The sequence below is a fragment of the Lactuca serriola genome, chromosome 4, assembly GCF_051521515.1.
Source record: "Lactuca serriola cultivar US96UC23 chromosome 4, Lser_US96UC23_V15, whole genome shotgun sequence".
Classification (NCBI taxonomy): Eukaryota; Viridiplantae; Streptophyta; class Magnoliopsida; order Asterales; family Asteraceae; genus Lactuca; species Lactuca serriola.
Genome location: NC_136411.1, coordinates 307,620,432 through 307,675,407, shown reverse-complemented (window position 1 = coordinate 307,675,407; position 54,976 = coordinate 307,620,432). Strand labels below are relative to the sequence as shown.

Genomic DNA, 54,976 nt, shown 5'->3' with positions numbered 1-54,976 from the left:
GCGATACAGAACTAGCCAAGAACCAGATGCCCGACAATACTCTAATCGGTCCTGAAATCATCCGAGAAACCATAGAAAAGATTGTACAAATCTGGGAACGGTTGAAAGCTTCTAGAGATAGACAGAAGAGTTATGCGGACAAACGACGAAAAACCATGGAATTCCAGGTTGGTGATCATGTCTTGTTAAAGGTCTCGCCCTGGAAAGCAATGATATGCCTTGGCAAAAGTGGAAAACTAAGTCCAAGGTACATCAGACCATTCGAGATCTTGCTAGAATTGGTCCAGTTGCTTATAAACTTAAACTACCGCATGAACTCGGTAACATTCATCCCACTTTTCATGTCTCAAATCTCAAGAAGTGTCTGTCTGATGAGACTCTTGTAATTCTACTTGCTGAAATCGAACTAAACAAGAGTCTATGCTTCATAGAAGAACCAATGGATATTATGGATAGGGAAATCAAAAGTACAAAAGAAAGCCATATACCAATAGTGAAGGTTAGCTGGAATGCCAAGCGGGGACCTGAATTCACTTCGGAACGAGAAGGCGTCATCGTACCGCTCCTCATGTTTTATGATTTATGTGATATGGTTATGGGTATTTAAACTATTTTGAAAACAAGATGTATGAAATTAATGGTTTTTTAATGAAATAAAATGTTTTAATTTGCTTCAAATTTTATGGGTGCTACAAGAGTAAATAGTACAAGAATATAAGTCAAAGTTTATTCGTTCCTGTTGCCCTAACTGGAAAAAGTGATATCTTTCAGCCTCTCGGTGATTTGGTATTGGCTTATAAGTGCTTGGCCGAGCCCGGACTAAATTGTTGTGTTCAATTAGTAGTTTAATTTTAGTCGTCACACATCAGAAATTGGCAAACAAAAACTTGGACAATGAGATTGATTAGAATCCATGTGTCATGTCCTTACGGTATCTTGTAGAGTGGAGGAATATTTGGTCGCTTATCTTAGGACACATAACAGACTGGGTCAGAGTTTAACATTGGTTTTGGAAGCTACAATTTGTTGATCAGTTTGAAAGTTATACTGGCATTTATAGTTACAAACTTATCCAGGTGGGATACTGTTGGATTAGGTGTTTAAGCCCATAAATATAATCGGTATATACTCGAATTGATAGTAGCACGGTCCTTTTGGATTTCCCTTCAGCCTAGCAGTTGAATATGATAGCTTTTAAAGAGAGAGAGAGAGAGAGAGAGAGAGAGAGAGAGAGAGAGAGACTCATTTATTAATTTATTATATGGTTAATAAATTATTTGGAAATCAAAATAAATAGTTTGTTAATATATTTTGAGAATAATATATTAATTGAAATATTATTATATAATTAATCATTAATCAGAAATTAATTAGAATTAATTTTGTGATTAATAGATTAATTAAAAGTGCAGGGACTGTTTGGTTACATAGGTAAGCCTAAGGAATTTCGTCCAAGCCCATTGAAAGAGGGAATGATCTGCTTTGTCACCAAGCAAAGGAATTATGGTTTCCATCGTAAACCCTAGCTTTGGCACCAAGCTAGCTAAGCTATATAAAGACCCTTATCCTTATAATTTCGGCCATGACATTCTTTTTAGAGGATTAGGGATGAAATTATTACCTCTTTCCTATAACGACCCAAAATTTTCAAATAAAATTTTCATTATTAATTAGCCAAACATTCCCATAAAATGTGAAGTAACATTAACAACTGTTTTCAAAATTCATAACATTAACATTTTATTCACAACATCAGAGTGTCCCATCAAAACAAATGATGGAGAGTGCACGCTGCGCCATCAAGCCTTGCCCTTGCCCTTAGGCTCAGATGTACCTGAAACAAATCAACAAACTGTAAGATAATGCTTAATGAGTTCCCCAGAGCATACCCCACACACAATCCACATAAACACATATCATATTAGCTATAAAAGCTACATATATCACATAAGCCATGCATATAAACATATAAGGATTTCGTGGGCAACTCCCAAGGTCTTACTCATGGATGCCATGGGCTCCCCCACATGGTCTCAAAACCCATCAGGTCTTACACCTATGTGCCATGGGCTCCCCCCTTAGTCTTTAGCTGGAAAGCCATAGAATCCCCCACATGATGTTGCCATGGGCTCCTCCCATGGTCTTTAGTTGAAAAGCCATGGGCTCCCCCACATGGTCTTACATCCAAGTGCCATGGGATCCTTCCATGGTCTTTCCTACAAGTATCACATATATAGCTAGCATAACACTAAGCATAATAACAATCATACCACATATCTCTACGAAAAGGAGTGTACCACATATCACAAAATGGACTGGCCTTGGTGCGTTCGACCCAGTGGTACGGTGAGGAGACTCACCTCTCGTGAATGATGAACTAACAAGCTAAGATCAGATAAATCCCACATGCTGATCCAATTCGACAACCTATAATCATTATGCAATTGACTTGTCATACTCCCGAATTACCATAGTTATCCTCAAAGTCAACCCTAGTCAAACTTGGTCAAAGTCAGGGTCAACAGTCAAGGTCAGCAGTCAATGATGACCTCAACTCGTCGAGTGCATCCAGCAACTTGTCGAGTTCCCGAGTAACTCTTTAACTCGCCGAGTTAGCTATGTAACTCGTCAAGTTCCTCAATGTCGAGAAGACCGAAAACCCATGCAGACCAAAAACCCCAATCCTTCACAGAAATCACTAGGAATCTCGACAATGGGGTAAACCCCACTTGACTCGTCGAGTTGTCTAAGGGACTCGATGATTTCCTTCAGTCCTTTTTGTGTTAAGTCCTTTCCAGTGAGATCCAAGGTCCCAAAATTCAGATCCAACTTCTGCTAGTGTAGCTACCATGTAAAGTTGCAAACTTTACGTGCATGCAAGGCCTCACAATGCTAAAACACCAAAACTAAGGTTCCTACAAGGTCTTAATGCATGGAAAGGGCCTAAGCTGAATAAAGTGAGCAACTTTATGTCATTGAAGACCTAGAGGGGTACTGATTTGGAACCATATCCTTGTGACAAGTCCAGATCCGAAGATGACACCCTTTTTGGCACCAAAAGTGGCCATTTACATCCATGAAAAGAGATCTAAGCAACTAAAGGTCAAGATAGTGACTTTATACCTCAATATGGTCACCAATACAGGGTAGATGTTGGATCTACTGATTACCTCTTTGCTCCTTCTTATTCAAGCTCCAAAATTTTCACTATCACACCAAAAATCACTCTCAAAATCTCTCTTTTTTCTCAAGAAGGTTTAAGACTCTAAATAGGGTTTCTCTGGTTGTAGGAACGATGGAAGATGGTTTAAATGAGCCATAAGTTCTTTAAATAGGGTACAAACCCTTGAAAATTAGTATTTCTCGTTACAGTGCCTACTCATCTAGTCTGGATCCTCCGACTCGTTGAGTAGGATTTGAATCCCGCATCCTCATAAATGACTCTACTCGACGAGTTAGAGCTCCCCAACTCACCGAGTCCAAGCACAAAACCCTAAAACTTTGATAAATTAAATAATACTTGGAATAGGTGTTACAAATCTCCCCCACTTGAACTAGACTTCGTCCTCGAAGTCTGTTGACACGAATAAGTCCGGATAGTGATCCCGCATCTCATCCTCCAGTTCCCATGTCCATTCGGAGCCTCTTTGGTGCTGTTATTGCACCTTCACTAGCTTCACTTCCTTGTTCCGGAGAACCTTGGTCTTCCTATTTAACATCGCGGCGGGCCTCTCAATGTAGTTTAGACTATCGTCCACCTAAATGTCGTCCAGAGAAATAACCACGACTTCGTCGGTGGCACACTTACGAAGCTGAGATACATGGAAGGTGTTGTATGGCTAAGTTCGTTCGGCAGATCCAAGCGGTAAGCCACCTTACCCACTTGGGCCGAAATCTTGAACGGTCCAATGTATCTGGGCCCTAGCTTGCCCCTCTTCCGGAACCTGATGACTCCCTTCCATGGGGACACCGTCAGTAACACAAAGTCCCCCACCTGGAAATCTAGGTCTTATCGTCGCCGATCAGCATAACTTTTCTATCGGCTCTGTATGACTCGTAGTCGGTCGCGTACTTGTTGAATTATTCTGGTAGTCTTGAGCACCACTTCGGTGCTCCCCATGACTCGGTGTCCCACCTCGCCCCAACAAACCGGGGTCCTACATCTCCGACCATACAACATCTCAAACGGAGGTCGGTCGATACTAGCATGGTAAATATTGTTGTATGAAAATTCTGGCAATGGGAGGTATGCATCCCACTACCTTCAAAATCCAACACGAATGCCTGAAGTTTATCCTCGAGTGTCTGGATCATCCTCTCGCTCTGGCCATCTTTCTGGGGGTGGTATGTCGTGCTAAAATGCAATTAAGTGCCCAGTTCCTTGTGGAACTTCTTCCAGAATCTAGATGTAAATCGAAAATCTCTATCAGAGACTATCGACACTGTCACCCAGTATCTTGCCGCCACCTCTCGCACATAAATATCCACAAATTTCTTAGCGGAGATGCTCTCAGAGATTGGAATAAAGTGGGCACTCTTCGTCAACCGATCCACAATCACTCATATGGCAGCCACGCCCGTCGCTGTCCACGATAACTTCATGATGAAGTCCATAGTGATCTCGTCTCACTTCCACATGGGAATGGGTAGTGGCTGAACCTTGCCATGAGGCCGCTGATGCTCGGCCTTGAACTTCCGGCAGGTCAAGCACCACTCCACGAACCAGGCGATCTCGCGCTTCATGCAGGGCCACTAGTAACTCAGCCTCAAGTCTTTATACATTTTTGTAGTCCCTGGATGTATAAAGAACTTCGACTTGTGTGCCTCCTCCAATATTTTCTGCCTCACCCCTCTCGATGTCGGAAGCCATACCCAGCCACACTGAGTCAAGAGACCCTAGCCATTCCGGACAAACAAAGGAATTTTCCCCTGTATTTGCTCTAACTTCCAATTTTCGTTATTTAAACCTTCCGCCTGAGCCCCCTTGATCATCTCTAATAATGGAGAGATTATCGTTATCCTCAGACACACGTTCCCAATCGGGGAACCTACCGTCTTGCGGCTCAATGCATTGGCTACCACGTTGGCCTTCCCTGATCTCACAATCATAATCTTTCAGTACGTCTAACCACCTTCTCTACCGCATGTTGAGGTTCTGTTGGTCCATCAAATACTTCATACTCTTATGATAGGTATAAATAGTACACCGTACTACATACAAGTAACGCCTCCTAATCTTGAGGGCAAACACCACTTCCCCCAATTCCAGGTCGTGAGTGGGGTAATTCACCTCATGAGGCTTCAACTGCCTCAAGGTGTAGGCGATCACATGCCCCCTCTGCATCAGTACAATACCTAACCCCGAGATCGACGCATCACAATACACCACCAAATCATCCAGCCTTTCAGGTAGTACTAGAATCGGAGCATCACATAACCTCTGCCTCAGGGTCTCAAAAGCCAACTGCTGATCTGTGCCCCCATCGAAATGTCATATTCTTCTTGGTCAAGCAGTTCAAAGGCACGACGATCTTTGAGAATTCCTGGATTAATCTCCAATAGTACCCTGCTAGACCCAAGAAGCTACGAATCTCAGATGCGCTCTTCGGTACTTCCCACCACATCACCGCCTCAACCTTAGCCGGATCAACCGAAATGTCCTCTTGATTGATGATGTGCCCCAAGAACTACACCTCATGCAACTAGAAATCACATTTTAAGAACTTGGCACACAGCCTTTCCGCTCTCAATGTCTTCAATACCTCCCTCAGATGTTTAATACTTTACATATATAAGTATATGACTTTAATTTTAAAAATTGAAACAAACCAAAAATTGACAAGTGGATAATACTTATTTCAAAAATACCACAAAATGACAAGTGTCAAAACTCATGAGAAATTGACATGTGGCAAAAAAACATTCATTTATTAAGGAGGATTTATATCTTTTTAGAAAGTTGAATCTTTGGTTAGTATTAGTATATGTTGCAAATTGTCTGGAAATGTTTAAAAGTATAAAAAATGGTAAAAATCAAAAATTGTTAAAATAAAAAAAAAAAAATCTACAGGCATGCTCATTTCTTTTTCTTTTTCTAAAACAAAAAATGGTCAATTCAAATAATATAACAACTTTTAAAGCATTTAATATAACAATTTTAAAATTATGTTTTTTGTGCCGTATATAATTTGTTTTTATAGTTTTTGATTTTATAAATGTTAGTTCCCATTTGACGGTTGCTATTTGGAAAAATGTTGTTTTAAAAAGTTTTTGACTGGGAAAAAAATCATATTGTTTGATTGTACATTTGACTGACTCCGTTGAATGATGAAAAATGATCATATTATAGTGTTTTATACTGTGAGAGATGAAGTTGCTGAATAATTATAAATACATATAAATTGTCATACAAAATAAAAATTACACATAATCATTTAAAAATCCTAATCCAAATTGTCATAAAAAGTAATTAAACATAAATTAATGAAAATCAAAATAAAATGTCGATTACGCTCTTTTTAGTTTATTGTTTTTAAGTTGATATTACATTGATATTCTTTCTATTAATTCTAGTTTTTTTTTTATAACCCAACGTGTGATTTTTACCCGGTTTATGTGCGATAGTGGTGGAATGAATCAGATTTTTTTTAAATAAATTAAGTCGATGGTGATGTTATCCAAAAAAATGAATTAAACAAAATTAAGTAAAAGAAATTAACAACCTAATAGAATAATATTTATTAATAAATAAATATTATATATTAAAAATAATATTTATTAGTATACAATAATCCAATGAAAAATAATTAATCTATAAAATCAAAATTAAAAAAAATTATTTAAAAAAAGAAAAGATGCAAGATTTGGGGTACTATTGTGTTTCCGGCTAATTCAGCTAGAATGATAAATCTTACTCGAGAAGATTTTTTTTTTTGTGTGCAAATAAAACAATATTTCCAGTATATTCAGTTAGAAAGTTTTAGTTGAACTGAAAAAATGTCTATCAATATGGCCTTCTTTTTTATTATTATAACATAAAACTAGAATACATTTTCAAAACCTTAATTTTATCTATCTTTTCCGATACATAATTGGATCAAAATCAAAATTCTATTCTTATACTTTTCTGTTCCATTTTGGTAAAATTTTCTCCTTCACAGCATACATACGACAAAATACTGTTATTTTCAATTATTAAATAATAAACTATTTGGATAATTCAACAAAAGATGTTTCGTTGATTTCCATATATCTTAATAAATTCACAAATATTAATCTATATTATATAAGGAAAGCGCAGGCGACTTTCTTGGTAAGAAGGCCGTGGGTGGAAAATTTGTCCGCTACGTGAACATCAGTTGAGTCACGACGAATAAATAATAGAGGTAAAGAGCCAGGTGAAAAAAATAAACTAAAATCTTCCAAATCAAGGCAATGAAAAGAGGTGGATGAGGAGCAGTGAGAAGTAAGAAAATCCCCGGAGATGCTAGTAATGGTAATGGTAATGCTGTGGATGGTGAACAAGTTCAGAGATTAGCCACCGAAGAGGACGTTCAAATGATCGGTAAAGAAACAGCAAAAAATGTATGGCCTTTTATTGGCAATGGACGCAACAGCCGTTTTGGCGCAACTAGATATGCTCATGATGCTCCCAGGAAGGTAGCACGATTTTACTCTAGAATTGAGGATATTTCTCATGTACGTCCAATTCCATTTAAAGTTGGTAAGCATTATGAAAACCAAGAGTTAGGGCGGGACCCAAATCGACTGGATTACTTTTGTTCCACGCCTTTTGATGTCTTTGAAGACGATCATCTCACTGGAGTTGGTAGTTATGGCGGTGGTGGTGGTGGTAGAAACGATGGTGGCATAGTGGCAGGCCATACTACAGGTAGTGACTCTACCGTTGCAGGTGATGGTATAAGGCTACGAGTTCATTGATCAATAATGGGATTAAATAGCCGAAATTACAGGAGGAAATTAGGGAAGATCTAGGCTAAATAAGTAAGGAATAATTTACATTAATTACACAATTAATATAAAATCAGAAATATACAGAGGGTGTATATGTCGGTTAATACTCCCCCGCAGTCGAATGGTGGGCTGGCCGAATAGAGAGACTGGAACGGAAACGGGTGAATAGTTGATGAGGTAATCCTTTGGTAAATATATCGGCGTATTGGTAATCGGCAGGAACATGAAGAACACGAAGGGAACCTATGCGAACTTTTTCTCGAACGAAGCGGATGTCGATCTCGATATGCTTCGTGCGTTGATGCTGAACCGGGTTTTGAGTAAGATATACGGCGGAAATGTTGTCACAATATATGATTGTGGCTTGGTGCAGCGGAAGATGTTGCTCGAGGAGTAGGTTGCGGAGCCATGTAGTTTCAGCTGCGGTATTGGCAACTCCTTTGTATTCAGCTTCAGCACTGGATCGGGAGATAGTCGGTTGTCGTTTGGAGGACCATGAAACGAGGTTATTCTCGAGAAATACACAGTAGCCGGACGTGGATCGACGAGAGTCGGGACACCCCCCCCCCCCCCCCCCAATCTGCGTCGGAGTAGGTTGTGAGTTTTGTAGATTTGGAGGGAGAAATATGAAGTCCATGATGACGAGTGCCTTGGAGGTACCATAGTATACGTTTCAGAAAGTTGAAGTGTGGATCGCGAGGGGTGTGCATAAAAAGGCATACTTGTTGAACAGCATACGCAATGTCAGGGCGAGTGAAGGTTAAGTACTGTAATGCTCCAACGAGGCTACGATATAGAGTAGTGTCTTGCATGAGGTCGCCGGCGGTTGCGCTGAGTTTAGAGTTGGTGTTGACAGGAGTAGCACATGGTTTGCATTGTTGCATGTTCGGCCGGTGAAGAATATCATCCACATATTGTTCTTGGGTAAGAAATAATCCCCCATTTTGATGTTTAATTTGGATGCCGAGGAAGTGATGAAGAGGCCCAAGATCCGACATAGCAAACTCTTTGGATAATAGAGTGATAAAGTGTCGAAGAGTTGTTTCGTCGGAAGCGGTCAAAGCAATGTCATCCACGTAAAGAAGAAGATATGCCATTTTGGTGCCTTGTTGGAAGACAAAGAGAGAGTTGTCGCTTTTGGTGCTTTTAAAACCGCATGTGTGAATGAAGGTTGCAAAGCGACGATACCAAGCCCGCGGGGTTTGTTTTAGCCCATACAAAGATTTCCGTAAACGACAAACGTGTGTTGGGTGTTGTGGGTCCGTGAAACCGGGGGGTTGGAACATATACACGGTCTCGTTGAGACTCCCGTGTAAGAATGCGTTCTTTACGTCTAGTTGGTGAATAGGCCATGATCGGGAAACGACAAGACTAAGAACGGTGCGTATGGTGGTAGGTTTCACTACAGGACTGAATGTTTCATCGCAGTCTACTCCGACTTGTTGGCATTTTCCATTAATTACGAGGCGTTCTTTATATCGTGCAAGAGTCCCGTTGGCATGAAATTTGTGTCGGTATATCCACATACAACGTATGACATGAGCATTGGTGGGACGAGGTACAAGTTCCCATGTGTTGTTATCTATTAGAGTTCGATGTTCATCGGTCATGGCAGAGTGCCAGTTTGGATCAGAGAGGGCGTGTTTGTGGGATTTTGGAAGAGGGGAGATAGTGGAGGTGTTTGTGTTGGTGTGAAGGTTGAGTGGTGGGTTGGGTTTGGTGATTCCGACTTTGGAGCAGGTGGTCATGGGATGATGGGACGTAGGTGGGGGTAGAGGGGGTGGTTAGCTTCTCCGAGAGTAAGTGAGGGGGTAGTACGAGGGTGGTGGAGGGGTAGGGTAGGACGAAATATCGGAGGTTTGGTTGGAAGAGGGTGAGGAAGAAGTGTTGGGGTCGGTTGGAAGGGAGGAGGTGGGTGAGTGGGGGGTTTCAATGGGAGCAGAAAGAGTGGAGTTGTGGTTAGACGGTGGTTGAGTGGTAGCAGAGATTGATGTGGTTGGAGGGTGAAAGAGAAGAGGAGAGGGTTCTGTTTCGAGCAAGGAGTAATTGTGTGGTGGGTTTGGTGTGTAAGATGCATAAGGAAAAGAAGTTTCATCAAAGGTTACATGTCGGGAGAGAATGACTTTACCAGTGGACATGTCAAGGCATCTATAGCCTCGGTATTGGGCTGGGTAACCGAGGAAAAGACAAGGTGTAGACCTAGGTGCGAGTTTGTGTTGTTGGGTGGCGGTTAAGTTGGGAAAACAAGCACAACCAAAGGTGCGTATGTGGTCGTAAGTTGGATGTTTTAGGTAGAGGGCGGATGTAGGGGTTCGGTTTTCAAGTAATGAAGTGGGAAGGATGTTGTGTAAGTAGGTAGCGGTATGAAGGGCCTCAACCCAAAAGGAAGGTGGTAAAGAAGCATGGGTTAGTAGGGTCATCATGATTTCGTTTATGCGACGAATCATTCGTTCTGCAGTGCCATTTTGTTGGGTGGTATGTGGGCATGAGAAGCGAATGTGAAGACTGGTGGTAGAAGCAAAATTATGGAATTTTTGGTAATCGAATTCACCGCCCTTGTCACATTGGAAATTTTTGAGGGAAGTATTGAATTGGGTGTGGATATATTTGTGGAACGTCTTGATTTTATCAAAATTTTCTGATTTGTATTTTAGGGGAAACACCCATGTAAAATGGCTGAAATCGTCAATGATGATGAGGTAGTATTTATAATTAGTTTTGCTAAGGATGGGTGAGGTCCAAAGGTCGGCATGAACAAGATCGAATGGTTTGAGAGTGAGTGATGTGGAATTTTTGAATGGTAGGCGTTTGTGTTTAGCAAGTTGGCAAGAATGACAAACAGACAAACGATCATTTTTATTGCAAGAAATATTTTTATTTTGACTAAAAAAATTTATTACATGATGACCCGGATGACCAAGTCTAAAATGCCAAAGAGGCGAACTAGAAGAAACATAAAAGGATGAAGCTGGAGCGTTGGCTTGCTTGGTGAAGGGGTAGAGATCGCCAGAGCTATCATGTCTAGAGAGGTGCCTCTTGGTCTTGTAGTCCTTTATAGAAAAACCAAGTGGGTCAAATTCAACGGAAAAGAAATTATCACAACAAAATTTACGAAAAGATACAAGATCTTTAACGGTGTGAGGTGTGTGGAGTATATCTTTTAGATGAATAGGTTTGGATGGATGGGGTAAGGTGGTATGACCTGATCCACCTGATCCAAGAACTGGTACTTGATTGCCATTTGCAACAAACACAGATTTAATAGATGACAAACTAGGGATCGAGATTTACCTGCATTGGTTGTGAGGTGAGATGTAGAGCCAGTGTCCATATACCAATCATCATTTTCTTGGTCCAGACTCATAGCTGAAAAGGTAGCCCCAAGTTCAGAAGGTTCAAGTGGGTTTACCTCTGTGAGATTGGCTTGAGCTTGTGTTTGTCTTGGTTGTTGCTGGGCAAAAGAGGTAGGCCAGGGAGAGGCCCATCCAACTTGAGTGGGATATGGACACGGCGGCGGAGAAGCCCAGTAGGGTTGGGTCCAGTATGATGGTGGGTAGCCAGCCCATGTAGGGCGTGTTTGTTTGGACACAAAACCTCGTCTCTTATTCAATTGGGTTTATGGTTGCCGCCCAGAAGATGGATAATTAGGTCGAGAAGGAGATGCAGATGCTGGTGCGCGACGATTGGTGTTGCGCTGCTGGTGAGGGCGGCCTTTGTTTCCAGATTCGCCTCGTCGGAAATTTGAGTTTGCTGGTGGGTCGTGTTCAACAGTAGCAACGATTTCTGTGGATGAGTGTGAATCTCGAGCACGCTGTCGCTGAATTTCAAGTTGAAGCATGGAGCATGTTGAAGGATTTGATTGATGTAGGCACCGGTTGTATCAAATTCTGATGGCAGCCCACGGACAAGTTGAAGGACCAGACGTTTCTCGTTTACAGGGCAATCGACGTCATTCAGTTGGCTTGCCAGGTCTTTGAGACGTTGGCAATAAGCTTCAAGGGATGACATTGCTCGAAGGGTAAGGTTTGTGAATTCGTGTTCAAGAGCAGCAGCACGAGATCCTTTGTTGTTAAGGAAGATGTTCTGAATTTTGAACCAGGCTTCATATGCGGTAGAGTCCGGTTCAAGCACACGGGCAAGGAGATCATCTGATATCGTTCCATATATCCATTGGAGGACAATGGCGTCAATTTCGGACCAGATTTCGTAGGTCGGGTCAGTCTTGGATGGAGGGTCGGAACCATCGATGTGGGCAAGAACTCTATAGCCTTTAGCATGAAGTTTGAACAATCGAACCCATGAAGAGTAAGATACCTTTGTACCGTCAAGGGTACGAATCTTGTTCTGTATGTTCGTGACTGTGTAGACGGGATGGAGAGCTTTGACAGGTGTTGGGTCTTGTTTGTCTGACATCGTTAATGGAGAAGATGATCAGAGAAAAGAGAAATATTGCAAAAGAGGTGAAGATGTCCAGTCGTAGCTGAGATGACAGGGAGAAATTTTGAGGTGAGGAGCACTTGGCTCTGATACCATATAATTCACAAAGGAATCGTGCCTTTCATTGATCAATAATGGGATTAAATAGCCACTGTACAGAGAAATTACAGGAGGAAATTAGGGAAGATCTAGGCTAAATAAGTAAGGAATAATTTACATTAATTACACAATTAATATAAAATCAGAAATATACAGAGGGTGTATATGTCGGTTAATAGGGATTTCTGCTAATAATGATATTGGAGCAGTACTGCAAAGACTAAACAAAGGAAAAGGTAATGACGGTGATGGCGGTTGTGGTGGTGATGGTGGTAAGAGTGGTGGGGTTGTGGGCCTGAGGATGGAGAAGGAAAGAGGTGGTAGTGAGACTGCTGGAGCAGGTGGTGGTGACAGGACTCGAGAAGTTCCGTTTGGGGTTTTTGGTAATAATGGTGGTGATTATGGTGAAGCTGTAGTCGAAAGATTGCTTGGATTCAAGCAGGATGGAGCAACGGTGACTATGCGGGTGGCAGTTAGAGTGGTGATGTTGTTGATGATGGTGATAGTGATGGTGATGTTTATGGTGGTGTTGGTGTTGGTTATGGTGAAGATGGAAGTTAAGCGGTAGGAGGATGGTGGGAAAAGTGGCGGGAGTTGTTAACATGGTGGAGTAATTAGTTTAGAGATGTAGATATATGATGTATTTTTATTTTCATTAATTATACTGTAATGTAATACGTGTGTTGAAAAACTATCATTGAGTTATTTCTAATATTTCTAATTTTTTAATTTCCAAAGCTAGTTATAAGTATATTAATTTACAATAATGTTTCCAAAAACATTTACAACCCGTATGTTGCAACCCTTATATATTTTTAAAAATAATTCTCTTCATTTTTCTGTATATCTATTTTGAATAGTTATATTTTCCACTCTATACTTTTTGAAATTTCAATTTGGTTCTCTACTTTTAAAGAATTATAGTGTTCACCCTCTATTTTTCTAAAATGTCATTTTTATTCTTTGACTTTGAGCTTAAATATAGCATTTTCACTCCGTTATTTTGTAAATTTTCTTGTTTATCTCGGTAATATACATATTCTAATTTTTTATAATAGTTTTTTCATCGTTAAGAAAAAACTATTTTTACGTGCTTATTTTTATGTACGTATCGTTAAAATCGTTTTATTAATATAATTATTAAAATTCAATTTATAAAACCAAATGACGCGGCAAACACCAAACAACGTATGGCCGGCAAAATCCCTTTTAATTTTAAGTTTGAAAACAAAATTCTTTGTAATTTGTTTGATTTTTTTTTGGGATTTGCAGCTTCTTTTCACTATTTTTTGTTGAGATTAAATTAGGGATGTCAAAAACTTTAGTGGGACCCCAATTCTATACCAGATTAATTTTTCAAAAAACTTGGGGGGGGGGGGGGGGGGCGGGGGCGGGAGTGGGATTAAACCCCATTTTATTTTCGGAACCGGGGACGAGAGTGGATATTCCCGTCCCGTACTCCCACAGGGGACTCGTTTGTATATTTATAAAATATATATTTAATTTAAAAATATATATAGACAATACATTATATAATTTTAGAGTTTCTTGATTTTTTTCCACTACGACGATAGGATAGTGAATTGATTATATATATATACATCATAGGTTACTACCAAATATTACTATTATAATTGGCAAAGAATTTCATAGAAACACCGAGTACTATTATCCTTCCTAAGTATATAGCTAGCAACAATATGTTCATTGCAAATTCCGTTGAAAAATAATAAATCTAAGAGGAAAAAATTTCACTCTATTTAGCACCCAATGTTTAAAAAGGTGTAACTTCACAAGTAAAGATATATTATTCTTTATATATATAAATTTTGTGCTTTTATGAACAGTACCTGGGTCGGTACTGTTCGGAGTCGGATCCTTGGTGGTATATCTACTCATCAGCTTAGTTTAATCCCTCCGGTCCTTCTCGATGTTTCCTCCACCGCCTCGCTCTTTTTGCTCTACCTTCCACCGATTGTGGTCACGGGAACGAAAAAAAGGAGGGTAGTTGCCGATGGTGACGGTGCCTACCACCGGAAAGTGCTGCAGTGGTTGTTATTTTGTCACCTAGGGTTGGATCCTTGGTGGTGTATCTACTCATCGACTAAGTTTAATCGCTCCACTCCTTCTCGAAGTTTCCTCCACCGCCTCATCCTATTTGCTCTACCTTCCACCGATTGTGGTCACGGCAACAAAAAAAAGGAGGGTAGTCGTCGATGGTGACGGTGCCTACCACTGGAAAGTGAGCGGTGGTTGTTATTTTGCCTGGGAAAGAAACAAATAGAGATCAAAGATGACTGCAATCTACCTATCCTTTTGTTGACTCTCTTGCTTTCGGTTTAGGGCTTTAAATTGTTTCCCATTTGTGAAGGTAAATGGGAGAAGATAGTTGACGCTTTCAGTTACCAAAATTTCAGTGGATTAAAAGGTTTTCGCCTATTCAACTATCAAAATGGTTTAAATACAAGGAGTTCTTGATTAACAAGAAAACAAAGATAACGACAAGCTAATGGATAATAACCAAATAATCTAACGAATAAATCAGATATTCCAGGAGAGGATGACTCCCCGTTTTTCAATTCCTTTACTCCCCTCAAGTTGGTGCATGTAAGTTCCGAATGCCCAACTTGCTAAGCAAAAAATGAAGACGTTGTGAACCCAAAGCCTTTGTAAATAAGTCAGCAACTTGATGTGTAGTGTGAACATGCAGCAACTTGATGTGTAGTGTGAACATGCATTGGACGAACCTCATTGGACTCAACTCGTTAACGGACGAAATAACAATCCATTTCAAGATGCTTAGTTCATTCATGAAACACATGATTATTAGCTATGTGCCTTGCTGCTTGATTATCACAAAACAAAGGTGTAGGACCAATGGGAGGAGCTTCCAAGTGTTTCAATTACCAACGTAACCACAAAGTTTCACTAACAGACGTTGCCATGGCTCGATACTCTGCCTCTGCTGAAGAACGGGAAACAATGGACTGCTTCTTGGTTTTCCTAGAGATGGGTGCACGTACCTCCAAGTAGAATCCAATACCCGGTACAAGAATGCCTGGTGGCAGGACAGCCAAGCCAATCTGCATCACAATATGTCGCAAGATTCATTCCTCCACCTTTTGGAAAAAATATTCGCTGACCTGGTGTTGCCTTTAAATACCGTAAAATTCGGTGCACTGCATTCAAGTGTGTTTGCCTTGGATCAGAAACAAATTGACTCAAAATGTTTACAGAAAATGCTATGTCCGGCCGAGTGGCTTGTAAATAAAGAAGTCTTCCAATTAAACGCCGGTATTGACTAGCATCAACAGCAGGACTATCCTTGCTTTGATCTAGTTTCAGATTTTGCTCCATCGGAAAGCTACAAGATCGACAACCTTGCATCCCACTGTCTTCAAGAATATCCAAAAGTATACTTACGTTGACCCAAAACCAAACCATCCGAGGTTCGAGCCACCTCTAGTCCAAGAAAATACTTCAATGGGCCTAGATCTTTTATGCTAAACATTTTTTCTAGATACATTTTTGTGTCATGTATCTTAGAAACACCATTCCCGACAATAATGACGTCGTCCACATATATAAGGGTTGCAACAAAACTTCCCTGTTTCTTGTATATGAAAAGTGAATGATCCGCATGCGATTGTTTGAAATTGATTGCGAGCAAAGTTGTTGTAAATTTGTGATACCAATTACGTGATCCCTGTCGGAGACCATAAGGAGATTTTTGCAACCGGCATACTCTAGTATCACCTTCTTTGCTAAAACCTTGAGGTATCTTCATGTACACCTCCTCATCCAAATCTCCATGCAGAAACGCATTGTTGACATGAAGTTGATGCATGATCTAGTCTCTCTTTACAGCCACAACAAGTAAGGTTCAGACAGTAACAAGTTTCGCCACCAGAGCAAAAGTGTCATGAAAGTCTACCCCCTCCAACTGAGTGAAGCCTTTTGCAACAAGCTGTTCCTTGTACCTCTCAATTTCGCCATTTGGTTGGTATTTAATCTTATAGATCCATTTGGAGTCTATAGCACACTTTCCTTTTGGCAACTCCTCAAGTGACCAAGTTCCATTTTCTTCAAGAGCATTTATTTCTTTTTGCATCGCTTCTCTCCACTTAACATCCTGCACAGCTTGATTAAAATGTTTCGGCTCATGGTTTGAGCTAACTGAAGTTAAAAAAAGCTTTGTGCGAATGGCTAAACCGATCATAAGACAAAAAATTAACCATAGGATGTACCGTTGAAGGTTGTTGATTGGCGGTGGGTGATGCATGGTCTACCAAAGATGGCAAGTCCACAATGAAGTCATCGAGATATTTGGGTCTAGACCTGCTTCTTTTATCTCTCTGTTCTTCAGTGGGTTGCATTTGATCAATTGTGTCTTCTGTAACATGATCTGCTGGATCTTCAGACAAGTTTAGATCAATGGTGGTCTCGTCTCATCACATGTACCCAGGTCTAATTCGGGTTCGCTCAGTAAACCTTGATCAGCCTCCCTTCGTGTCAGTTCATCACTTTCTTCGACAGTGTTGCCTAGAAAATCATCGAGCCTTGCTTCGCTATTATTCCTTTCTATATTATCAGTGAAAGGAAAACATTTTCCACAAACTTGATGTCTCTAGAGACAATGATCTTCTTATCGGTAAGGTCAAATATTCGATATCCTTTCTTTCCTTGTGGATATCCAATGAACATGGTCTCCCCCTCACTTCAAACTTATCTCCCTTGGTTTCCATGTTTCTTGCATAAACTAAGCATCAGAAGACTTTCATGTGGTCATAGTTAGGTTTTTGTCCAAAACAGGACTTCATATGGGGTCTTATGTTTAATGACCTTTGAGGGTAATCTATTGATAATGTACATGGTTGTGAGAACACACTCTCCCCAAAACTTGATTGGCACATTGGCCTCAAACTTCAATGCTCTTGCGATCTCAAGAATGTGTCTATGTATTCGCTCCACAACCCCGTTTTGCTATGGGGTATATGGGCATGTGGTTTCCAATATGATTCCTTCCTTAGCATAAAAATCTCTCATGGAGCCTGATATGAATTCACATCATTATCTGCTCTTATTCACTTGGTTTGTTTTTCAAATTGCATTTTCAGCATGTTGTGAAAGTCAATTAAATAGCTGCTTGCTTCATTCTTGTATTTAAGAAGATAAACCCAAATAGCCCTACTGAAATCATCTACGATGGTAAGGAAATAAGAAGCACTGGAAATCGAAGGAGTATGATACTTGCCCCAAACATCAACATGTAACAAATCAAAACAACTATTTGTTTTTATTGAACTAAGAGTAAATGGAAGCCTAGTATGTTTAGCTTTACACATGAATCACAAACTCTTTCTTTTAATTTCCTAGAATGATTCTCCAAAAAATCGACTTGGCTCAACTTTGATTCGGAGGCATGACCCAACCTCTTATGCCACAGCTCAACATCAACAGTTGTCATCATAACACTCTTCTTTTCTGCTGCCAAGCCCATTCGGTAGAGACCACCTTTGCACTCACCCGCGCCAGTCAATTTCTTCGAGTGCAAGTCCTGCATGTAGCACAAATCAGGAAGAAAAGTTATGGCACATTGTAAATCTCTAGTCAGTCGACTGACTGATAATAAATTGCAATTGAATTGTGGAATATGCAAGACTCCTTCAATTTTGATTCGATTCTGTAAAGTGCAATTTCCTTTTCCATCAACGAAAACAAGATCTCCATTGGGTATTGTAACTGATGGTTCCAATGGGTTTCTCGTGTTGTTTTCTAGCAAATATTGTTTATATGTTATATGTTCAGTAGCACCAGAGTCAACGACCCATGAATCATCAATCTTGACCATACCAGCCATGTTTACTGTGGGTATGGTGTTGTTGTTTCACCCATCTTTAGAGAAATGTTTGATCAGGTTCTGGTATTGCTCATTCGATAGACCTGGAATAGGACTAGTTCCTGAATCAACGAATGCTGCCTTTGTTTTATTCTTTTCCTGTTTCGCCTTATTCGGCCACCAATCGGGATACCCAATTCTTTTGAAACATCCGTCTCTGTTGTGACCATTCTTACCACAGTGGTTGCAGTGCTCTACCTCTTCTCCTGTGACCTTCTTAATGTCTTTTGATGCAGACTTCTTCCTTTGTTGGCTGAAATTTGCAGTAATTTCTTTCTTTCCTGGAGTGTAGGTCTGAAGTGCTGCAGCCTCTGTTCTTGTCTTCTTAGATACCGAAACTGCCCTTTGCTGTTCGTCATGGCAAGAATTTGTGTCTTGATTGTAGAGTATTCACTGTCAAGGCCCATGAGGAATTCGTAGAGCTTTTCTTTTTCTTTGAACTCATTAAGCCTTTTGCCAATATCACAGGTACGAGTGGAGCATGAACAGCGTGGAAGAGGTGATATGGTCTGGATCTTGTCCCACAGTCCCCGTAGCTTGGTGTAATAAGCTGAAACCGATGTTCCTTCTTGTCTCGTGATGGTGAGTGACTGTTTCAACTCATATGCTCTTGGAGCACTTTCTTTTCCAAACCTCTCCTCTAGATCATCCCAGATCTCCTTCGATGTGTATGCATATTTGACGCTTGTTCTGATATCCTTTTCCATGGCCGTATTTATCCATCCCTTGATCATCGAATCTGCACGCATCCAAGGCATGTATACGGCTGAATCTTCTCCTGGTTTCTTAATTGACCCAGTTATGAACCCAACCTTGTTCTTGGCGAAAAGAAAGTTCTTCATCTCCTGGCCCAGTCATTATAGTTGCTATCGGTTAGGATGTCGTTAACGTGCATCTGCCTGGGGTACTCTGACGCATGGATGTAGTAGGGAGAATTAGAATTGAGGGGAGTCCCATCAGGTTCCTTCAAGGATTCTGGTTTCTCACCGGTCATCTCCGGTTGGGTTCGTCGCAAGCCTGTGAATCCTGCTTTGATACCATGGAAATTTCAGTGGATTAAAAGGTTTTCGTCTATTCAACTATCAAAATGGTTTAAATACAAGGAGTTCTTGATTAACAAGAAAACAAAGATAACGACAAGCTAATGGATAATAACCAAATAATCTAACGAATAAATCAGATATTCCAGGAGAGGATAACTCTCTGTTTTTCAATTCCTTTAATATTATGATTCACTTTGTTGTTTTTAAAATTTTTGGTTTCTTCTTCCAGGTTTCTCATTTCATCAAATTCGACAGAAGGGAAAAATAATACGACTTCTCTGTTTTCTCTTTCCTTCCTTTCCAATTTCTCAAGGTATGGTTTTTTCTACTTTTCCTTTACTGATTTTTTATTTCTATTTGATTTCTTCCTACTATCGCCTCCAAATTTTTTCCTTCTTAAAAACCTTGGATTTTCAGATGGTGTTTGTTGAAGATGATCTGTTTGGGCTGGCGTATCGGGAATGTTTACCAACTAAAGTGGGGTTTCCCTCTCCTCTCCGCTCCAATAACCTCATCTCTCTGCCCTGGAATCGAACCCTGATTACAGAAATGTCAACATGTGTGATTGCGTCTTTTGTTTTTTAACCCTTCTGTTATGTTTATTTATGAATGTTGTAATTTTTTTCTGCTGATTTGCCTTCTTATTTAGGGCTTATCGTCCCATTTCTGACAAGCTTCTTTTGCTGGTAATGAAAAAATATCTTTTTTTACTGTTAAAAGTTGGTTTAGTGGAGAAACGGGAACGAAAGTGCTTTTGTATTTTTTTTCTACTGCTTTGCCTTTCCAAGCCTTTCCATTTTGGGCTCATCATGCAATTGTTAACAAGCTTCTTCTACAGGTAATGAAAAAAACTCTATTTTTCCCTGTTAAAAGATCATTGAAATTTAGTGGAGAAATGGGAACAAAAGTGGTTTCTATTCTGTCAAATGAAATGCTCACTTGACGTGGTGTTTGGGATCGGTTTATTTGGTCATGAGTACTACACAGTTATAACATAGGTAAACTCCACATTTTAGCATTAAATTAAAACTATAACTCACACATTTATGATTTTTTTCTTTCTTCTACTACAATTTTGTTCCTGCAATGGCAGAAAATGGAACTGGTGCTGATTGAAGATATAAAAATCAAACTTTATGTATGTATATGGTCATTGAGTTTTGTTTCTCTCTCTTTTGAGATTATGTTTAATTACATTTTTACGATGGTTTGAGGTATTTTGGATTTTAATTGATATGGTTTTGGTGTTGTTTTGGTTTTGATTTATAGAGGAGTTGGAAATATGGATATGGTGGATTTGGAAAATGCAAAGACACGCGATGAAAAGAAGAATATCGAGTATATTTAAAGTAGACTCAATTTCAGACTTCGTTCAAATAAGTAATGACCATATTAACCTTTTAGAATAAATATCATATTTCATATATAACTAGATTTATAAGTTTATGTTTCTATAATAAGTTCTACCTTTCTTTGATGTCTTTAGGACTATATTTGAAGTGCATATTGATGGGTTTGAGGAAAAGCCATGGAGACTTCAAGATATTGATTTATCATACTTTTCCAACTTTGGTATGAATATGGAACGCTGGAAGGACAAGTCCTAAAAACATTATTACTTTTATTTGGAAAATTTTGTTTGTATTTTCAAGAAAGAATAAGGTTCGTATAATTGGAATAGCCATCAATAGAAAAAGATGAGCTTTATGCATTACGTATTAATCAAACGAGATAAAACAATATAATTCAGGATAGTAGCAAAAGATCTGTGAGTTTGTTGTATTCCTATAATAGCATAGTACTTATAGCTTTTAACCATAATAAGAACCTACTTTATAGGTATGAATTTGTTTGTATTTGTCACACCTCCAAACCGGAACGGCAGAAACGTTCGGGGGTAGAGGACATCATGTTTAGTATCACAACACATGCATCATAGTAATCAAAGTAACAAACGACCATTGCATTCATATGACAGTGTTTACAATGTATGTGATTCACAAAAGTTAGACTCCAAAAGTAAATAACAAAACAAGACATAAAGCTACTATACTCCATCTTCTGAACGCCAATACGCATACCTGCCTACTAGTTTCCTGAGAATACAAGTTATTTCGAAAGAGTAGATCAGCATTTAAGCTGGTGAGTTCATAAGTATTTAAGTGATGAAAAGTAAGTTGTAAGTTCTTTTTAGAAAAGTCCGTCTGTTCCTACAGAAAATCCTATATTTTCTGATATGATGAATGAAAGTAAAAATAACTCTACAATTTCTTCTATAAGTACTAAATGGATATAAGTTATATACAATTTAGAGTAACCAGACAATCGATTGTGTGAATCTTCCCTAAGCCTACAACCAAACAAGGAACAGGAAATGAAGCGGAAAGCACACATTCCATTGTTTGTTAGATCTTCACTGTATATAACCCTGACGTATTCATTTGGTACTTACGGAGTAAACTGTCATAGTTCTTTATATTTGATGAAACCATTCATTAAGAAAATCATATTCATATATTTCCTTTAGTAAAAATGGTAACCACAATAGTTCCTTCTATAATCACTTAGTTATATATATATATATATATATATATATATATATATATATATATATATATATATATATATATATATATAACATCGAACGGAAGTTAAATGGGTGAATCTACCTTAAGCCCACAACCAAACAAGGAACAGGAAGTAAGGCGGAAAGCACACATCCAACTGCCTATTGGATATTGATTATATATAACCCTGTTGTATAAACTAAGGTATTATAGAATTAATCACTAAGGTACTTTAAGTTATACTGGTTTAATAAAATGAATTAAACCCTTCTACTGATAAGTTTCTAGTTTAGTTTACTAAATGTTCTATCTGAAAAGTATGTTTTTATACGAGAAAATGGTATATTGAATTTGTATTCTATGACCTGACCCGTACCTGGTACTCCTTATGATTACTTGGTGTATACGGAATATATATATATATATATATATATATATATATATATATATATATATATATATAGCTAAGATCGAATAGATAGTAGACTGGGTGAATCTGCTCTAAGCACACAACCAAACAAGGAATAAGAAATGAAGCAGAAAACACACATTCTACTGTCTACCGAACCCGATTAATATATATCCTTGATGTATCTACCGATGAATCATAAAGTTAGCATTATAGGCCCCCTTCTAACTAAATGTATTAAGACTCGACTGTTCTGCTTGTCTTTTGTAATGATGTAAGTTTTCCCAAATTTAAGACTATCTTTACTAGAAAATAGTTTGCATTACCTTTTATGTGAGAACATCACTATATGAATGTAATGGGAAAATGAAAGTATTTAGTAATATTGTATAAAGTAATTACTGAAACACTAACTACCTTAAAACCAGTTTTTTAATTAAGGTTAAGATGTAATGAGGTTATAACCATACTGATCAACAAGTGTTTAACACGACGACCTGCTGGCGTCGAAACTGATGTGACATTTGTCACCCCTTGGCCTGTCGGCCAAACTGTTGCGAACAGTCGGGATGCGGGCTTGTTAGTCCCGTATAGATCTATACACACAATGTCCGTTCTCCTTCCAGGAGACTCTGGTTACAAAACGCGACCTAACAAGTATATTGCTAAGTCGTGAAGTAGTCTGACATAAATGTTATCTTGTTCTTGTTATCGTATGTTCCTTTCTGTTCTTGTTATCATATGTTCTGAACTCCTAAACTATACTTGTTATAGTTTATTAGTATCTTTGTTTTGAACTGTCTCTGATTTGTAGAAAAGACTCGATTATCTACTGAGTTATGATTGTACTTTAAAAACAGAGCTTTATAAACAACAAAGTAACATAACTTTCAAAGAGTTTTTGAAATGATTTGATCACTTATAAAGCATAAGAAATCCTTTAAATGATGATTATCACAGATAAACACTTACACAATATCATTGTGTTCAACTTGTATTCCCCCGCCCCCCCCCCCCCCCCCAAAAAAAAAAAGCATTTAAAACATTTAAAAGATTGATTATAGGGGTATGAACTCACCTTATGTGGGTGATTCAATTGAAGGTTCGTGTAAGGATGAGAAGTTCCACGAATGAATTCCCGAGACACAAACGAGTCCTAAATGACATATAATGGCATATATAGGCATGTAATTAGTGTTTAAAACAACTAACATGCAAGGAAACAACATTAGGGACTAGGAAACATTTGCAATGAAGTGTTACAATCACATGTGATTGTATGAAAGGGAGTTTACGGCCACATTAAGTGTGTTTACGGACACACACTTGAGTTTACGACCTCAAGAAGTGTTTACTGCCATAAACACTTGAAGATTATGCATTTTAGATATTGATTCATGCTTATAGGGTGTTTGTCTCATGAGGATACAAGAGTTTCTAACGGATAACAAGTTGATAGAAGAGATACTCACACTTTGGATGAGTTTAGGGTGTTTACGGCCCAAGAACAAGTGGGTGTTCTGGGTGAAAAGATGAAGATTTGAAGATCTTGAAGGAAAGTGATGAATTCAAGGATGTGATTCATAGGATTCATATGATCAAGAAGATTAACTAGCAAAATGGAGGAATTACTTACGTTTTTGAATAGAAATGATGGTTCCCTTGATGATACTTGAGAGAGTTTGAGTGTTCTTGGTTGAAAGAGGTGAGAAATGAAGGATAAATGAAGGAAATTTATACTGATCATGGGAGTTCACGGCCACCAAGAGTTTACGGCCGTAAACTCTAGTTTGCGGCCGTAAACTCCTTGTGATGGAGTTTCCGACTCTTTTGCAACCCAATGAACTTAAGCTGACACACCCATACACACAATCCTTAAGTGTACTAGGCTTGGAACACTCAAACAGACCCTTAACAATGCTAAAAGATAGCAGAAATAAGTCTGACATTTGATTGGATTGATTGGCTTTACCGGATAGAAATTTTCGGGTTGTCACAGTATTTTTCTTCTACATTTAAAGAAACATAGATAAAATACTATTTATTGGCAAAGTACCAATCAAGCCAACCTGACCCATGCAGAGCATGTGTCTTTTCCCTAGTTTGACTTAAAAGTTAAAGTATGTTGCTTTTTATGTTTAAAAATATAAGTACATTATTGTTTTAGGTTAAAAATGGTTTTTCATTAAAAATAATTTGTTGTTTTGTTTTAGAAATATAAATTCGTTGTTGTTTCGGGCTACAAGAAACCACCGGAGAGAAAAACTACATCAAACAAAAAAATTCGAACAATTTCATTAGTCTACCTCTTAAAAACACATCCATAGTTAACTATCTTGAACTATTGACGACTGGTTTAAAAATCGAACCGGTTGGACATCAAACATACTAAATCAACCACTGCTAAAAACTCGAACCGGTCGGACATCAAACATACAACATCAAGGATTTTAGATGAGTATATAGAAATTAATACAAAAATAAGATAAAAATTAATATCAGAAAGAAAGAAAAACTATTGGAGGCTTTGAATAACATAATCTTGACATTTAAGCCTTCTTGTTGGTACAAACTACATTTATTTTATTTTAAAATTTGAATTTTTTAAAGTACTTCAATATTAATTGATTTAATTCTAATGTGTTTTTTATAATAACCGAATTTCTTCTGTCAGAATGACCTTTAGTTAGAATGATATATTCTATGAGAATGCCAAAATTCGTACTAAATGCTAGAATACATATTCCTATAGAATGAATAGCAGCTCATATCTTGAAACATTCTTTTATTTCAGGTCATTCTAACAGAATATATTTATGAGTATCTTGAAACATTCTTGAACCATAAAAGAATAAATATTATGACAGAATACATATTTTGACGGAATGAACTTCTTGAAAAATAACAAATTCTTGAACCATCAATTGAAGAATAAAAACAAAAATTACACTAATTCTTAAAGAATATGGGTAACAATTCCTAGGAATTACATTTATTGTTAAAAAATAAAACTAAGAACGGTTGAAAATTGAAAAAAAAAAATCAAAATCTAACAAAAGACACTAATACATTCTAAAAGAATATTGTTGTTGAGAATCACTTTCAATCCTGCAGTCCGTTCTTCAAGCATCTGTGAAACGAAATCCAATTGTACTTTTAGAACCCAATAATACATTACCAAATGGAAAATAAAAAAACTAAAGTCTTTTGTACAAATCTGAAGACATGTGAATTGCATCAAAATCTATAACCAAGAATTGTAGAAAATGCACAAATTAGTGATGAAATATCATGATTCCATTCCAACAGAATTGAAATTCTTTATTCGATTCTGACAGAACTGGATTCAATTCTGGCAGAATGACCCCTCACTAATATTATATATCAATGCCAAATGAAAATTTAGAATGTTAAACAAACCAAAAAAAATAGATTCAATCATCGAGATGTGAGTGCAACAGAAAACTACTATATTAAAATTAAAAAAAGTGACCAGAATTTTATTGTGAATCATTAGGTAAAAAATGAATTCTTAATGTAAAATCATTTTGATAATAAAAATAAAATTCATAATTTGAAGGATGAGTATTTAGCTGTATCGGGTTTATGAACGAAGACTATAAAGCTTCCATGGATGATGTTCAATAACACCTCGGGGGCATGGGTGTTCAACATCTAGCAACGGGACTAGCATATTAACGATTTAGTGATATTACGCAATTTAACACTTTTGACAACCAAACAAGGCAGACCACCTAATTAAAGATGTATCAACACAAACAAACTTGTATAAGTAAATTGTTGCAGAACAACTAACGATTAAAGCACTATCACTTAAATCAAGACAACATGAAGAATACTTATTAGAAGGTTTAGGCCTCATATAGAGAAACTACAAAAAAGAAAAAGTAAATATACCTAGTTGTGATTGCGACTTAAGAACAACATATTCTGGACTCGTCGGTAGTAGAGTTATCGATTAAGAAAGCGAGGGCAACCGGTGTAGTATCCGAACCTATAAGTATTTGGTACCTGCATAGTTTCTTGAAGCCCTTTGATTCCTTGAAGAACGAAGAATTTGGTGGTGGTGTGTATGTGTGTGTGGTGATTGGCAATGGAGATGATGGTGAAACTGTGAAGACGACTCATTTGATTTCTTTTTCTTTTGTAGGCGAAGAAGACGTGAGATAAAATAGAGAGATTAGGTCAAACCTAATTATTTTGTTTCCTTAATTGAAGGGATTTATTAAATGATCACATTAATTAAATGTGTCAAAAACCCAAAAATACCCTTATTCGTTTAATAAATTATTTAATTTTTTGCTAATTTGTAATTGGTTCATTCATGCACACAATAATTGTTAGAAACATTTGAACCTATATATATATATATATATATATATATATATATATATATATATATATATATATATATATATATATATATATATATATATATATATATATATATGCAAAAGTTCAACAAGAAAACATTTTAAACCATAAAATCAAGGAACTATTATTTTTTCAAGTTTTAGATCTTATTATTTATCGAAAAAAATTCTAAAAATATAGAAATTTATAACTTTTTATCTTCTTTTAATTGATATCAAATTTGATATTTTTTTACTTTTTTTATCTGTTCAGATTCACATTATGAATCTCCACTATAAATTATTAATTTTCTATAAATTCACCGTATAAATCTGTACAGATTCACAGTGTAAATATGTACAAATTCAGAGTGTGAATGTGTACAGATTCAGAGTGTTAATGTGTACAGATTCACAGTGTGAATGTGTACAGATTCACAATGTGAATCTATACAGATTCATAGTGTGAATCTGAACAAATTCATAGTGTGAGTCTGAACATATCAAATATTTTTTTTATCAAATTTGATATCAATGGATGGAGGATAAAAAGTTATGAATATCTACATTTTTAGGTTTTTTTTTTTTTGATGAAAATTTGGCTCTAAAAGTTGAGAAAAGATTGGTTCCTTGGTTCTAAGATTTAAAATGGTTCCTTGTTGAACCCAACCCTATATATTTTTAGTTATGAATATCTATATTTGTAGTTTATTCAAATCACATGTGATTCACATGTTAATAATATTTCAACTACATTTGGTTTTTTGTTAATTTGGGAAAACTTTAATGAATTTATAATTTTTCCAAAAATAATAGGACTTTCCAGCTTAAAAACCTATGATTAATTATATATAAATCAAAATGAATTACACCTACATGTGAAGAAGATGTGATTCACATATGAATCATATTTGATTAACAAAAAAATAACACATATGATATACTCAAATATATGTGAATCACATATGATTAACAAAAAAAATCGAGTTTATTATAAAAATTTTGTGAGTATCATATTTAATTCTAAACTCAAACACATGTCAATCACATATGATTAACAAAGAAAATATCGAGTTTATAATATATAAAAACAAAAACAAAAAATTCAATCACATATAATTATAAAAGTATTAACTAGAAAAAAAAGTATTACTATGTATCTCATGTTGCTTCTTTTTATGCTTCTTGCTTCTTTCTTAATTCATCTTTAATTTTTTTTTGGACAATTTCTTTTGTCATGTTTTTCATTTGGAGCAATTTTCTTTTCACAATAAGTACAAAATCATGAATTCTTCCTAACATTTTCCATTGCTATTTCTCTCTGAGTTTAATTCTCTTTCCTGTTGCCCATCCTTTGTTTGTAATATCTTTTGGATTCTTTATTTTAGGTATATCTGGCTTTGATACTCCAATCTTTGAATCCAAATTTTGCTTTATTGTACGATTATCTTTTGTTCAACTTTTGTTCGAATTTCCTTTTGCCATTGAAGGAATTGAGCCATTGCTTCAACATCATGTCCAATAACATTAATACAATCTGTGATTATAGAATATGCATCTTGTATCACTCTTTCACATCCACTAATATTGTCTGCAATACAATTGCAATGACTTTTTAGCAACTCCTCATGTCTTATTATATTTTTCTGTCATCTTCTCAACATATACTTTGATGGTATATTTCTTACAAAATTTGATTTCATAACACATAGTATATGCTTGCATAAAATTCCATATTGTTCGAATACCAAAAAACTACATTTATATGTTTCTTTATTTGGAAATACGTTAACCTGGAAAATATTTTACAAGATAGATGTTAATCACATTTTTTTTTCATTTAAATTTATATTATATTAATCATTTAAATCAAAAATTAATTACATGTTAATTACATTGTTTTTCATAACTTAATCAAATAACATTTTCATTTTAATAACAAGTGAATTAATTGTTCATCAGATTAAATTCACATTGTAATCACACATGAATCAGATTTGATTCAAATGTAATTTATATAAAATATGAATAAGATACAAATCAAATGTGAATTACATTTCATTCATACGCAAAGTTATTTAATAACATTCATATCTAGTATTGAAATTGCTTTCTTTTGTGACTTTAGAAATAATATGAATTTTTGTTGAAGAATACACTTATGTTTTGTCTATCTTCATCCATTATTTTCTCAATACTAAAGTATGTTTTATGATCTTAAACCCTCTCATATGGTGCGGCTGAGCATGTCCAGACAGAATCCTCTATTTATTTTTGAAATAATTTGAGTATATTATGTGTGTAAAACTTTGATCCTTGTACTTCAAATTGAAGATTTTTTTGAATTGGTGGGTTTTTAATTTTGCAATTAACGTCAATTGTTGATTAAACATTTCTTTGCACGTCCATTGCAGATTTAAACTTGCAAATGAACATAAGCAAATTGGATTTTTTGACATGTATCTTTTGAAGAAACTATTTACACTCTATGATGTTGATGTTGTCCTCATCAGCCCTGATAATTCAGTGTCTCTAAGAAAAACCTGGAATCCAAGTTGTTCGAATATTATACATCTTTTTCAGCAATTTGTTATCTTCTAGTTAATATCTTTTTATTAGATATTTCCACTTTTCTTCAAATATATCTAGATCTATACAAGAATTTTAAATTACACCTTGTAATCTTTTTCGAAAGTTAGTCTCATTTATTATTTTTGCTTAGACCTACAAAAGAAAAAGTTACATTTAATATACAAACGGAATACATGATATTTAATGTTCACATGTGATTATTACATGATATATTCATATATGAAGATAACATAACATATTCACATACTTTTATGTGTTATTCACATGTGAATCTTGTATACGATATAATAACACATAGGATCAAATCCACTTTTGGTGACAATATAGAGTAAGCTCTAAAGTATGTTTTATTTTCATATTTTGTCCCTTTTATACAACTTGATTTTCTTCCTTACTACATTATCAAGTATGTTGTGATTCACATGTAAATCACAAGTGAATCACATATGAATTACATGTGATACACATGTAAATTAAATGTGATTCACAAGTGAATCACATGTAATTCATATATAAATCACAAGTGAATCATATATAAAATACATGTGATTCACATGTAAATCACAAATGAATTACACGTGATTCACATATAAATTAAATGTAATTCAAATATGAATCACATTTATTCACATGTAAATCACAAGTCAAGCACATATGAATTACATGTGATTCACATGTAAATCATATATGAATGGCATTTAATTCACATGTACATCATAAGTGAATCACATGTGATTCACATGTAATTCACATGTAAATCACAAGTGAATCACATATGACTTGCATGTGATTCACATGTAAATCACATATAAATTACATTTGAATCGCATGTGATTCATATGTGAATCACACGTGATTCATATGTTAATCACATTTCAATCACATATGTATTTTTGTGAGTGTTTTTTCATCAATTAATTTTTTTTTAAATTTGGAAGAAATTGGTCATAATACATTGGTTGCTTTCTTTTTTATTATTTTTATTGAAAAAATGGCTTATTTAAACAACTACTGCCCAAATTGCCCTTGTTTTTATTGAAAAAAAATACTAATTTTAGTAACCAAAGTGTTATTGAAATCCGCCCCTTCATATAGGTCTGTATACATGTTTGTATACAATTATGTAAACAGATCCCAAAAGTACAATGCTTTCTTGTGACTGATTTTAACATTAAATAAAATACATATATTGCTTTGCATACATCTCGTGCATTTAGTTTAAATTGACTGATTATTGAATGCAATTTTTTTGTTCATATTTAAGTTTCTAAATAAATGGGACAGTAAAAAAACTTTTTAATCATATTATAAATGAAAATTTATTTAAATCATATAATACAATTTTACCTTATCTGTTAATTTCTGTCTAATGTGTCGCATGCAAAGACGATGAGTTGATTCTTTAAAAACGGTTTCCACAACTTTAGCCGTAGCTGAATCTTGATCAGTGACCACAACATTAGGTTGTCTACCAAAGCAATTGAGAAAGAATTTCAGCAGCCATGTATAGAATTCTGTTGTTTATTTAGCTAGGAAACCAACACCAATTGTGACACATCTTTTGTGGTTATCAATTGCAGTAAATGGAACAAATATCATATTATATCTGAAAATAATTAAAATATTCAACGTAAATACTAGAGAAATATTTTAATATGTAAATATTAAAGAAATTAAGTATTACTTACTTGTTTGTTTTGTATGTAGCATCAAATGATACGACATCATATAATTCTTTGTAGTTCCTTTTTGCTATTGCATCTGCCCAAAACAGTGCCCTTAGCTCATCCTCCTCCAACAGGTAATGAAAAGTGAAAGAAGGCACTTTTTTACGTCGAAGTGTCAAAAGATTTATCAACATATTTGCATAAGTATCTCCTACATAACAATTTAAGTCTCTTGAAAAAAAATTTGTAGTCGATTTTCTTTGCACCTTGTTTACTGTAACCACCCTTTAAACTAGTAACCATGCTATGTGCTTTTATTACTCATATATTTGATGTGCTTAAATGAGCTATAATTGTATTGTCATAATGATCCAACTTTCTTTTCGACTTTGACATGTGCACTGTACTGTTTGTGTAGAGCTCATGGTTGTGTTTTTCAACAAATGTATTAATGAAAAAGTGATCAATATCTTTTATAAATTTAAAACATATCTTTACTTGGCAAGACATCATTTAACTTTTGGTAATGAATACTGAATACGTTCTACTCATTTAAGGTAACTAAACATATATCAATACAATCATAGATACATCAAATGGATTTGAGAATGAATTATATGAAATTAAAATAAGATGATCACTTTGTAAGATCGATTTTGTTTTGAAATCAATGACGATTTTGCGTTAACAGCGACAACAATTCGATCGATATGGAATTCATATGATTATCGTCGTCGATTTGATAATTTTGAAGTCAGAAGATGATATCTTGGAAAGAAAATCATAGAGATTTTTTTTAATGAAATGATGTTATAGCCATGTAATTAAATTAATAAAAAGGTGTAAAAGACAATCTTACCCTTATGATCTTAAATCCAATCCAACAGTCTACTTTTAGTTCTTGGGTTCTCAGGAAACTATAAGTTCTTAACCGATCTTAATGATATATATATATATATATATATATATATATATATATATATATATATATATATATATATATATATCATACCTAATAAAAGAATCCATTTTCTTATGTGGCAGTCTTAAGATCCTTAATTTACAAAGTAAAGTACCTATTTTGCCCTTCTACCGCTTAAAACTCAAAATTCAAATTCAAACTCTCCTAAAATTCATTGTCGTAATTTGCACATCGAGTATCTCTATATTTGTAAATCTACTAGATAAATGGATTGATTTGCATCCCTTCATATTCGTTCTTTCCATTCGTCTTCTCTCTTTCTGCTATTTAAATTACAAACACCTCCATGAGGATTGCTTGAAACTAGGAAGCAAATCATCTACTTTATTCAGTTATCGACGTCCTCTTATTTATTCTTTGTAGTTGATTATATTTCTAAGCTATTGGCAAAAATTTAAGGGCATCAGAGGAGAGGAATGAAGAAAAGATCTGATCAAACAACAATTTTGTTATAGATGTTGGCAAGTGATGTCCTTTTGTCCCATAACCATTCAATTTGATAACCATTCATCATCTTTCTCTTCAAAATGCATTACAATGTCAACCATATCTTATTCAAGGTAAAAGCTTATACCAATTTCATTCATTTAAATGTAATACTTATTTTGTGTTCAATGTTTGTGATAAGCTTTGTTACTTTTCTTTTTATATATTGATTCAAAGTCAAATTCGAAGGCACCTGATGATGCAGTTCTTGATGATGTAGTTCTGATCAACCATAGTTGTATTCACCCACAGATAGCATTGGATCTTCTGGTAATGTTTTCCAATAATGTTAAGGGTAAAATGCTTTCCGTAACATGTAAGTGTGTATTTCAGTATTTGGTATTTTCTGTAGGTTTTGATGCATGCCAAATGTTTGATGAAATGTTTGGTTTAATAAACAGGGAAATAAGTCAAATGTGTTTTGTTTTTGGCATTTTTGTTATGTAACTTCAGTTTACTTCCATATATGTATTCAAATTCTTTCAGGAATGGTTGTTAATGGGTGAGAAGTAATGGTTTAGTTTCCCAAATACACGCCTGATGCTGAAAGAATGTTACTTATCTATTCTTATGACATAAGTAGACATAAAAAGTTATGATTGTTCATCTAAAATTGTTGCTGCTATTTTGGTTTCCGTCATAAGGGGAGAATGCTTAAACCAGCAGAAAATTTGAAGGTTGGTCATGGAGCCGAATCTTATCGAAGCGATGATTACCAACAAAATTTCATGCTATCTGGAGCAAGAAAGTTTTATTTTATAACAACAAAAATCTTATTTGCTACCGGTTGAAGAGCATTTTCACGTTGCAGAAATGTCCATTGCCAATCAAGTTCCTTTTATAAAAGGATTATGTTTATGAAATAAGATTTTCATTATATGTTTGGTGTTATTTCTAATAATTTGAAATTTCAAACATAATGTTCATCATTCCACTAAATTTAGCAGAAGTTTTAGAATAGTAGAAAAGGAAATGTATAAATGCAGACAGTAGATGGTTATATCTAGATGGGGCTATATTTGTAAACTCTATTTTGTTATATTTTATGGTACATTTAGTTGGTGTTATGAAGAAAGAAATGTATAATTTCATTGACTAAATCATTGTAACTTAGAGAAAAAACTTGTATCTTTTTAAATTAGTAAAATTTTACAATTCTTTGATTAGTTATTACCATTTGAAATTAAATTGTGTTTTTCTTTTTCACTGGAAACCACGGATACTAACCTAGTCTTTGTGTGTGTGTATATATATATATATATATATATATATATATATATATATATATATATATCTCCCTTTCTAATAAATAAATAGATTGCATATAAAACTGCCATCTGTCAAAGTGTATACATGTCACATGTCACCATAATAAACTTCAACAATTCGTTTACATTCATTCAATTCAAATTAAAATTCAAAATATACATTTACATTCATTCAATATTCAAAATCGGATATAACCTATAACCTATAACCGAGTATAATATCACTGATTCCATAAAATCAGGTCCTAAATTTTAGTAAATCAATTTTAATTTTACAAATTTACATGCATACAACTATAGATAATACAAATACAAAGACATGTATATCATATCCATAAAAATCAGTTATTGATATTCCAATTTCCCTCTTTTAAACCCCTTTAATTCTAATATCCACTACCATATATACGATTTACCTTATTTTCCCGCTCATTCCTTGCTGTAAGTCTTGAAATTATCATATCAATTCCAAGAAATCAGCAAATCAGTTTTAATACTCCAGAATCTCACCTGCATTAAAAAACATTTGGTTTATACTTATAGATAGATATATAAAGAATATAAATATAAATAAGTCATATCCCTGAAAATCAGCAAATAATTCATGATTACTTTATATTTATACCTATAAATACCAGCAAATATCGATTGATGGTCATTGTTTTCTTTACTGTTGTATTCAAAACGTTTTCAGAGGCTAATTCTCTTCCACATCTCTGCATCTACATGGCTGCTGGTGATTTTACTCTCATACGAGATCTCAATGTCTTGAAGGACATCTTCACAATGAAGCTTCGTGTTATCAGATTATGGACACTTGACAATTACTACAACAAAAATGAACTTTTCTCTATTGAACTTATTCTAATGGGCGAAGAGGTATATTTCATATATTTTTTTTATTATTTATATATTTACTTTTTATAGTAATCTTTATTTTTTTTATTAATCGTATTTGCACCACACTTTTTCTTCATTCAGGGTAACAAAATCCAAGGTTATGTCCCTAAAGCTTACATTTACAAGTTCAAAAAACTTCTAAAAGAAGGTGAAGCTTTTATCATCAAATCTCCAAATTTAGCAAAGATGCAGGAAAGAAGCTTTCAACTTACCAATCAACTACAAAAGCTTGCTTTGAATCTGGACAGTATTGTTACTCCGTGTGACAATTTTTCGGGATCAGTAAATGGCTTTGATTTTGTTGAATATCGGGCGATTATCGATGGCACTGTTCCAGATAATATGTCATTGGGTTAGTATTTTCTATTTAATAATTTTTATATTATCTTTCAAACATGCACATATAAGACATTAACAATTAACAACTAACAATTACATATCGTTTTTATAATGACAGACCAAGACTAATTCAATATTAAAAACTGACATATTTAACTATATTTTTCAATATTGCATACCAATTAATCACCAGTAAGAATGTGTCACCTGTCACCTTTTTTTTCACATGTTTGAAAATGCCCTGGTATGGCTTCTCCAAAACCATATCATTACTTTTTACTGCAATAAATAATATGGTATTTTCTAATTTACCTCTCTATTTACATATTTTAAACAAAAATATTATATTCTAACCTTCAAATAAATACTAATTTTATATGTTTATTGATATTTATGTTTATATACAGATGTTATCGGATTGGTAGTAGTAGTTGGGGAAATAGATGCTCGAAATGCAGATCGAAAAAGGCATAGGATCAGAATACAAATCCAAGATGCCAGGTATGTTTTTTATAACCTACAACTATGTTGTGTATTAACTCTTAAATTGGAATAACATTTTTTTAAATGTAATTTCCGTCTTTTTTGTTAGTGGTTTGCAATTGGATGTTAACCTATGGGGCGATTATGGTTACACATTCTTACATTATATCCAAAAGAATCCAAACAATGTCCGCATCGTCATAATCCTTCAATTTGCAAAGATTAGTGTTTGGCAATGTATAAAGTTTTTTTTATTATATTTTATATTGTAATTAATCTTAATTATTTATTACTCATTCGGTTTATATACTTTTTTATAGATCGCCGATCCGTCAATACGTACTATGATGTATCGAAGTTCATCATCAATAGTGACATTGATGACATAAATGTTTTCAAAAAAAGGTATAATACATTTTACTATGTTTATTATTAATAATAAATGACATTATATCTTATAATTTCTAAATATGATGTTAATTAACAGTTTGGATCAAGATGGTCCCCATGAAAACTCAAAGAGTACGTTCACCTATATGAAATCTAATCGAAGTTCTGAAAATGATGATTTCCTGCTTAATAATGATCTGAAAACAATTGCTGACATTTTCGAGCCACTTGAGGTAACACAAAATCTGAAAGATATTTATGGAATTATTGCATTTCGTTATTTATTTTTCAATACAACTTACATTCCATTTCTATCGTTTTATTTAACCAGGAAAAAAAATATGTTATTGTTGCGACAATTAAAGGAATTCTTCAAAATAAAGATTGGTATTACCCAGCATGTACAAACTGCAATACCAGGGCATTTTCAGACACGCCTTCTAATGAAGCCAATGTCATCGGATCATTTCAACACGCAAAATATGAATGTCGAAATCCAAAATGCACAAAACTGTAACATCAGTTATTCCAAGGTTATTGTTTTTTGGTATACTCATTTTAATAAAAATATAATTTTACATCTTATGTTGACTAATTTTGATGATTTTACAATTCCCATAGGTTCATGATTCTGGTTCGTGTTCAAGATCATACTGGAAGTATCACTCTAACAATGTTTGAACAAGACGCGAAGAAGCTTCTTAAAATTTCTGTGAAAGATTTAATTGCAAAGACAGCTCGGGTTAATTTTTTTTACATATATTCCTATTTTTTATTGTATTTATATATAATTTCCTCTGTTTATGTTTTATTTGCAGCTTGGTTTTGGTACTGGCTTATACCCCTCTGAAATTAATGTCTTGAAAGATATGAAATTAGCTTTCATAGTTTCTATCTCAAAATACAATCTTGAAAGGAACAACAATCAATATAGTATTTTGAGGAGTAGTGATGATGACAACTTGATACAATATTTGGAAAAAAACTTTGTCGTTTTAGAGGTGATTATACTTCAATTTATTCTCATTATATACAATACTTAATAAAAATTGTGGTGATCTTCTTATATGTTTTATACAGGGATGTAATTCACAATCGTTTGATGTTGGTACCAGTGATTATGAATCTCAAGATAACAAGAGTATAAAGGTGTTGTACAATTTATCTAAACTTCTAATTTTTTATCTTACACCTTCTTACCCTTTTAATAATAATATTTATTTCTTAAATTAGGATGCCATATCTCAGACTGATGATAATGTTACACTGACCAATGTTTTCAAATCGACAGCCACAAGTCCAAAAAAGAAATTTGACACATCAAAGGGTTTGAAGCGAGCTCTTGAGGACGTATTTGTTTTGGATGTGAACGACAAGATGTCGTCATCAAAGGCTACAAAAGTTGGAGGGGAAGATGGACAGGTGAAATTTTTGAAGGTGAAGTTGGAAAAGTGATTGATTTTGATTGTGAGAAGAATAATTGGTTTTCTTAAGTTTGTTGTTGCGGGTATTAAGACATTTTCTTATTTTCCTTTAAAATTCCATGAATTTGGTTGTTTTTTGTTTAAATTTTTTGTTTCTAAACTACTTTTCGGATGGATTTATGTTATGTGGATGAATTTGATGGTTTTTCTTTTAAATTGTTTGTTTCTTAAACTAATTTTTATTTATGATGGAATGGAATCATAATGAATGGAATGGAAAAGGGAATGGATCATTACATTCCTTTACATACCAAATTAATTTCAAACCAGTCCATTCCATTCTTCTTATAATACCATACTTTGGATTTATGTTATGTGGATGAATTTGATGGTTTTTGTTTTAAATTGTTTGTTTCTTAAACGAATTTTCATTTATGATGGAATGGAATCATAAATGAATGGAATGGACAAAGTAATGGATCATTACATTCCTTTATATACCAAATTAATTTCAATCCAGACCATTCCATTCGTGTTTGTAATTCCATTATATCATACTAACTCATCACTTATACAAATGAATGCTTTCAAACAAAAAAGTATAGAAATTGAAGTATTTTTACCTGTATTTGGTTATCTATAATCAATCCCTCGACTTTTTCTGTACTCCAGCTATAATGGTTTTGAAAGGATTTTCCATATGAATGATGGATTTAATTACGTAGTTGAGTATACACCATCTCCACTACTCCTTGCAAATAAATGTCCACCAAAATGTTTGCTTTAACATTCCCGAAGTTCTCCAAACAAGAAGCAGAATGACTGTAACAATAAATATCAATTCAATATTAAAACTTCTTAGATTACAATTACATTCTAAATATAAAATCAATTAAAATTAAAATATTCATGTTAATATGAAATACGAAATCAAATATATTACAAGGCTATATATCTTTATATTTTGGAGAAACAAATATTAACACATGAACTTACACCGTAATTAATACAAATGATTTTGTGTTGTATAAATTTTCAATAAGTAAAGTAGCCAATCATTCCAGTAGCATGTGTTCTTCTGCATTTATTTTTATTCTACAATACAACATATTAGCAAATTATCCTATAACATACATGAGATATTTCTGAAAACACAAAAACTTAAACCATGCAGAATCATGTTATGTTGCTGACAAAACTGATAAACATTACCCACCATACAATCGTATATCATTTCTATCTCAACATAATCCCTGTCATTAATAATTTTTTACTGAAAATTAATAACTTTGACATTTTTTCATAAACATAAAACTCATACCTTTATTATTTTAAATGAGAATACAAATATAATAAGAACAAATATTATATGATTAATGTTAAAATTATATCTCATTAAGATTAAAATTAAAGTAAACATGAATTTGTCAAGATACATTTTCTCGCCTGTTTGTTCTTCCCACTAATAAAAGAGGAAACATTGATCAATTATGGTATAAAAACAAATCAGTGATTTCGTTAACAAAAGCTATAGGAAATCAGTTACAAGATAAAGTCGTGATTTAATTGACAGAAACGAAATCATCACTTTTTTAAAAATTTTAAATACCCTACATATTAACACATAAATCGATTTTAATACCTTTTTTTTATAAATTATCTTATTAGATTTTTTATTTTATTTGAAGCTGTTTCAAATCAATTTGTTTCAATCAAATCTCATTTTCAGGCTTCAATTTAGCTAACCATATATAGAAATCAGTTACTTATCTTTTTTACTTTAAGGTTAATCACGTCTGACTTTTCCATCCACTATTTGCCTTCAAGTTTACGAAAAATCCATCCTGTGAGGAGCGTCTTTATTTCGTTGCTAAGTTCCTGATTTGGGTATCATCTAGAAGAGTATAACACCCTGCAATTTAATCATGTAAGTTTTTGTTTAATTTTTCTGTCATATTAATGACAACTGCACAATTACTCATTTTTTGTTGTTGTTTATAACTATAGAAATGAATACACATATAACTTTCTATCTGAAACTATACATTCAATAGAATGACTGAATATGTAACTTTGAACGGTGTCCTACCTCGAACTGATACACTCTCATAATGGTAAGAGCAGCAACTGGGTCTTCAACAGATAAACCCTAACTTCTTCATCCGTCTTGATGACCATCGGAACTTAAAGTAATATCCTCCTTCTGTCTGCAAATTGTAATTCATTTCGAAATTTCTCCCCCAAATCATCACCGTCACCCGATTAAGATGAATCCAATGATGGATATCAACATGCACGTCTGTTGAATGGAGTTTATGGATTATTCGTAGCTTTCTTCGTGATTTATTGGGGATTATGTCGATGATTAAAGCTGTTGATCGGATGCATATATCGATTGAAGAATTTTGGTGGAGGTGGATGAGTTACGGTATGCGAGAGTTAGGGTTTAGACGAGATATTTTGATTTATGGATGGATAATGTAAAGACTTTTCGTTTGCAATTTTGACTGATATTTTGATCTATTGCCGGCGAACATTATACCCAATAAAAAAATATTGGGACAATATTTGTAAATAAAAAAAAGATATTAATATATTTTAATGTCGTGGAAAAATCCCTTTATATAACCCACAAAACTCAAATTCTTACTGTTGAAGGACCATTTTTTTTTCATCTATAATTTAAAACTACATTTAAAACCCTTGAATTTTCATATATTGAATAATAAAACACAATATAAATTTTGTAAATAATGACTTATTAAATTTGGTTATATATTATTCTTGTGATTGACTTATGTCAAATTAATACACGTTAAAGTTTAGATGTTTTAAATATGTTTTCATTTTATAAAAAGTGGAATATGTAAGATAACCTAAAAGGTTATAAAAATGTTAGTTTATTATGTATAAAAAAAACTAATTTTAAGATAAAAATACAAAATATACAATTCATGGATATCTTCATAATTATTTTTTTAACCTAAAATAAATAAGTATAACTAACGTGATTAAGCTTTATATATTTATAAATGGATTTACTTTTAAATTATTCATCATATTTTTGTTTTGTTTTATAACATTTCAATTAATTGTAACAATATACATAACTAATTATTTTGCATACAATTTGTATTTTAAATACAAATTCTAATTATATTTATTTTCTTTTTACAGATGATAGACTATAATATGGATTCTATTTCTGTTAAAAAACGAAGAAAGTTAAAAAAATTATATTTGGATAATAGAAGGATTAGAATATTATTTAACATATCAGCCGATCGTATTTCATCTACCTCACAACCTTTTTACATTACCCAGAACGGTAATTATTTTCCACGTTATCTTTTTACTTTTTTGTAGAATTAATATGTTATGTGTTAAATAATATAAACATTTCATATCTATATAATTAGCTTTAATATTAATATTTTTTTTCGTTATTAAATGTATTTCAAATTATATGTAGTTATTAATATACATGAAATCTTCTGTTACATTGCAATAATTACATGAATAACAAGTTATCTTTTTTTTTCCAGCTTCTTCTACCAATCATCATAAAAGTCGAACACTCTCATCAAATCAATACCATATTATACATTTTTAAATGCCATCAACTCAACCAATTCATCAACAATCACTCACAGTTATTCATCCAAGCAGTTTTCTCTAGCAGTGCACAACTTAAAAGGAAATTTTGCAAATGTATCTCCTATACATATATTTGACCTAACAATAGATGATGCTATTAATGCTCCCAATATTATTCAATCCACAGATGGAGGTATATAAAACCCAATCATCATAAATACAAAGATAAGTTAGATACTTAAGTTATATGTCTTTATTGTTTAATATGTTTTTATTTTATGCATCCTATTTTATATATGTTTATCAACATATAAATCAATATTTAACATGTTGGATTATTTTTTTAACTTAGGGTTATAGATAAAAATTTAATTAAACTTTGTTTCTATTTTTTAACTTGTAACCGTAATAAAATTTTAATTAAACTTTGTTTCTCTTATAGATTCCAAGAGAAAAAATTATTCCACTTTAGCTAAAGAGCAACGAATACTAAGGAAGTTATATTTGGATAATAGAAAATTCAAAAATAAATCTACCTTATCAAACGGTCAATCTTCGTCTGCAACGCCATCTGTTAACACGAGCCAGAAAGGTAATTATTTTGTGGGCTTTCATTATTTTTATTATCCATATATATGTTTATTTACATTACCCAATTGTGTTTAAGTTTCATTATTATTAATTAATTTTATTATTAAACAAATTTGTAATTATATGTAGTTGATGTCTTCAATCGTCGTCAACATTTAAACTCTTCAAAAAAGTTCACACATATTTCGTCTCAAAAGGAAAATGTTAGCTATGACAAGACTCCTCAACGTCATTCTACAAACTTCCAATCTCCTTCAAATCTGAATTCTAGGACTCCACTTTCCAATATCTCAAATGGTATGCATATTAACTACATTATACATTATCAATTATTTTACATTAAATTAACTACATGATTAACAACTTATTTTTCCTTTAGCAATTTGTAACAGTCAACATAATGGTCGAAAACCCTTATTAAATAATCGACGATATCCTACATCTTCTAATTCCAAGAACTCAAAAAGAAAGTTTGCACATATATCTCCTATACCTATATTTCACTTAATGACTGATGATGATATTAATGGTAGAGATATTATCCAACCAACACATGTTGGTATATCAAAAGGTAACAATCATAAACAACATTTTATATATTCTAAGTTGTTAATTATAATTTTTATTTATATTTATATTTTTTTATAATGTTATATTTAACAGGTTATTTAGATCATGGTGATCAGAATGTTGTTTGTGAACTATGCCATGCTAAATTATGGAAAAACGAATCTTCAAGAGGCAATAAAACGGGGAATAAGATCTTTTCTCTCTGTTGTGGTTATTGGAAGGTAGAACTACCTCCTTTAAAAGAACCACCGCAAAGTTACAAACAACTTTATCATGCAGTAGATTCTAAAAGCAAATACTTCATGAAAAACATCTGTCGTTACAATTCAATGTTTTTATTTACGTCGATGGGTGGGAAAGTTGATTCATCAATTAATAGAGGAAACGCACCATACATATTCAAGCTTAGCGGTCAAAATTATCATAGCATCGGAAGTCTTCTCCCTTCAAATGGATGTCAACCAAGGTTTTCTCAGTTGTACATATATGATACCGAAAATGAAACCTCAAATTGACAGAAATGTTTATGGTATATATTTAGTTATACTCTTACTTTCTATGATCACTTTAACAATATTAATTTTATATAACTGATGTATATATTAAAATAATTTTATTTACAGGGGAAGCAATCATCCTTCTACATCAACTGATGATTCAACTAATCTTCAAATTATAGAAGATTTGAAGCTTATGTTGGATTCAAATAACGAGTTGGTCAAGTGTTATAGGATGGTTAGAGACGTTTTTAATTCAAATCCTCATGCTGATCTAAAGTTACGAATTATTGGAAAAAGACAGCATGATGGAAGGACCTACAACCTACCAACTGCTTCTGAGGTCGTTGCTTTAATTGTAGGAGACATTGGTGATTTTGTTGATAACAGAGACATCGTTGTTCAAACTTCGTCTGGATCTTTATGTCGTATCAGTGAATTACATCCTTCTTACCTTTCTCTACAGTATCCTCTACTATTTCCATATGGTGATGATGGTTATAGAGTTGACAGCCCCCATAGAGGTGTTACGTCTTCGAGCAATAGCAAGCGTCCAAACACTACAATGAGGGAATTTTTTGCTTAAAGGATTCAAGACAGGGATAATTCTTTCTCATTGATTTTGAATTCAAGAAGGCTTTTTCAAGAGTTTTTGGTAGATGGTTATACAATGATTGAAAGCGAGAGGTTATATTACGTACGAAAGAAACAAAAAGTTCTTCGATGTGAATCTTATGAGAATTTACGTGACTTTCAACATCAGGGGAATAATAACATTTCGGAATTTGGCCAACGTGTTATATTACCTTCTTCTTTTACTGGTGGTGCACGTTACATGATGCAAAACTACTTAGACGCCATGTCTCTTTGTAAGTGGTTTGGATATCCTGATTTTTTCATAACCTTTACGTGCAATCCAAAATGGCCCGAAGTTCGAAGATTTCTTAAGGACACTACGCTTAATCCAGAGGATAGACCTGATATCCTATGTAGGTTATTTAAGATCAAACTTGATGCGTTGATTAAAGACCTACGCGAGAATTCAGTATTTGGCATGGTTAAAGCAAGTATTTAAATTTATTTATTCATACTAACCATATTATATTATAATGTTGTGTTTTATTTAAAATTAGTTATATTACATACATTATTTAATTTTTTTATTACAAATTTGTTTATTTCGATATATGCAGTTGTGTATACAATTGAGTTTCAAAAGCGCGGGTTACCTCACAGTCATATTTGTCTATTCATGCAACCTGATTACAAGCTTCCTACCGTGGAACACATTCATCAATTTATTTCAGCTGAGATTCCAAGTATTCACCAAGATCCTGCTTTGTATTCACTTGTGAAGGAGTTTATGATACATGGTCCATGTGGTGCTCAAAATGTCAATTGCCCTTGTATGGTGGATAACAAATGCTCTAAAAACTTCCCAAAGAATTTCTCTGAACATACTTCAATTGATGAGAATGGTTTTCCTATATATAGGAGAAAAAACGATGGATCGTTTGTAGAAAAATCTGGTGTCCAGTTAGATAACCGAAATGTTGTTCCATACAACAAATATCTGTTGAAAAGATACCAAGCACACATAAATGTTGAATGGTGCAATCAGGTATCTTCTATCAAGTATTTATTCAAATATATTAATAAAGGCCTGGATAGAGCTACTGTTACTTTTGTACAAAATAACAATGGTTCTGATAAAGATGATACAGTCGATGAGATAAAAGAATACTATGACTGTAGATATCTTTCTGCATATGAAGCATCTTGGCGAATTTATGGATACGATGTTCATTACAGACATCCTTCAGTGATGAGACTTCCTTTTCATCTACCTAATCAACAACAAGTTGTCTATGGTGCAGATGATGATATCGATGATGTTCTTAACCAGCCTTCAGTTGCTTCGTCGATGTTCACATCTTGGATGGAGTGCAACAAAGTTTACAAACAAGCAAAAGAACTAACTTATGTTGAATTTCCAACTAAGTTTGTTTGGAAGCTTGATTTAAAGACTTGGAAGCCTAGGGAGGTCGGATATTCAATTGGCAGAATTCATTCAGTGTCACCTAATCTTGGCGAAGCATATTTCTTAAGAATTCTTTTAAACAAAGTGAAAGGACCAAAATCATTTGAAGAAATCCGCATGGTTAATGGTGAAATATGTCCTTCATTTAGAGATGCATGTTATGCTCTCGGCCTCTTAGATGATGATAAAGAATACATTGAAGCTATTAAGGAGGCAAGTCAGTCTGGATCCGGTTATTACTTACGTTTCTTATTCGCCACCATGTTATTATCTCACAGCTTGTCTAGCCCGGATGTTGTGTGGGAAAATACATGAGAATACTTGTCGGATGGAATTCTTTACAATCAACAACAAAGATTAAAATCTCCAGGTATTATAATATTCTTTACTTATTTATTAAAATACATTTTTAAATCAATATACAATATTAATTTATTGAAAAGAACACATTTGTTTATATATTTATTGGTTAATATTATAATTTTCTTTCAGTTTTATCACTTAATGAAGATCAAATTAAGAACCTGACTTTGTTTGAGATTGAACAAATTTTACTTCGTAACAATTCAAGTCTCAAAAATTTTACAAGGATGCCTTTGGCCGATGCTGATTCTGTATCCTCTTCAAACAATCGTCTTATTAGTGAGGAGCTAGATTATGACATACCAAATTTAAAGAATGAGTTTGATCAGCTTTCTATTGCATTAACATCTGATCAACAAAACATTTTTGATGATATAATACTGTAATAAACAATAATTAAGGAGGTGTTTTCTTTGTCTACGGTTATGGTGGAACGGGTAAAACCTATCTTTGGAAGACATTATCGACCGCAGTTAGATGTAGTGCTAAAATTGTTTTAAATGTTGCTTCGAGTGGGATTGCTTCTTTATTATTAACCGATGGCAGGACAACACATTCAAGGTTTATAATTCCTTTGGTTCTTACTGAGGTTTCTATTTGTTCCATATCACCAGATAGTGAACTCGCCAGTCTATTACGAAAAACCTCATTAATCATTTGGGATGAAGCACCCATGATTCACAAGCATGCATTTGAAGCTTTAGATCGAACTTTGAAAGATATATTCAAGTGTCATAATCCTAGAAACGAAACTTTGCCATTTGGAGGGAAAGTAATTGTTTTTGGAGGAGATTTTAGACAAATTCTGGCTGTTATTCCAGGTGGTAGTAGCCAAGACATTGTTAATGCTTCATTAAGTTCATCATATTTATGGCAAAAATGCAAAGTGTATCAACCTACCAAGAATATGAGGCTAACTGTTGGAAGTGATACATCTGCTTTTCAACAGACAATGGATTTTGCAAAATGGCTTTTGGATATAGGAGAAAGGAAACTTGGTGGTTTTAATGATGGCGAAGCGATTATTGATATTCCGGACGATCTTCTGATTAATGATCCTGATGATCCTATAGGTTCGTTAATCGAGTTTGTATATCCTTCAATTCTTGAAGCTTCTAGCAATCCAGAATACTTTCAAGAAAGAGCAATACTTGCTCCAAAAAAATGAAGTTGTCGAAAAAATAAATGATCGTTTGCTTGCATTATTTCCAGGAGATGAAGTTGAATATCTAAGTTCAGATAAACTGTGTGAATTTGAGTTTGTCCATGATCACTTTCATGCCAATTTATACTCACCTGATGTTTTAAATGGTCTTAAAGTCTCAGGGCTGCCTAATCATAAGTTAGTTTTGAAAGTCGGGGCTCCAGTTATGTTACTGAGAAACATTGATCAAAAAAGTGGCTTATGTAATGGCACTAGACTACAGGTGATATCTTTGGGCAAACGTGTTATTGAGGCAATTATCATAACTGGAAGTAATATTGGAAATCGGACATTTATCCCAAGAATGACCTTAACACCATCTGAAACAAAAATCCCATTCAAATTCCAAAGAAGACAATTTCCATTAGCTGTTTGTTTTGCAATGACAATTAACAAGAGCCAAGGACAGTCCTTATCTAAGGTTGGTTTGTTTTTGAAAGATCCGGTTTTTACACATGGTCAATTATATGTTGCCCTATCTAGAGTTCAAAGTAGAGAATGATTAAAATTGTTAATTTTAGATAAGGATGGTAAACTTACAAATAAAACTTCTAATGTTGTTTATAAAGAAGTTTTTAGAAATTTGTAAGTTGTTTGTAAAATTTTATTCCTCATAACATGTTTTCTTCTTATTATTAATAAAGATTTTGTTAATTTTTCTTTTATAATTTCTTATTTTTTATAATATACGTTTATTTTAACAACTTAAAGTTTTGATTTATTTACCAATTTTAATTTATTTCACTTATTGGGGTTGTTTTATTTTTACAATAAATTTAATATATCATTATATTATATCGTAACGTTTTTTTTCACAAATGAAAACTATATAACATATATTGAAAATTAATTTCACATACTTATTTGAATCAATGATTTTAATTTTACATAACTACATAAAATAAGTATTTATTAATAATTTAATTATATGATTTGATTAATAATTACGATATTTTAGTATGAAAATAAAATTAATTTCGCACCCGTGGTTCCCACGGGTTATAAACTAGTATATATATATATATATATATATATATATATATATATATATATATATATATAGGGCTAGGATCAAATGTGAATTACAATTATTGTATGAATGTATGACTAATTCTTATGCATTGGATTAAATAAAATGAAGGGTTGTAATCTTAGGTTACATGATATTAACATGGGATTGCATGTGCCATATAATTATCCTTTATTAAATGATATTTAATTAAGAGAGATACAAATGGAAAATACTACATTATAGGCCACTAATTTAAAGTAAATAATAAAAAATCAAATAATGAAATATCCAAATTAATATTTAAAAAATTAAAGCAGTTATCAAAAAACCACCAATTAAGTGTATATGTTCCTCAAAAGTTTATACAACATGTTATGATAAATATTCTTAAAGAATATGAGATTTATATGTATATGATATGGATATTCTTGAAAAATTCAGATAAATGAGTCTTGAAAGAATATCTATTCTATAAAAAAGAGGGAAACATATTCTCTAATAATATATATTCTCTAGGAATACATATTCTATAAAAATACATATATCCTTATGCAAAAATATGTATTATCTGAGAATAAGTGAGAGTTTGTGATTTTTTAATGAATTTTAATTCTTATTTTGAGTTTTCAACCAATTACAAAGTGAAAAGTATAATATTTATCAATACAATTTCACAAAACACATAGCATTCTACGAGAATATGAGTATCACATAATCTGATTCTTCATAAATTAAATTTATTTAAAAATAATTCTACATATTCCTATTTATTCATTAAAAATCAGTAAACCTTTTTGAAAGAAATAATAGTGATTCTTTGAGAATAGAAGAAATAAGATACATTCTTGAAGAATAACATGAATTCCTTAAAGAAATAACATACATTCTTGAAAGAATAAAAAAACTTCAAAGAAATAAGCTACATTCTCTGGAGAATAACAAAACATTCTTGCAGGATAGAAAGCATAAGTAATTAAATCAAGTTCAAAAGTATAAACCTTAATAATAATAAAAAAAGGAATAAACAGGTGATTCCAATTGGCACAATATCAAAGTTTTTTTTTTACACTAATAACAAATTAAATAATCTAGGAAGAAGTAGCAGATGTTTGATTTTCCCTCTTTCCATTCCTTAAAGGCACCAAAAGTAACAGATGTGTGATTTTCCTTCTTTCCTTTTCTTAAAGGCACCAACAAGGGGGATTTAGGTTTTATGCTTTTATCAGTGGTAACAGATTACAAAGGTTACAAAAGGGAATTCCTCCTTCAAATGCAGTCCCACCTTTTAGTGTTTGCTTTAATACAACCTGAAAATGCAATTTCATTAATTACCCCATATTCTATGAGCTTGGTCTCTTTGAAAGGGTAAAACTCAAACAAATTTGTAGATTGCATAATATACATCATCGACTAATAGAAAGTGGACTCAAGGTAGAAAAAAAATTACAAGAAAGTGGACTATGTTTAGGACAATATTACAACTATCTCTTGTGCCTCCCCATTAACAATAGTTAAAGACAATACTCGTACCCATAAACTACATATAATTTCCAACACAAAATCTGAATAAACTCCATCAATTAAAAAAAAGATCTTATTGCAGGCCATAGAAATTACCATTCTACACCATCTTAATCTCTAGATACATTGTGTCATGTTGGAAGTACAAAGACATTGAGCATGTTAGGGCAAAAAATCGAACAGATAGAATGTTATGAAAAAAAACACATCGCTTTCTAAGAATTAAAATGTTCTAAAAAGAACATAAGACCCATCACATTAATTCTAGAGCAAAATCTACACCACAAAAATCAAAATCTATCGAATACAATAACATCAGAAATTGTTAGTCGACATGAAGAAAAATCAACAACAAAATAAAAGGAAAAAATGACTTGCAAATCACCACATTTTCACATCTCCAATAACGTTGTAATTTTTTACTTCAAACACCTGCCAAGGCTCCAAGATTAACTTATTTGGAATCATTTTTTTTCAAAAGTGAAGTGGGGGACGGTAGAATAATGTTGATTTTAGGGCTTTTATGTGGAACAATAAAAAAAAACTTAGGTTTTGATCAAATAGATTACGGATTCATCGTAGATGAAGAAGAGAGAAAGAAAGAAGATGATCGAAAGGTTATGTAAAACCTTACCAGAGGGTATTGGCAGAAGGTGTTGATGGCGAATCTTCGTGGTTGTGAATATGACATTTAGGAGGTGGCATATGGTGGTGATATGTGACTGTAAGTAATTCTGATTTCTAGTAGTGGAATACAGAATCTGATAATTCCATGATGGTATTGTGTGTGTCGTTCTTCCTCCATTTCTTCTCATATGTGTGAATCAATTTTACCCTAAAAGAACCTCCTAAAGCTATACCGGTCTTATAGTTGGTGGCAGGGCCGGTCCATTGTTTTTTACTACCCGGGGCGAGAAAAAAATTTCATGCCCCTGTATATGTACTGTACGATCAAGAAAACATATATATAAAAAAATTTATAAAGATAAAAATGCAGTAACTTTTATAAACAAACAAATAATACAACAAAATCTACAAAAATCACGTAAAATGATGTTTTGGTGCATTTTATGAATCAATAAATCTTTTATTTTAGAATAGTCAATATTTTTAAAAAAGTCACTTTCAATACTTAAAATTGATAATACATTCAATCATTTTAGTCATCGTACTTCAAATATATGATTTCAAAAGTTTCAAATTTTAGCACATGATGGTTGGTTGTTTTCGAGGAAGCATATTAAAAACTTAACAAATTTAGTTATAAAAGCTAAATAATGAAAGATACAACATAACTAGATTTTATGAAATAAGGCCTCTAGAAATTAGATCTTTGATTAGAAATGATCTTTAGCAACAAAATCATAAATATAGATCTTCTTTCACATAACATAAACAATAACACAAAAGTTTAGAAATAATATTTAGACAACAAATATTGAACATAAACATATTTCAAAATTAAACTCACCAAAATCTAAAATCTAGTTACTAATAGTATATATACAAATTTGATTGCTGAAACAATAGAATAATCAAATACAAATCCGATTGCAAAGCTTAAACTAAGAGAAATCAGTAGATAAATCACCCAAATCTGATTTCAGAAACGCTAGAGAAATGAGATACAAAAAAACAATAACTATAAATCCGAGAGAAGAAATCATATATATAAGAAATAAATAAGAATTCTGAAAAAAAACTACATTAAAACAAATTTGGAGATTAAAACCTACCTAAATATGATTTCTGAAATAACAATATCGAGCACAAACACAATTAGAGAAGTCGGATTTGATTTTCTGAGAAACTGAAACAATCAAGTAACCAACTAGTTTCGAATGATTTCAGAAACAAAAATATGATTTCTGAATCATCAAATTTCGAATGAATGATTCAACTCTTTCAAACTTTAAGTAGTTTTTCCCTGTAATGAAGTAGAGAAAAAAAATCAGATGAAGCAGATTTCAGAAGAAAAAAAAAAGCCTAAATAAACACAAGTTTCGAATGAACTCACCCAAATAGGATTTCAAAGCAACTAAAAACGAGTCAAACCCAAATCAATGAATAACTAAATTAGAAATTCATAATCGATTTTTGGCGTATCACATTAGCGAAAATCGGACTGGAATCATACCCAAATCAAAATTGCTTTTTGCTATATAATATCGATGTTAACTGCCGATTGGAATGAGAAAAAAGAGAAACTTCTTCTTACTTTTTTTATGGGAGATGTATTCAAGGTAGCATTGATTTCTCCCATCGACTGCAACGCCAACGAGTTTCTAGGCAGATGCGTTTGGTTTCTCTATGAGTTGATGATCGATGGACGACGATTATGCGTCTAACGCCTTCCCAGCTTCACGCAATCACGTTGTAAGCCGATAACAAATATGTGGGCTAATGTTTTGGGTAATTATTATATATACTCTGGATTATTTTGATGCCCTTAATAATTTGATGCCCTGGGCCTAAGCCCAAGCCGCCCATGTATTGGGCCGGCCCTGGTTGGTGGTTTCGAAATCAAATAACTTGTTAATCTTAGTTACCATAATTATAGGATAATCATTTAAGTTAATTAATTGATTTATATATTAAGTAACGAATATACCATTATGAAATGATTGGCTAAGAATGTATCATACATTCACACAATAGTTATATGTTATATATGAACCTAAGTCTATATATATATATATATATATATATATATATATATATATATATATATATATATATATATATATATATATATATATATATAGGGAAAAGTGAATATACCCTTAAGGGAATATAAGCTTAGGTACCCAAACTCACCACAATACGTCGTTTTGTTTGATATATTTATTATAATGTTCTTCAACTTCAATCCTTAACTTGATTTACTTTCAAGATTTTCAAAATTTCATTATTATCTTCCTCTTACATCAAATCTTTTTGACGAACATCAATTAGGCTATATATATTCTAGTTGAAAATGAAAATTATGTAAGAAGAAAATAAATATGAAATTTATAAAAATATTTGAATGAAATCAAGTTAGAAGTTGAATTATAAGAACATTAGACAATTACAATCTATATATATGATACAAAACGACATGGTATGGTGAGTTTGTGTACTTAAGCTTATATACCATTAAGGGTATATTCATTTTTCCTATATATATATATATATATATATATATATATATATATATATATATATATATATATATATATATATATAACATTTAATACCAGCTCATTAAAATCAAATGACCTAGCTCTCATTATTGGTATGTAAACTATTTATTAACGACTTCACCAAAAGACGTTAAACGATTTTAATTTATTTTAACAAAGTACGTATAAAAATCCAGTTAAGTAAAAGGAAAGCGCGAGTGACTTTCCTTGGTAAGATCGAAGTCCGTGGGTCAAAGTGGCATCCCGTACGCGGAGTGCTCCGACTATAGAGGAATAAATAACGGAGGAGAAGGGAAACAAATAAACTAAAAATCTTCGCAATCATGGCGAGGCTTAGAGGTCGACGAGGAGTGAGAAATAAGAGTATCCGAATTTCAACTGACGCCGACGAAGGTCTTCAAAAGATCGACAACAGCAGCCATGACCTGAATCTTCAAGCTTTTGATGTTCACGAAGGCGAAATTTTTTCTGCAGATGCTAGTGGTGAAACAGTTAACAGATCGTCCACCCAAGAGGATGCTCAAATGATCGTTGACTTCCTCGAAAGCATTGCGGTTGATGATGATGACGGTGGTATAGAAATGGAAAAAGAGGTGTTAACTTTTCCTCCCAGCTGGGATGATCTACTTTTAGATCCGAGCTTCGAAAACCCATATTTTGTTAATGGTGCTGGGGATAAAGATGACCACGATGTTAAAAATGAAGATATGAACGTAAGCTACGGCTTTGTTGATCAAGGTATTCGTATAAGAACGAGAATATCAAATTCTGGATTCAATGGAGTTCCTCAAAGTTCTGGATTCAGTGGATTTGCAACAAGACGATTACGTATGCAGTATAAAGACTTCAACAGGAGCTTTGTTGGTGAGGATTCCAAAAACAAAGAGTTTGGGCGTGAAACAAATAGACTGGATTACTTTAGTGTCGCTGCTTTTGATGTCTATGGAGACGATCATCTCACTGGGGCTGCTAGTTATGGTGGCGGTGGTGGTAGAAGGGATGGTGGCATAGTGTTAGCCCCGGAACAGGAGAGAGGTGGTGCCACTGACGTTGCAGGTGAAGCGGTAGTCCAAAGATTGGAGCAGGAAAGGGGTGACGGTGGTGATAGTGGCGGTAGAAGGGGTCGTCGTTTAATGATGGGGACGAGATTGGAGGAAGAAAGAGGTAGTGCCACTGCCGGAGCAGGTGGTGGTGATCGGACTCGAGAGATTCCTGGTGGGATTTTTGGTAATAGTGGTGGTGATGGTGGTGAAGTGATAGTCAAGAGATTGAAGCAGGAGAGGGCAACGGTGGCTGTGCCGGTGGTGGTGGTGCAGGCAGTGGCAGTGATAATGATGGTGATGGTGATAACGATGGTATTGGTGATGGTGAAAAAGGAGGTTTGGTGGTAGGAAGAAGGTGGGAAAGCATAGTGGGCCTTGTGGAAAATAGTTTGAGATAATTGTTTAAGTGTGTTAGGTTTCTGTTTGTTTTCATGCTGTTTAATGATGGATTATTATATTAGACACAGCAACATATATATTGGTTGATTTTTTTAGGGATATTGTGGCTTCTAAACCACCACCAATCGACTTCTATTTTTTGGTTATAGAGGCTATAGAGGCTTAAAAATGCCCAATCAACCACAAAAATGACATTTACTTTTTGGGAAGAACTATGACCTATATCATTATTTTTTAAATGGTATTATTTTAATTGCTTTTAAGTTTTTATAATGGTATTATAAAAACCTTTTTTATATGGCCTTTATGTATAAGACCATTATTATAACACCAAAACACCTTTTTTAAATGGTATTATTTTAATTGCTTTTTAGTTTTTATAATTATTATTTTATATTTTAAAATATTAAAATATGTTTTAATGTATTTTTTTTAGTTTAGTGTGGTTGAAATTAAAATGAATTTTCGTGTTAGTTTTACAAAAAAATGGTGTAATTAGAGTGATTACATTGGAGTTGGTCGAATATGATTATAAGGTGTGATAATAAATGGTACATGGTCACTAAATCCGATTGCCATCAAGAGGGAGGTGCATGGTTTTTTACCGCGAAATTCCACTAGAAATGGCCCGAAAGACCGAAACTGATAAGCAATCTCTTCAAAAACTCTGGGAGTTATGAAAGCATAAGTTTGGATTCTCCTATAACAATAGAAGAGGCCAAGGTTGCTATTTGGAACTATGGCGGTGAAAAAGCACCAGACCCCGACGGTTTCACGTTTAAAGCTCTCAAACATAATTGGGATACCATTAAACATGATGTTTTTTATTTTGTGAGATTTTGAAGCCCATGGACAGATAGCTCGAGGTTGCAATTTCTCGTTTATCATTTGAATACCGAAAATCAAAAAACCACTAGATCTTGGTGACTATCGACCTATTAGGCTCATAGGTTGTCTTTACAATATCATTTGCAAGATTCTAGCATCCAAAGTCAAATCGGTGGTGGGAAGTGTGTGTGCGAAGTACAAACTGCATACAAAAATGAGAGGAATATCCTTGATAGATAGCTAATCATAAATGAAATATATTCATGGGCAAAGAAAGTTATGAAAATGAAACACCCTATTTCAAATCATTTCATAACTCGGGGCTGTGACCCGAAGATCAGTTATCACAAGGCTTAGAGCCTTGGGGGAAAGAGAGATTTAGACCCCTTTTGATGTGGGTAATGTAGATTAGGTAATCCAAGACTTCGGTTGGTGCTTTGGAGCCCATAGGTATAATTGTAAAGTGATAGTCCGGGAATTTTATGAATTTTGTATTTAATTTTGCTAAGTTTTAAGGCAAAGGAGAGTTGGTAAGGTTGTAGAGCTTCTCATTACCTTTCCGTAGATGTAAGGATCGTGAAAATCGGAGTTGAAACGAAGAAGTTATGACCGTTTAGAATTAGAGCAGTTTTGGGTTAAGCCGCGTACGTTGGGCATCCCTGAGTACGCTGGGCGTACGCGATTAGCGCCCAAACCCTATTTTCATGGTTTGAGCCATATTTAAGCTCCTTAACTTCCTCAAACCCATTTCATTCTCAGCATCCATCTCTCCAACACCCTCCCTTGAAACCCT

General features: G+C 33.7%; 2 protein-coding genes and 2 long non-coding RNA genes across 7 annotated transcripts; 2 read left to right on the top strand and 2 right to left on the bottom strand.

Moving 5' to 3' along the window:
• Positions 1–11,580: 11,580 nt before the first annotated feature.
• Positions 11,581–12,387, bottom strand: LOC145099501 (uncharacterized). The gene has a single exon (XM_079037070.1). It carries the CDS (start codon positions 12,385–12,387, stop codon positions 11,581–11,583), a length of 807 nt encoding a protein of 268 aa, XP_078893196.1.
• A 7,221-nt stretch (positions 12,388–19,608) lies between these two features.
• On the top strand, positions 19,609–21,294 carry LOC145097269 (uncharacterized). 3 transcript variants are annotated; one of them, XR_013704301.1, is made up of 6 exons: positions 19,609–19,765; positions 19,870–20,011; positions 20,102–20,450; positions 20,546–20,590; positions 20,722–20,832; positions 20,939–21,294. It is a non-coding gene; the product is annotated as an uncharacterized LOC145097269 (long non-coding RNA). The 3 variants fall into 3 exon arrangements; XR_013704300.1 differs by having other exon boundaries at positions 19,870–20,138; positions 20,291–20,450; XR_013704299.1 differs by having other exon boundaries at positions 19,870–20,450.
• Positions 21,295–34,024: 12,730 nt separating this feature from the next.
• Positions 34,025–39,848, bottom strand: LOC145097268 (uncharacterized). 2 transcript variants are annotated; one of them, XR_013704298.1, is made up of 6 exons: positions 39,422–39,847; positions 38,329–39,244; positions 37,956–38,154; positions 34,909–35,024; positions 34,422–34,575; positions 34,025–34,306 (listed from the first exon to the last, which is right to left on the bottom strand). It is a non-coding gene; the product is annotated as an uncharacterized LOC145097268 (long non-coding RNA). The 2 variants fall into 2 exon arrangements; XR_013704297.1 differs by having other exon boundaries at positions 37,956–39,244; positions 39,422–39,848.
• Positions 39,849–43,257: 3,409 nt separating this feature from the next.
• LOC145099500 (uncharacterized) lies at positions 43,258–46,697 on the top strand. The gene is made up of 5 exons (XM_079037069.1): positions 43,258–43,654; positions 43,781–44,845; positions 45,121–45,373; positions 45,505–46,064; positions 46,204–46,697. The coding sequence occupies exons 1-5, from the start codon at positions 43,258–43,260 to the stop codon at positions 46,695–46,697; spliced, it is 2,769 nt and encodes a 922-aa protein (XP_078893195.1).
• The last annotated feature ends 8,279 nt before the right edge of the window (positions 46,698–54,976 follow it).

Coding starts and splice junctions, on each gene's coding strand:
- LOC145099501 (XM_079037070.1), bottom strand. CDS start 12,387: ATGTCAGACAAACAAGACCCAACACCTGTCAAAGCTCTCCATCCCGTC.
- LOC145099500 (XM_079037069.1), top strand. CDS start 43,258: ATGATTGAAAGCGAGAGGTTATATTACGTACGAAAGAAACAAAAAGTT. Junction 44,846..45,120: donor TGAAGCTATTAAGGAGGCAA/GTCAGTCTGGAT, acceptor ATTTTCTTTCAG/TTTTATCACTTAATGAAGAT. Junction 46,065..46,203: donor TGATCCTGATGATCCTATAG/GTTCGTTAATCG, acceptor CATTATTTCCAG/GAGATGAAGTTGAATATCTA.